The following is a 58,999-nucleotide window of genomic DNA, read 5'->3' as shown; positions in this document are numbered from 1 at the left end:
CTGCAGCATCACTCCGAACAATACTCAATACTGTTGCCCCTTTGAAAAAGAAGGTAGTGAATCAGAGGAAGCTAGCTCCATGGTAAAATTCACAAATCCATAGCTTAAAGCAGAGATGATGTAGGTGAAAAGGAGGTGACATTCCACTAATTTTGATTAATCTTGCCTAGCCTGGAAACACAAATTAATAATATATATAAAAAAAGAACCACATATAATTCATCATTAACAGAAGCAAAAAAGAACAACCCCAGGTTTCTTTTCAGCACTGTAGCCAGGCTGACAAAGAGTCATAGCTCTGCTGAGCCTACTATCCTGTTAACACGAAGCAGCAATGAAATCATTATTTTCTTTACAAATAAAATCATAACTATTGGAGAAAAATTATGAAAATGGTGAAAATGATGACTGCATGGATGGACTTGTATGTACAACAGCTCTAGATTTATTTGTCAGACCTAACTCATACTTAGACTGCTTCTTCCCCGTAGATCATTATAAATTAACTTTAGTAATTAATTAATCTAAACCATCAACATGCCTCTTAGACCCCATCCCAACTAGATGCTTTGATCTTTACTAACAGGCTACTTACCTCAGGCTTTTAATGTTGCGGTAGTCAAACCTCTACATGAAAAGCTAACTCTTGACTCAGGGGTTTTACCAAATTATATACCAATATCCAATCTGCCCTTCATTTCTAAAGTTCTTGAAAAGGTAGTTTTAAAGCAATTATGTGACCACCTGCACAGGAATAACCTGTATGAAGATTTCCAGTCAGGATTATAATACAGTAACAGCACTGGTTCTGCTGGAGGTTTATATATATATATATATATATGTATATATATATATATATATATATATATATATATATATATGTATATATCCAAATGAGCACAGCAGCCTCTGAAAAGCTTTAATGTTTTTATGTGGAGAAAGGAGAAAGGAGAACCTTCCAGAAGAACAACCATGTCTGCAGCACCCCACCAATCGGGCCTGTATGGTAGAGTGGCCGAAAACCAGTCCTCAGTAAAAGTTTGTCAAAATGCACCTGAAAGACTATCAGACTCTAAAAAACAAAATTTACCTCATGTCTTAAGGAAACCAGGCACAATATGATAAGATATGACCAGTGCATGTCCAATGAGCTAGGTTGCATAATTCAGGACAATGATTTGTCCTATTAATTAGAAAGTAATATGTGTATTTGCATCATTTGTATTCAGATGGTGCAGACGCATTACTGTAGTTTCACTATGAATAAACAAAGATATTGTTCATGTATACTGATTCACATACCATTACTGTGAGTTTTTAAGAATTAATGTATGAAAATAGAGAGCAATAATGACAATAAAAGTGAAGCAGTGCAGCCATGATCATTGCATGATCATCCATTCATAAAAAATTGAAGCTATTTAAAACAGATGCTATCATTATCAATCGTAGTCATGTAACTTGTATTTTATCTTTTTGTCCTTTACTGAAGTGCCTGACTGGGATAGCAGACACTTCTTAGATGATAGTAATAGAGTGGTGAGTGTCAGCAGTCTTTGTCCTGCACATGGGCTCTTGTAAAAGCAAATCAGAAACCTGGTTGCACATACAGTGCCTATAAAAAGTATTCACCCCCTTTGATGTTTCATCCTTTTATTGACATTATAAATCAGTCATGGTCAATATAAGTTGGCGACTTTGACAAAACAATTTCAGAAAAATACCTCATTAATGTCAAAGTGAAAACACGTTTCTACAAAATAATGGCAAATAAATAAAAATATCTAATGTGAAATCAGTGTTTGCATTAAATTCACCCCCTTCAAAATGACTGACCTAATGTAACAGAGTCCAGATATTTGGTGCTAGTAGTCCCACAATTAGCTTGCTTTCACACCTTAATTAAGTTGCTTTGGCTCTGATCAGTTTATGAGTTTGTAAACTTGTAGCAATTTCTCTTTGGTTTGGTTTTGTTTCACACACAGAAAAATTCAAGCGTACCAAAACACCTCACTTCAAACTATGTGAGAAGGTACTCCCTGCTTATTGGTCAGATTATCTGCCGCGGAAACAAAAAAAGCATAAAATTCCAGTTTCCAGCTGTGAAAACCTAATTGAGACCTATCCACACAGACTCCATGCTGTGATAGCAGCCAATGGTGCATCTACTAAATACTCATGTGAATATTGAATATTAATTAGGTGAATATTAATGGTAACACTGATTTCACTTTATATATTTTTATGTAATTGACATTACTTTGTAGAAACCTCTTTTCAGAAGGTATTTTTCTGAAATTCTTTTGTCAAAGTTGCTAACTTTTATTGACCATTGATTGATTTGTAATGTCAATAAAAGGATGAAACATCCAAGAGGGTGAATACTTTTTATAGGCACTGTATACCTGGCTGAGGAATCAGAGTTCTCCGAGAGAAATCTACCTGAGGAAATGTTTCATTCATATTATATATCATTATATAATAACTATTAGAGTAAAGAATTATTAGATCCTCCCTGCATACGGCATGGATGGACTTGTATGTACAACAGCTCTAGATTCATTTGTAAGACCACACACTGCTTAGACTGCTTCCTCCCTGTAAATTATTATGAATCTTCTTTACAAACAGGTTATGTAATACAGCGCTTTTAAGGTTGCTGTAGTCAAACCTCTACTCAAAAAGCCTACTCTTGACTCGGGTTTTAGTAAATTATAAACCAATATCTAATCTACCCTTTAAGTTCTTGAAAAGGAAGTTTCTAAGCATGTTAATGATGAGTTTTCCATGCACACCAATGTTAGTTATGGAGTTCCACCGGGTTCTGTGCTTGGACAGATTCTTTTCACTCTATATATGTCCCCCTTACACAATATTATTAGGAAACACTCTATAGAGTTCCATTCCTATGCAGATGATACCCAGCTATGTTTATTTAATTAATACTTAATAATCACTTAATAATCAAGCCCCAGCTTATCTTAAAGAGCTAATTGTTCCATATTTTCCCAGCAGAACTCTCTGTTCTCAGAGTGCAGGTTTACTTGTGGTTCCTAGAGTTTCCAAATGTAGAATGGGAGGCAGAGCATTTAGCTATCAAGCTCCTCTTCTGTGGAATTAGCTCCCAGTTCAGATTCAGGAGGCTGACACCCTCTCTACATTTAAGACTAGACTTAAACCGTTCCATTTTTATAAAGCCTACAGTTGCTCCTATGTAATTTTCTATACAATTATACTATGTAAGGTCTCATTACACTGTAAAGTGCCTTAAGATGACTTCTGTTGGGTTTGCTATACAAATAAAATTGAATTGAAAATTGAATGAATCCCTTACACTGATTAAGGTAACCAGATTTCAGACTTCAGCTTACTCCAAAAATGCTGACTGTAACTTGGTTATTTAATTCCATCTACAGTGCATTTACTGCATTTACTGTTGTGCAATTACCCTAATGTAATATCAACATAACGGGTTTACTAGACAAATTGTCTCACTCTGCTGAAGATGTTGGAGCCCAAATAATTTGATCAATGCATAATAAGACACATAAGGAGAAGAAATCATAGCTGAATCAATCCTCTGAAATGGGATGTCTTTGTGGGGATTATTTTATTGCCTGCTGTTCTTTTCTCTCTTCTCTTTCCACTCACCCCAACCGGTCAAGGCAGATGGCCGCCCACTATGAGCCTGGTTCTGCTGGAGGTTTCTTCCTCTAAAGGGAGTTTTTCCTCTCCACTGTTGCCTAAAGCTTGCTCAAATGGGATTGTTGGGTTTTCTCTATAATTTTTTGTATAAATATTTTCTGTAAGGTCTTAAACCTTACACTGTAAAGTGCCTTGAGATAACTTCTGTTGTAAATTGGCGCTATACAAATAAAATTGAATTGAATTGAATATTTTCCACAGTAAAACTATTATTGGTTATTGGTGTAGTTGCTTAGTAACATTTAATGCATTATGTGGACAGTTTGAATTGAGTTCTGAATGACTAATTTTTTCACCAAGCATAGCAAATAGTAAGCACATTCTCTGATCCAAACAAAGAAACAAATGACCATTAAAGCCAGGCGTTTCACCATACAACAAAGCAACCTGCACAGATCTGTCTGAAAATATTCTGAAAATCCTGAATATTGTTCAAAGAAGAGCTTGTGGTTAATTTTTATAGTGCATGTTTCTAAAGGTGAATTAAGATCAATATAAAAAATAAAAGTATAAAAGTAAAAAAAGAACAAAAAGGGAACTAGAAAGGGACTAGAATTTGATTTGTCACCAATGTGCAGATTTAAAACAAAGACAAAGAAATCATGGGACCAGATGAAAACGAAATGTCTGTAAACCTGAAATAATAAAAGTGATTTTATTGATGTAAAATATAAAAAGGTAAAATCATACAATATGTCACATGTATGACTAAATCAGTAATTAATTAATTATAATTGATTAAATACTACTAATAGAGTGACCGCAATAAAAATCGTTACATCAGCAAAAAAAAAAAAAAAACAACCAAATTGTTATTTTATTTACGTAGATTTTATTGTTGTACTTTCCACACAGTTAATACTTTGCCATTTTGCCTTTAAAACTTTCTGCAGTCAGAATCTGCCAGTTTGAAAATACTCCATGTCCATATACACCATAAAGTCCCTCAGCGCAGCCTATAACTCGCTGATGTTGGATGGCTGCACATCCTGAACCTTGTTTTTCATCTGGTTCCACGAACTTTCTATGGGGTTGAGGACAGGTGAGTTACCTGGCCAGTGAAGCACTGGGATTTTGTTGCCTTTCAGACACTTTTAAGCTGCCTTGGTCTTGTGTGCCAAAGCCCATCATCGCATCATGCATGAAATGTGTGCAACGTCGAATGTGCCAAAACAGCATTGAATATTGTTAGAAAAACTGTTAAATACCTTCTTCCATTCACAGATTTATTCTTGTTGACCTACTTTTTAAGCAACCACAGTATGTTTTCCACTTTTTTGTGCTAATACTAAAAGTAAAATTAAACTCAGGTACCTGACTCATTGTAAGATGTTGGGAGAGCAGGTCGTACAGTAATTATTTGTTAGTGAATGGACTGCGACATTAACCCCTCCATGCCCCCTCTCCTCAGATTACCACTTAATGCACCCCACACTATGAGGGTATTAAACTGTTTTTACAGTACACTTAACAGTTAGCCTACATTTTTATCAGAAAACATTACTTTCCTCCAGCCCAGTGATGTCCAGTGTTGATATAATTTGCAGAAGTCCACCTGTTTTTTCTTCATTGCCTCTGTTAAGTGGCTTCTTGGCAGTGCGACGAGCGGGAAAACTATATGATCCATGGATTTTTCATCACCTCACATTTTAAAATGACAAAGGGTGGCAAAACTGCTGATGGGTGCTTGAGCTCATCAAAACCTGCCTTGACACCAGCAATCCCTTCGCTACTTTGATCGCAGGCCAACTGATTTGTAACAAGGCATGAATGTGAAATTCCTATCCTGTAATGAAGTTAAAAGGGCAATGTTATTCAAGTTGAGTGGTGACATTGCGTTTGTGGACATAAAATATAATAATGGAAAAGTTAATGTCGCAGTCCATTCACTAACAAATAATTACTGTACGACCTGCTCTCCCAACATCTTACAATGAGTCAGGTACCTGAGTTTAATTTTACTTTTAGTATTAGCACAAAAAAGTGGAAAACATACTGTGGTTGCTTAAAAAGTAGGTCAACAAGCTGGCCAAAAAAAATAAATTGAAAAAAGGTATTGCCCTTAAACTGAGTTAAGTGAGATTACATTATTAATGATTATGTTGTTCATGTTAATGATGGTGAAAACTAAATATAGCTTTTTCCAGGATGGCCAGAGCTGCCACATAAACCGCCAGTTGTCTTGGGTTTGAAGGGTGCCATCTCCAGACTGTATGTTTTAGCTCTTTCCACAGGTGTTCAGAATGATTTAGATCAGGACTCAAAGAAGACCACTTCAGAATAGTCAAATGATTTGTTCTTAGCCATCCTTGGATGTTTTTAGTTGTGTTTTGGGTTATTATGCTGTTGGAGGACCATGTCCTCTGACAAAGACAAAGCTTTCTGACACTGGGCAGCACGTTTTGCACGAGAATGCCTTGATATTCTTGAGATTTCATTATACCCTGCACAGATTTAAGACACCCTGTGCCAGATGCAGCAAAGCAGCCCTAGACATAACCAACCCTCCTCTGTGATTCACAGAAGGTACAATGTTCTTTTCTTTGTTTGCTTCATTTTTGCATAGAGCTGATGTGACTTCGCAAAATGTTCAAATTTTTTCTTATCTTTTCAAAGGAAATTATTTGGACATTCTTTGTGGTTTGTCAATATACATAATTGTTTTATCATTTGTTTTCATTCATCATTTGTTGAATGTGGTACACACCATGATACCAAACAGCACAGTGACCACTTTTCACCTTTTAAACAGGAAGACTGACTGATTCCAACTTTGAAGAAACCTGTGATACTAATTACAGGGCACACTTTAGTTTACCATGTCCCTTTTTTCAAATTATTTTACATCTTTTCTAGGGGTGTTAGCTGTTAGCCTTTTTTTCATGCCAGTTTAATTTATTTTATTTTTTTTATTTATTATTAATTTTGTCTGGTTTCAAGTTATTTCAGTGACAACTGTGGGTTTTTCTTTCTTGCAGGGAGTGGTGATTGTTCCAACTAAGTCTGCCAGAAATGTGGGGGTGGTCATTGATGATCAACTGAGCTTTACTGACCAAATATCCTTTGTCCTAAGGGCATGAAGATTTGTCCTTTTCAGCATCAGAGAGATCAGACCCAACCTTTCAGGCTATACAACACAACTCATTGTGCAGGCTAGGTCATATCTTGTCTAATTTTTGATCAAAGGAGGACACGTTTTTTACTTTTGGAACCCCAGTCTTCCACAGAATGTCAGTGTCATTAAATTAAGCAGTAAGCAATTAAATATTTGGCATTATGTAAGATAAGATACAAACAAGTTGCCATCTCCTAATCTCCATAGGTTGAAGGGAAAACACTAGCTACATTACATGGGGGAATTGACTAAAGAAACATTTAATTTGTTAAACGCAATTTGAGGTTTTATCCTGATAGTTAATTTTGTTACTATGTACTGACTCATAGCCCCATTAATATTTAAATTTATTATCAACCTCGGCAGAGATAAGAAGCAAACCTACTGTAAAATGTTCTGAGCTAGGGGAGAATAGGTAGCCCATCCAGATGTGAAATGGTCTGCAGTTAGGATGCATTAACACCTGGCTTTAACACTAGAACTACGACAGACAGGTCAAATGACAATATACCTAGGAGCCCGGCAGGGTGGTCAAATGACAACCTGGCCCCCTGTGGACATCTGCTTTTATTATGTAAAGATGGTCGTTACCGGCACACGTCGGGGTGGGGGCAGATGGGGGGAGGGTTGTCGCTGACTTAGCACAAGAGGAATGGAGGCCGGCTGAAGCTCTGCCTCACCAAGACATCTTATGGAGACATCCACACACATCTTCTTCTTCCTTCTCCAAAGCGGGATGACAAGTCGTCTTTGGTGCTTTATCCGTTCGTCACATAACAAATACATAGAACTAACGAACACATCCACAGAGTGAGACACGGAGCGGGACCGGACAACGTAACACGACGTCGAAGCAGTTCTCCAAAGCGGGACGACAAGTTGTCTTTGTCTTTAAACTGGGTGCAGTTCTCAAGTTCAAAAATATTATATTATATTTAAAAAAGCGACTCACAAGTAGGGTAAAATAAGTAGGACACCTACTGTTGGTAGTCCACGGCTGGGATATTGAACCCCAGTCTCCCACATGGGAGGTGGTGATGTTATCACTACACTAACCAGCCGAATACTGACATTATAACAAAGCTAAGAACAGAACCTGTAGTGTTCTGCAGGTAGCTACTGTTATAGTGTTACATTGCAAAAATACGATAATCTAGATAAAACAACACAGTAAATAAGGAGTAATAAGGAGGTGTTCTTGTTAGAAATATTTTACTGTTAACTTAGAATGACAATTAACAAACTGTAGTATTTCTTCTCTTTGTGTCTCACTATGCACTGCTTAAATCATTTGGGCTCCAACTCATCGTCAGCAGAGTGAGACAGTTTGTCTAGTAAACCCATCATGATGATACTATATTAGGGTGACTATTGTTGCCTTATCAGTAAATGCACTGTACATGCACTCAAGTAACCAAGTTACAGTTTTTATAAGAGCCCATGTGCAGGACAAAGTCTGCTGACACTCACCATTCTACTATTATCAGCCGAGAAGTGCTTAGCTCCCCAGTGGCAGTAAAACACACAGGTTGTGTTGGTCCTCAGAGAGAAGTTTCCTGGTCCAGGCAGACCACCCCCCACCGCCATTTACATCTCTGCTGTGCATAATCCACTTGGTGGACTTGGCGACAAAAACTATCAAATCGAGAGGGAAAAGGACATTTGAGAGTGGTAAAAGACAATTTAAGCACAATATTATGATAAAACGTATATGCAACTCTATATTCTGTGCTCACGAGTGTCACATTTGTGCTCTCACAACATGAAACATGTTTTTGTGCACTCTAATTTAGGAAATAATGCAACGCCATAATATTTGTGCTTGTTACTGTTGCACTGACAAAGCAGATTGGTATTTCCCCATAATTTCACAATATTACAAAAACAAAAAACTATCAGCATTTAGGTTTTATGGACCTGAATAAATTGCCAGACATGTACTTGTAAAAGAAGAGAGTTTTATTGTGAGGAGTGGCAGCTGGAGCAGGCAACAGAAAACACAGGGCAGATTAAAAAAGGAACCAAAGTAATAACGAAATACAGCTGAATATGTGGCTTTGTGGACATAATACACAGGCCAACACCTGCACTGAAACCAAACAATCATTTTTGGCTCCAATGAGTGCCCTCCAAAAAGTGCTACTAAAGAGCTGGTAAAGAGATAACCTCTAAAAATAGCACAAATAAAGACAATAAATCTGATTTGATAATTTAATAAACCATATTCACACAAAGTACTTATTGTTGAATGCTAATAAATGTCCAACTGACCTCACTGCTAAAGTTTTCTGTTTAATTTACCTTTAAAATTGTCATCTAACCAGTGTGTAACCGGTGGTTAGCCACACCCACAAAAGTACATGTGCATTCAGGAATAAAATCCCTCCAAGGGAATCACTGGACTCCCTCTTACTGTTGCTGTTTGCATTTGGCTCTCTGATGAGAAATGTGTCCAGTCTTCAAGATAACCTCAGGTGAAACAGCATGTTGCTAATGTAGGATTTTCTTTCTTCTTTCTTTAATCAAGAGCGTAGTTTTTCAATTTGATACTTAAATTATTTATTTTTCAAATTTTGTCATGCTTTCTCTCAAACCCTTCGCTCACACTCAAAATGTCTCTGCTCACACTCAGATCTGCTCTGCTCATGTACTATTCTGTATTTGTGCTCTCAGATTTCCTGTGCTCCTGCTCCAACCTTTCTCCTCACTCTCAAAACATTTGCAATCACAATGTTTTGCTCACTCTTGAATATCTGCGAAAACCAAATGGGTGACGACCCTATCAAAAATTAGTAGCCAATAGAATTCAACCTGGAACTGACCAATCACGTCATGGGAGAGGGTCAGAACGAGGACGCTAACAGAAGATGACATTTTTGCAGCTGTAAAAGTGTACAGCAGTGCTGTAGCAGTGTGCTTTGGGGCAGCTGGTTAGTGTAGTGGTAACATCACAACCTCCCATGTGGGAGACTGGGGTTCAAATCCCAGCTGTGGCCTACCACCAGTAGGGGTCCTTAAGCAAGCTCACCCTACCATTATACCCTACTTGTAAATTGCTTTGGATAAAAGTGTCTGCTAAATGTGCTGTTTATCTACAATATGTGGACACAGATGAGAAGTTCCCAGCTGCTGATTTGACCTTTCTGGAAATATGCTCTCAAACTGAAAAACTACCCTCTTGATTAAAGAAAGAAATCTCATCCTATAGATTGATAGGTGCAGTCAGGATGAGTCACTGTTGCTTTATCTTAGTTGACGATTTATTTTATTGTTTTATTAGATTGCATGTTTAGACTATTTTATAATCAATATGGTGTATTGTACCTGCATTGTTTGTTCTAAATAAATATTGCTTTATTAGTTTATCATGAGTAATTTTCTCTTAGGCTGCTTCCTGTATTTTATCAATAGTTGATTTTGTACAACTGGGTGTACTATAGGTGGCAAGAGTATGTTACAGAGTTAATTTCTATTGATTCTTGCAACCATTCACTGACTTTGTTTTTCTTTAATATTATTTTGCTTTATTGTATTTCTTAAGTGTGTGTGTGTTTTCTTTTATTTTGGTCTGTTTAAGTTATATTGTATTTCACATTCAGTGGCCAAGTCACTCAACACATTTTGTAAACAGCCATTTTAGTCCCATCAGCCCTAGAATACATTTGTTTTATTTGATTCGACTTTGTTTTTATATGTTGCAGGTGAATTACTTCTGCTATGGTCAGTTAAGTAGCAGAGGCAGGTAATTGTTCATCAGTTTCACTGCTTTGGTATTAATACAATTAATAACAAGTGAACTAGAGGGGCAACAACAAGAAGATCCCCAAAACAGGAATGGTCTTATAGGTGGAGGCTACTGACATTTTTTCCCTCTAAATCTATTCTGACCGTTTTTTCACAAGTTTTGCGTTTGGCTAGGATCAGTGTCACTACAGGTAGCATGAGGTGATATCTGGAACCTACAGAGGTTGAACAGTCCAACTCGTCCAGGATGGCGCACCATTCCCAGAGTGTTTGCTGTGTCTCCCAGCACATCCTCATTCAACATTCAAGATTCAAGAACTTTATTAATCCCAGCGGGAAATTGTTTTGCCTCCTTACAGTTGTTCTTAACACAGTCAGAAAGAAAGGGAACCACAACCAGGAAAGAGCCACACCAACACAGTAACATCAATACAGAGAACTCAGTATATATACAGAATATGTGAGATGAATGAAAATTGGTCAATAATTATTGTCTAGGGTGGAGTGACAGCAATTATGTGACAGAAATTGTCAGTTCCCCCACTCCTTACAGAGGGGGTAGAAAGGACCTCCTGTGGCACACTGTGGAGCACTTAATATTAATTCGTCTTTGGCTTAAAGTGCTCCTCTGTTCAGCTAACACACTGTGTAGTGGGTGGGAGGGATTGTCCTGGATTTAAAGGAGTTGAAACAGCATCTTTCCCTCAGCTACAACATGTAGAGGGTCCAGCTCCACCCCCAGAACAGAGCCAGCTCCCTGGATCAGTTTGTTCAGCCTGTTAGTTTCCTGCCACTTTCATGTTGCAGCCCCAGCAGATCACAGCATAGAATAGCATAGCATTGTGCTGCAAACGGTGAAGGACCTTAGTCTCCACAGAAAGTACATCTGGCTATGAGCCTTTTTGTACAGTGCTGTTGAGTTCTTAGTCCAGTCCAGTTTCTTGTCCAAGTACACTCCCAGGTATTTGTACTCGGAAATGACCTCCACCTCCATCCCCTGTAAAAAGAGAGAGATGACTGGACTCCCAGATTTCCTAAAGTCTATCACCAGCTCCTTTGTTTTATTGATGTTCAGTTGAAGATAGTTGAGTCCACACTAGTACACAAAACTATCCACGAGTGGTGGAGATGTCACAAAGTATCAGGGAGTGCCTGATACTCTGTGACATCTCCACCCTACAATACATTCTACATCTGCAGAGTCATCAGAGAACTTCTGAAGATGACAGGACTCTGACTTGTACCTGAAGTCTGAGGTGTACAGGGTGAAGAGAAATGGAGACAGAACTGTCCCCTGTGGAGCACCTGTGCTACAGACCACAGTGATAGACACACAGTTCTGCAGGAGTGTTAACCTGCATGTTTTTAAATTTCTCTCCCTGCAATGGAGGCTGAATGGTGTTGAATACACTCGAGAAATCAAAAAACATGATCCTTACTAAGCCTCCAGGCTTGTCCAGGTGGGTGTAGGTGCGATGGAGCAGATGTATGATGGCGTCATCCACTCCAACTTGGGGTTTATAGGCAAACTGAAGGGGGGCAAGTAAGGGTTTGACCAGAGGTCAAAGGGACTCTTCATAATATGTGATATGTGAACTGCAGGGTTTCCGTGGCTCAGTCTGGAATCGATTAAAAAAATTATTCAATACATTGGCTCAGTCCATAGTCCCCTCAGTCGCCTGGCTGCTGGACTTGTAGCCAGTGATGGTCCTCATGCCCCTCCACACCTCCCTGGTGTTGTTATGCTGAAAGCTTTGTTCCAGTTTCCTCCTGTAAACCTCCTTTCCCTCCCCAATCCTGACAGACAGCCTTCTCTGGACCCTCCTCGCTGCCTCCGTGTCTCCTGACTTGAATGCCTTGTATTCAGGATGGCTTTGATGTCTTAAGTAACCCAGGGCTTGTTGTTAGGGAAGCAGCAAACAGTTTTTGTGGGTACGTGGGTGTCCACACAGAAATTCATATTTTTAGTCATGAATTTCTTTATACATAGTCTTTCAGTCCATCAATGTCCTCACCATAAGGTTCACAGAGAGTCTTCCAATCTGTCTCTTCAAAGTAACCCTGCAGGGTAAAGTGTGCCCCCTCTGTCCACCTCTTTATGGTTTTTAATGATGGCAGGCTGCCTCTGAACCAAAGGTGTGTATTGTGGGAGGAGATGTACCAGGTTGTGATCTGACTTTCCCAGAGGGGGGAGGGCAGTGGCGCTGTAGGCATCTTTAACATAGCATATAACAGGTCCACTGTCCTCTCCCTCCTGGTGGGACAGCTCACAAACTGGGTAAATGAAGGAAGTGTCTTGTTGAGGGTGGCGTTATTAAAGTCCCAGGCGTCAGGGTGTCTGGTTTGCATACTGGTGGTGACCATCTGTATGACGTCACAAGCAGCAGCGGCGTTAGCGGACGGAGGGACGTAAACAGTGATTAATATGGAGTGAGAAAACTCTCTAGGCAAATAATATTGACAGAGTCCCACAGCCATCATTTCAATGTCAGGGATAAAGACACGCTCTTTCACAGTTACATGACCAGGATGGCAACACCTGTTGTTAATGAGAACAGCAAGCCCCACTCCTCTCCTCTCTTGCAGCTATGTCTCTGTGAAACACATTAGACTGCACTCAGCAAAGATTTTCTCCATCTTTACCAGAGCTGTCAGTTTGTCCATCTTATCGTCCAGTGATCTCACATTGCCCATAATCAGAGAGGGGAGATGCGGCTTAAATCTTCTCACCTTCTCTCAGCGCATTGCTTCTTTATTTCCTCCTTGCTGTTTTTTGCCCCCCCTACATCCCCTCGTTGTTGTCTTTCTGATCTGTTCAGGGATGTTTAAAGTCCCGGACAAAGTGTAATCTTTTACGCCGGACTGTTATTTGTGTAAAACAGGAAATATGTAACATAGACAAACATTATAAAGAATACAGTAAGTCACAATAGATTATATGGTTGTAGTAATTATACAAACACATTATATACACATTTTTATGCATGTATTATTGATGTTTGTTTTGTGATCTAGTCTAAATATCTAAAGCCAATATCTAAAGAGCTAATTACAATACAATAGGGAAAAAGTATAAAATTCCTCTCTATGATTCCTCTTTATGCAACAATTCCTCTGGCCTTAATTCTAAAAGGGCTTGTTTGCATAGTTCTGGGCCAGAACTATACCAAGTTGGAAATGTCTTTTAACAACAACTTAGCAGAAAGAAGATTGTGACTGACTTACTGTCTTGTAACTGTATCTGTGGTGAGTTTATGATTCAGTTTTGCAAAAAGTAAAGTTAATGTTCTCTCACAGTTTCTGTGAGACATATCAACCCCTGTACAAACATATGAACTAGGACTAGCAATGGGGCAAACTGTGGCAGCTAACCTATGGAGTCAGGGGAGATGGCATATTAGGAGTTACAGACTTCCACAACACCTGATTGACTGATTTAGCATTTTAAAAAAAATCTTGGCTAGACTAGCACCTAGGCGTTTCACTACCAGACAGCAAACAAACACAAGTTTAACATAGACAGCTAGTATGAGCATGCATGAGATGATGACATGCTTTCAATCGTTGTGAGAAGGAAGTTTTCAGTTTTTGTTGGATTTTGTGTGACCAGATTTTTAAATGCAGTCGCTTCCTTTTGTGTAATGACCTCTCCTTGCATCTAGCTACAATTCTCAGCTGATAGTAGCAGAGCGGCAAATGTGTGCAGCCTTTGCAGCAGTAGCTCAGGTGGTAGAGCAGTCATCTACAAACCCCAGGATTAGTGACTTGATTCCCGGTTCCTCCTAGTTATTTGTTGAGGTGTATTTGGACAAGACACAGAAACCTTATAGCAGCGCCGATATGTACTGTCTGGCAGCTGTCCATCTACAATTTTCCCACGGGGATTGATAAAGTATTTCAGCATTATTGTTATTATTATCCTGCACACTCTTGTAATAAACCTATTAGAAACCCAGTTATGCGTTTACATGGCAGAGTTCTCTGAGAGACATCTACCTCAGAAAATCATGTTTCTTTAGTCCCTTACCCCAATTACAGTAACCAGGTTTTTCCCGTTAACATGAAACTTAAGAAATCAGCTTTCTCAAGATAGCCAGCTGTAGCCTGGTTACTTGAATGCATGTAAACACATTGATTCATGACTGAAGAAACCACTCGTTGAGAGTGGAATTAATATTGTAACACAAATAGTTTATAAACTAATATTAGCATCGTTCTCAGAAAAAAACATAGAGAACATCTGGTCTTTAATACAGGAAACTTGAGTCATGCAAAAGTTTCTCTCTCAACTGGAGAGGACACTGTCTTCAAACCATTGAGATCAATTCAGGATCCTGGAAACTGGTTCCTGACTTACTGTCAACACAATTTTCTCATTATTTTCAATGCCTCACAGCAAGAAAAACAGCACACCTATTTAAGTCTCTTGGCTACATGACTCCTTAAAAAACATTACTCTGGAAGACATCCATACAAGATTTAAAATGACAATGGCTGCACCTTATTTAATAATTGAGGAAAATCAAAATCAGACAACATGGCAAATTTTATAAATAGCCACTGGTGTGTATGGATTGCACTTCTGCATTCCAAAGCTCCAGTTCTGCTTTCAGAGCGAAAGATGGATGCTTTTGGTTGTCTGGATGGACAGAGTACAGGCAGTGGGGGAGGGCAAGACGGGGTGAGGGAAGATGTGAAAGGAGATGTCAAAGTGATTTTTGTCAGCTAGCTGAATAGGCACTCAGTAAGAAGGAAGGTCCCCCGTGCTGCTGTGCTCAGCTAATTAAAACTCACCGTCCTCACTTGCCTTCACACACAAACACACACATACACACACACAAACACACACACACACACACACACACACACACATACACAGCCTGAGTGAGTTTCATAGGATTAGACTCAAAGTGTTTATTATCATGTGCACAGTGAGGAAAAGATGTTTCCCTGTACAATGACATACCTCCTTTGCCACAATAAATGTCAAAGACATACAAACATTCAAAAAAATACGAACTAGTTAAACTAGTTATAATAAGAAAATAGAGCACTATGTTGAAATAAAAAATATGGACTATGTTTAACTCTATGTGTACAGCGAATTTTGTGTGTGTGTAGTGTATTTATCTGCTGTCAATGGTCAATTGGTTACAGCTCCTGAGAGCTGAAACCAATAATACTTATTATTGTACTAAAAGTAAAAGAAAACAATATGGAAACTTAAGTGTTAAACATTTTCTGTTTTTAATAACTTTGTGCTGCCCTGAGGTGTACTTAATCACTTCATTCTTTCTTGGTATTTAGAGAACTATAGAAAGCAAAACACACTCCAGAAATGATATACACTTTATGTGTGTTAAGATTTACATTGATTTTTTTTTTTTTGTAAATAAACAAATACCGTCTCTTACCTATGTAATACTAAGTCTACACAGAAGGTGTAGAGTGAGCAGTGTGTTAGCAGAGCAACTGTAGACTAAAAAATATGCTTTGAGATGCATTTGTATTTATATAGCTTGAGTGACATATGACACCTTGTGTGTCAACAGCTTTACTGTAGCTTTATCTGGCATAATTTTGGCATAAGATAAGCAGCTTTCATAAATGAGCTGCATGTGAGAATCAAAATGAATGTGTTATTTAGCTGAGAGTTTACCCAGATTTTATCCTGCAAGTCCCCTCTTACAAAGTCTGTGTAATGTCTGTGTGGGCCCAGGTGTGAACACAGCAGAGTATTGACAGCAATGAGGGGGAGAAAATATAGGAGTTAAAAATAGTGCTTTCAGACTTAGTGTTTCTTTCACTCAGGTAAGCTCAGTTATATACATATAGCGTTATTTCTAATCATGTTATTTGCTTTTCTGATGAGCCATAAACAAAACACAAACAATTTTTGCGATGTACTTTTTTGTCATGTTAATTCCCCAGCACGTTTTCACAGCGACCACCACCTACCCCAAAATCAAATGCACTATTTTCCAGAGTGGGAATGTATGCTTTCCGCTAAAAGTATTGAAACTGTGAGGCCAATTCATTTATTTTTGCTATAGACTGTAGACGTTTGAGTTTGACATCAAAAGATGAATATGAGAGAAAATATCAAAATGTTAGCTTTGATTTTCAGGTGTTTACATCTGTTTCCAATACACAACTTAGAAGATAGTACCAGAAAATGGAAATCACTGATTAGCCAGGCCAAAAAGTACAGAAATGAGCCAATAGATTATCTGGAGTGCATATATGAAAATGGCTATAGATATCCTATAGTAGCTGCTGCGTGATAGGAGTACTGAAATAACTGAAACTGAATTAATGAAGTTCCTCATCCCAAAGAAAACAAATCTAAAGTTAGCCACCTATTTACATCTCTCAACTGTCAAGTCAGCTATCACACGCACTACAAAGGCATATAGAGGAGACAAGAAAAAAGAGAGAGGGATGGAGGAGTGACAAGGGCAGGCATCTGCCAGAGATTCAAGGCCAGAGCACTGCAAGATGTCATATCCTAACCTCTGGCACTGGCAACGTTTGTCATCTCTACACTTGACAGATCCACAGGCCTGCTGCTGGTGATCTACTCTATAAATAGTGACAAGGAGCGAGATACAGTTTAACTCGTTGTTTGTTTGATCAGCTCAGTGAAGGCACATGACATACAGTGTATGTCGGATGACGCTTCAGCTAATCTTTAAAAATGTGTGTGACATTTGTCAGTACTGTGCAGGATAGGAGGCACAAAAGGATTTCATAAAGGACACATAGAAAGTGTGTAGTAGAAAGTAAAGTAGAAAATATTAAAGTTAAAGAGACATTGTCCTTTGTTCAATCCAAAGAACACGCATGCTACATTCTCCTGTGCATAAATCCTGCAACAGTAATTCATTCACTTTCTGATGTATAGGAAATTAAGTTGTTTTCATTAGGTTAGCTTTGCTGTATAAGCATCAATGACAGAAAACAAAGAAAATTGCATGGTATTGACCTACAATATTATTAAATTCATTTTCAAGGTCACAAGAGCAGGCCGTTATTGGATGATAATAGCTTTCAGACCAGCAGGCCTTCAAAATCTTCCTACATAAGGCACAAGCTGTCCTTAAATTCTGAGGTGCTTTACCACAAAGTCAGCACTGCACAAACTGCAGACCAACCTTAATTAGAATATCAGTTAATGAATATGTAGAGAAAACTCTTTTTACTATAAAGTAAAGTCTAATGTGTAATTGTGGGCCCATTAGCCTGATACAGTTGCATCCAATTTGTGGCAAAAGCGAGGACAAGTCTTTAACAACAAACAGAAATAGGCAGCGCCATGAGGTAGAACATGCTGTATTTGCCATGGCCTGTCAGACTTACTCCCATAATGCAAGTAATGAAAGCTCCAATGACATTATGGACAACTGGACTAATTAGGATGTAATGACCCTGTGCTATCACAATGGCTGAGTGCCTGACTAAGATGTGATCAAATACGGAGTGATCAACCCTATCTCTCAGCAACTGCATCTATGTAACAGCAACATAAATTACCTGGTACGTAAATTAACAACAGATCATAGATACCAATAGGAGGTTTTATGAGGATAAGGGAGGGATGGGGCATGGGACATTTGAGGCCTACACTCACTAAGGGATTCCTTTACAGAACCTAATAAAATCAATACATTGTACCCTATTTTTTATAATACTGTTTTTATTGTATTCTGTAAGGTAAGACTAAAATCTTTTTTGACACTGGCCACCACAGACTCATAAAACAAACACCATGATGCAGATGTTTTATGAGTTCTTTTTTTTTTTTTTTCTGTTCTGGGGGTGGAGCTGGACCCTCTACATGTCGTAGCTGAGAGAAGGATGCTGTCCAAACTCCTCTCAATCCTGAACAATCCCTCCCAACCACTACACAGTGTGTTGGCTGGACAGAGGAGCACGTTCTTTACATTTCCTCCCCCCTCTGTAAGGAGTGGGGGAACTGACAATTCCTGTAATACAATTGCTGCAAATCCACCCTGGACTATAATTATTGACCCATTTTCATTCATCTCACATATTCTGTATATATACTGAGTTCTCTGTATTGATGTTATTGTGTTGGTGTGGCTCTTTCCTGGTTGTGGTTCCCTTTCTTTCTATTGAGAACAACTGTAATAAGGCAAAACAATTTCCCTCTGGGATTAATAAAGTTTTTTGAATCTTTAATCTTTTTAAAGTATTAATTTCATAATTAGTTTTACTTAAAAAAAACAGTTACATAAATGTTGTGTTTTGAATTAAAGCCAGGATAAACTACAACAAAATAGAGGACAGCAAAAAGGAAGAGAAACTGTGTTTTTGGGCTGTGTTCTATTTTTTTTTTCAAAGTGGTCATCTATTACTGGAAATTAACTGCTGGACATTAACTGGTTTAGAGTAGCCTAAATAATGTTTTATCTTGGAAATAGCCCAGGCATCTTTGAGAAATACACAGCTAGGTAAGTGAAAAACGTTGTTTTTTGTATGCAAATCTCCTTGTTTGAGAGACTGACAGTAACTCGACTGACAGAAAGAAACTACTGTAGTGTGATGAATTTGTTGTTGCACAACTGTAATTTTACTGTAAAGATTAGCTGATGATACTGCTGATTGCCGAGTGCCGATGTGATGTGTGTGATGTGCTGCTGTTATTTAGCAGATTACATTTTGTGACATTCCATGATGGTAAACTAGTAGCAGAGGTCAGTAAGACAGGGCTGGATGGATTGTTTTTAGTGTGGCTGTTTGAAGAATATTTCAAGTTTCCTGCTCTCTGCATAGAACACACAGACTATAATGTTATCCTAAAATCATATTAGAAAATATCATTAACTTATCATTCACAGATAAACTTATATAATACATTAAATGTCATATAATATTGAGCGATGCTAAAGCAACAGCACATTCACAAGTTACTAGCTTATACTGTGTGAATTCAAACTTATGCTACAATTTCATACTAGATGTAGTAAATACTAAACTGTACTGTACCATGTAGGTTGAGACAGAGATATTATAGAAAAATGATAGTAATATTATACAGGACTTAAAGCAAAAAAAAAACTGAAAAGATAGAAAGTGGCGAAAGAGATTTTTTTACCTTTAGCAGCACTTGAATGAATTACTTAACACAATGTTACAGCGCAGCTGCTTGCAACCAAATTTTAGGGACTTCTGTGGATTTTACAGTATTAGTGAACATAATGCTCCTTTCATCTTTTAACGAACTAATAGCTCTTTTTCAGGAGCTATTCAGGAACTATCTATATATGACAGTTGGTAACAATGAGTTACCAACTGTCATAAAGAAAAAAAAACTGATTAATATGTTCAACCACCTCTACTTAGGTTTAATAAGCTTGAAGTGGCTGAACAGCTTGAGACTTGGTAACACATATTCATTTTAACAAAGACACTTAATTTAGAACAGCGAAAAACACTTACTAATTTAAGTATTATATTCATACAATAATAATAATAAGACTAGGGTGACCTTTGAAATACTGTAGGCTATCACTAAACGGATTACCAGAGTTAAGTTCGCCAACAGCACATGTGAGAGAGAGAGAGATACATACATACATAGAAACCTCAGCTCAAATCATAGTCTTTATAACCGATTACAACTGCTGCTGGGAACGTGTACTGAACTTACCCATGAGAAGAGGAGAAGCAAGCATCCCGTCGTCTAGCAAGGACAAATCTTGGTCTTAGAGGAGAGAATATCAAGAATGTCTTTATGACACACTGGATCGACTTTACAGTAACTAAAGTGACAAAGGACTGAGGAGTGAAAAAAACGTATATGTCCAGCACGCCGCTCAGGCTACGTTTTCAGCATCCTCATTCATTGAACCGTCGCAGAATTATCGTGCTGCATTACACTGCTCACCAGCAAAGCGGCTCTTCTCCTTGAGCTCACCCTCAGCTCGTGTGCGGGGTGTTTCCACACGCAGCCTCTCTGTGTCTGTCCTGCTTTGTTGTTCGCTGCATGGAAATTCAAGAAGACCAATGGAAAGCCAAAAGGGTCATGTTTACCTGATTTATAATATGTCCATGTATTACATAAAAATTGCCTAGTGAAAGTTACGTTGTTCACCTGCAAATTAGAGATGGAGTAGGCATGTAGGGTATATAAATGCCATATTTGTAAAATCTGCAGAACTATAATAGCATTGTGTGAATATGTGTTTATATACATGAGCATAGTTGAATCAGATTAAATGTGTTTAAATGTACAATTTGATCAGATTTAATCAATTCGATATACATAATTTATATAGGATATTTGTAGGTCAACTTATTGCAAAGATGGGACATTTTCCTTTTAAAATTGTCGGCCATCTTGAAAATAGCATCCATCTTGAATTTTCAAGTGGCTAATGGAGTGACAACCAACGTATATGTGTGCTTACACAAGTATGTGGCTTTAAAATATTTTCTTCAAGTACACAGTTATTTACTGCATTAAGGTTCTGTGATACTTTCAATTCAATCCAATTTTATCTATATAGCTCAAAATCACAACAGAAGTCCTCTCAAGGTCCTTTACAGTTTAAGGTTTAAGACCTTACATAGTAAAATTGCATAGAAAATTACACAGGAAACCAAACAATCCCATTTTAGCAACCTTTAGGCAACAGAGGAGAGGTAAAAATTCCCTTTAGATGAAGGAACCTCCAGCAGAACCAGGCTCATGGTGGGCGGCCATCTATCTTGACCTGTTGGGGTGAGTGGAGAGAGGACAGAAAAAAATCAGCAGGTAACAAATAACAACAACAAGCTCTACCTGGGTTCCCCTCTCCCTACACAACCTCTCCTCAGTCCTCTCCCCACTGTCAGATCATCGTGAACTTTGGAATTTAGTTACCTGTTTCTCTAAGTTGTTTGCCTGCCACTGAGCAGTTTCTGTTTCTGTTTCTGTTGTCCTTTGGTTTCTTCTTTGTCACTTTGTTTCCCACCATATTGGTAGCATTATGTTGTTACTTTGTCATCTGGTTTTTATAGTGTCCGTTGACACCCCCTTTAGTTCCCCGTTTTGTGTACTTTTCTGTAAATAAATCTAGTTTCCGGTCATCCCTGCCTTGTCCCTTCCCCTAAGAGTCCGAGTCATCTGAGCCATTACGAACAATAAGCTTTACAGAAAACAAAAAGTCTAGACTTTAAGTCTAGTTTAAATGTAAGAGGGTGTCATCCTCCCGAACCTGAACTGAGCTTGATAGCTAAAGGCTCTGCCTCCCATTCTACATTTGGAAACTGTAGGAACCACAAGTAAACCTGCACTCTGAGAACAGAGAGTTCTGTTGGGAAAATATGGAAGTATGACGTCTTTAAGATGAGATGGAGCTTGATTATTAAGTGGTTAACTTTATATATGAGGAGAAGAATTTTAAATTCAAATCTGGATTTTACAGGGAGCCAATGGAGAGAAGCTAATGTAGGAGAAATATGATCTCTCTTGCTAATTCCAGTCAGAACTCTGGCTGAAGCATTTTGGATTAGCTGGAGGCTTTTTAAGGAGTTATTGGGACATCCTATCAGTAGTGAATTAGAATAGTTCAGTCTGAAAGTAACAAATGCATGGACTAGTGTTTTTTCGCATCACTTTGAGACAGTACAATCCTAATTTTAGCAATATCCATCTAGTGGAAAAGGGCAGTTTTAGTTATTTATTTTAGATTTTTAGATTTTTAAGACCAAACAAAATAACCTCTGTCTTGTCTGAATTCAATTTTTTCATCATCGCTTTGGGACAGGATGCTCCTAATTTAAAAAAAAAAAATTTAGGTGAAAAAAGGCAGTTCTAGAGCTTTCTTTTATGTATTAAGTAAAAGCCTCTGGTACGTAGCCTGTTTGTAAAAATAGATTGATCTGATCTAATATGGATGTGCTGACCAAAGGTAAGACATCTTTGAGCAGTCTAGTTGGGGTGGGGTCTAAGAGACATGTTGAAGGTTTAGATGAATTAATTACTAAAATTAATTCAGAATGATCTACGAGGAAGAAGCAGTCTAAGTACGAGTGTGGTTTGACAAATGAAGCTAGACTATTGTACATACGAGTCAATCAATGCCGTATGCAGGAAAGATCTGATCAATTTTTCCTCTCATAGTTGTGATTTTATTTGTAAAGAAATTCACAAAGTCATTGCTGCTGGGAGTTAAGGGGATACTAGGCTCAACAGAGCTATGACTCTTTGTCAGGATGACTACCCTCCTCTGTGTTGGTACATGGCTCTGAAATAAAAGAATGAAAAATCATTTCCATAAATTTGTCAATAGTATTTTCAGATAAACATCTACTGTAGTGAACTACTTATTTAAATGTCAAAGTAAAGAGGGTTTTGGGGAAAAACTATTAAATTATCAATTTCAACACCGCATATCAGAACAAGATCAAGGGTGTGATTAAAACAGTGAGGCCAATGTAAATACCAATCTTGCCCAAACCGTTTGGTGACTTGTGGACAAAGAAAAGTACAAAGCTGTATATATGTAAGCTATAAAGGTTACCTGCCTTTTTGTTTCATCTTATCTCTGTGATTTAACTACAAAGAGCACACCTTACTGATCTTATGATGATACTTACATCTACAATAGTCACAATAGAGTTGCAGTCTAAAGTAAAACCCCAGATTACAGTACATACAATGTCAATAACAGGCATTTATAGACAAAGGAGGGGGTAACAGTTAAATTCATTTTGTTTATATATTGCCAAATTACAACAAAATTCATCTCAAGACACTTTACGGTTTAAGGTAAGACCTTACAAAATACAGCTGAGAGTAAGTACAGGCCTATAGATGAAATAATGCTGTTCTAGAGAGCTGTTAAAATTTATTAAAAAATTCTGCAGATTTGGTAGTACCAATGTGATAAAAATGTAAGTTGTAATGCTAATCTTACATAACTGATCATTTTTACAAACGGGACAGAGTTCATAATTTGATCAAAAATAAAACAAATCACACCAAGATGTCGTTTATAATGGTTTTAATTACACTCAAAGAGTAGGAACACAGCACTGAGGAGCAGGAACAGGAAGAAGAAGCTTAAGAAAAAGGATAGTGTAATAAACCTCTCCTCCACTAGGTGGAGAGGTGATTGTCCGGTAGCAGACAGGATGTAGGTGAGTAGTGTCTGGCTTGGGGTTGGTAAATGGGCTTCCTGTCTTTTAGAAAATATTGGATTGTGGCCTAGCACTAGGTACACAAGATGACAAAGATGAGATGTCAGGTAGCGGTGACTGAACAGGCATGCACAAAAATGGCGGGGGCAGGGTGCAGGTGAAAAGAGCCTGAATGGGTGCAGACAAAACATCAGCACCCAAAATCAGTGTGAACCTTGGTTTGGATTGTGGTTTCTGTGAGAATGAATAGAGACTAGCTAGGGGAAAATGCAGATGCATTTTGTACAAGTGATAGGAACATTTCTGAAACAAACTTCTCAGAACCACAGATGGATTAATAGGGCAGTAGTTTAATTTCTCTTGCAAAAGGGAACATGTATTCCTCATCACAGCAGCTGACAGAAACATACTCAAATAATCTAACACATACTGGGGTGGCTGTGGCTCAATAAGTAGAGCAGTTGACTGTCAATCACATGATTGGTGGTTCAATTCCCGGCTGCCACGTCACATGCCAAAGTGTCCTTAGGTAAGATACTGAACCCCAAGTTGCCCCTGGTGAGTCAGGTCAGTTGCATAGCAGCTGTGTGAGTGTCTTTGTGTGTTTGAATGGGTGAGTGAGATGCAGTGTAAAGCACTTTGAGTACCAGGGAGATGTTTTTCTGCTTGTAAGTAAAGACATAACAATGGCAGTTGTGACATTGCAGTCGGTTCTCGTCTCTAGGTGAATTCAATGCTGGAGTATCCTATCTGACTCCCTAAGATAAAAGTCTGGTGCACTATCTTACAAGGGCAAAGGCAAGTTTCAAAAGGGCCACTTTAAGTTATATCAAATGGCAGTTTAATGAGAAAAACAAATGTAACAGGATAACTCTTTGTACAAGTTTTCTAACAACAAGCAAGAGGAGAAATTTGTACACAAGATCTGATCTCCAAATTCAAATCCGTTATTCCGTGTCCAGAATTTTAAAGTTTTTTTAAAATATCCAGAAAGACAGGATAAGAGTGTGAGTATCTTTAGAGGCAGACAAAAAGAATACAGGACTGAAAACAAACAAGTAAACAAGTTCATAGCTTTGAAGCTCTGTTGTTTCTTATCCACTGCTCTGTTCCTGTATGTTGTACTGTCATCTACCACCCACCAAAAGCAAATGGTAACTTTTTGTCAGAATTTTCCCAGTATGTTGCTGACATTGTTATGAGGTATGATAAGGTAAATATTGCTGGAGACTTTAACCTTCATATTAATAATAATACTAATACTCTAGCAAATGATTTTATCAGTCTTACTGAATCTTTCAACCTGGTTCAACACGTCAAAGGTCATTTCAATAATATTTGTGCCTCTGCGCTAGAGACTGCTGCTCCCTTAGAAACTGCAAACTTTTCCCATAAAGACACTAACAAACAGCCTTGGATAGATGTAAGCATTCGTAGTTGTAAAGCTGAGTGTAGGAAAGCTGAGCTATAAAAGAAGCATTACTCCACTACAATATGACGGTAAAGAATGCCTGACCTGATCACTGCTCACTTCCATAATCCGAAGTTTTTATTTCAGACTGTTGACAAGTTAGTAAACCCAACCCCTCCCAGCATCCTGGCACACCTTTTTAGAGAATGCACTTTAAGCCGGTTTCCTCCCATGACCTTATTTGAGTTACTACAAACTGTCTCTAAAATGAAACCATCTTCCATCCCAGTTGATGTCATCCCAACTAAGTTCTTAATGTCGATCATTGGTTCGGTTGCTCCCTCTCTCCTGATTATTTTCAATACTTCTCTGTCCACTGGAATTGTGCGAGATTATTATAAAATTACATGTGTGCAACCTCTTCTGGTCTAGATCCCTCATCCCCTGAAAACTACAGAGCAATCTCCAAACTACCCTTCATATCAAAGATTTTCGAAAAGTACGTGTCTAAACACTTATTTCTAGCTGCAGACAACTATAACATCTTTGACGAATTGCAATCTGGTTTTCGCAAACATCACAGTACAGAGACCGCCCTACTGAAGGTAACTAATGACATTTTGTTGGCCTCTGACGCTGTTATGTGCTCTATTCTTATCCTCCTTGACCTTAGTGCTGCTTTTGATACAGTAGACCACCAAATTTTGTTAGACCGGCTAAAGCACTGGGCTGGAATAGAAGGCACTGCACTGGACTGGTTCTCTTCATCCCTGTCGGATCGTTTTGTGTTACCGTTAATAACTGTAAGTCATCCTTATCTCCTGTGAAGTATGGAGTCCCACAAGGTTCTGTGCTGGGGTCAATCTTGTTCTGTTTGTATATGCTCCGTTTGGGACATATTATTTGTAAACACGGTGTCTATTTTCATTGCTATGCTGACGACACTCAGCTGTACTGTCCCTTTAAGATCTCTGACCACGGGGGATTGAGTTCCTTACATCTGTGTATAAATGAGATAAAAAGCTGGATAGCTCAAAATTTCCTGCAGCTCAATTCTGACAAAACAGAAATAGTTTTTATCAGTGCACAATGTATAGCCTAACACATTTTGCCCTGCACAGATTCTCTCTTAGATAATTCTAAGCCCACTGCAAAAAGTTTTGGTGTTTGGTTTGATAGTAAACTTAACTTTGAGCATCATGTCACAAAGCATGTCCAGACATGTTTTTATCATCTTAGAAATATCTCCAAAATACTTTCAATTCTATCTTTTCATGACACTGAAGTAATCTTACATGCATTTATATCCTCACGCCTTGACTATTGCAACAGTCTGTTCACCTGTCTCAGCCATAAATCTATTAATCGGCTCCCGATTGTTCAGAACTCAGCTGCAAGATTCTTAACTAGAAAAAGAAAATACGATCACATCACTCCTCTCTTAGCTTCCTTACACTGGCTGCCAGTATCTTTTAGGATTGATTTTAAGATTTTATTATTAACTTTTAAAGCTCTGCATGGTCTTTCCCCCAGCTATATATATCCCAGCTTTTAAAGCCTTATGAGCCTGCACGTAGCCTGAGATCCTCTGGTAGAAATCTTCTGTATGTCCCTGATGTCTGGCTGAAGCATTTTGGATTAGCTGGATGTTTTTTATGAGTTATTGGGGCATCCTATTGATAGTGAATTACAGTACTACAATCTAGAAGTATAAAATGCATGGACTAGTTTTTCAGCATCACTTTGAGACAGGATGCTCCTAATGTTAGCAATATTCCTAAAGGTAGAAGAAGGCAGTTCATAGAGATTTCTTTTAATGTATGATGTAAAGGAGATATCCTGGTCAAAAATAACTAAGATTACTCACAGTATTACTTGAGGTCAATGCTTTGTCATCTAGGCTAGATGACGGACATCATGTCTCTGAGGCTTTTAGGACCAAACAAAATAACCTAGTCTTGTCTCAATTGAAGAGTAGGCTTTCATGCCTGTCTGTCTTTGATTAGTTTCTTCTGGTTTCACAGATAAATACAGTTAGTATTTATTTGCATAGAATTGGAAATTTATAGTGTTTCCTAATAATATTGCCTATGGGGGGCATATATAGAGTAAAAAGAAATAATCCAAGCACAGAACTCACTAACTAACTTTTGTCTGCAAGACTTATCAATTACATACTGTACACAACTGGAATCAATCTGATAGATAGATTGAAACCAGCCTAGTGCTGTTCCTTTAACCCAAATGTCTGCGTAATAAATTGTATAGTGTCGAATGCAGCACTAAGATCTAACAAAGTGAGTATAGAGAGAAGTCTGTTGTCTGATGCTAATAGAAGATTGTTAGTGACCTGTAACAGTGCTATTTCTGTACTATGATGTACTCTAAATCCTGATGGGAAACCTTCAAGCAGGTTATATCTGTGCAGGTGGTCACATAATTGCTTTTCAAGAAAAGGGCAGATTGCATATTGGTCTATAATTGGCTAAAACCCCTGAGTCAAGAGTATTTTTTTTTTTTTTTTGTGAGCTGAGTTGAGTTTGGGATCATGAGCAGATCCTTTCTTTCTCCAAACTTTAGCTTTTCCATCACTTTAATAAAGGGTTAATCTTTATGGACTGATGAGACAAATCTCATCAGTGAGACAAATCTCATCAGTCCATAAAGCTCTGCATTTACATTTACATTTACATTTGGCACTTTTATCCAAAGTGACTTACAAGTGAGGTACAAGGCAAGCAAAACATCCAATAGCCAAGAAGAAAACTAATACTTTGCTTGCCTTGTACTTCACTTTTAAGTCTCTTGATAAAAGTATCTGCCAAATGACTAAATTATATTGGGTGAATAATGTCTTGTTTTATTCCTAATATTGCATTTCATAACTTCACATAACGTAACTGAAACAATTTAATCTCAAATTGTTACAATTCCCCCTTCTGCCCCTGTCGGGTTGTTCTGTTTTGTTTTTGTTCTGTGTCTCACCCTCCTGCCACACACCCATATATGGACTTCCTCCACTTTCCACTGAACTCCCCGGACTAATTACTGACTCAGTTCACCTGTGCACTCCCTCTGCTTTATAAGCACACCTCAGTCTTCAGTTCGTTGCTGGTTTGTTGACATTATTCATGCTGTTCATCGCAGTTCTCTGGTCAGTTCGTTTTGTTTGTTTGCTCCATATCATCCTCCACTTCTGCTTATCCATTCATGCTGCACACTACTCCTCCACATTTCTGGTCAGTCTGTTTGTTCGTTCGTTTGTCCGTAAGGCACCTGTCTGTTTTTGGTTTGTAGGTTTGATTTGTTCGGTCTGCGTTCATGCAGTGTTTTTCAGTTGATACTTTGTCCTGTTAGTTTTGTATGTTTTGTTCTCGTTTTCCTGCCTTCGGCAGTGATTTTCGTTTGTCACTTTGTATTTCTATTAGTGAGTAGTTTGTATTTTTGTCTAGTCCTTTCTTAGTTGGTACTTTGTATGTTTTGTTGTTTTATTAGTTTGTCTTTTGCCTGCGTCGCTGCAGTGTTTCTCTTGTCGTTTGGTACTTTGTTCGTGTTTGTTAGTTCCCTGTGTCCCCTGCCCTTTTTGTTAATAAATATATATTTTTGTTCTTACTCGTTCGTCCCGTTAGTCTGTTCGTAACACAAGTAGCAATATTTGTAAAAATCTGAACAAATATGTAAACAGAGGTTTCTAAAAATTTATTTTAAATCCTGTTGTCTTTTTACAAAAACTACAGTAGACAACCAAAATTACTTTGCCTGGCAGCCACAGAACTCTATCCTTTTTGTCATGCTGTGGTAACTGTGGTCATGCTGTGGTCAAAGAAACAAGATGAACTGAATGATGTAAAAGAGGTAGACATAAAATGCCAATGTGTTTAAGACTCCTATGTACATGTGATCGAATATTAATCTGCGGAAGAATCAGCAGTAAATAATAAAATACGAAGATAAAAGACAACAGACACACAATCAAATAGACACAACATGCGTTGACTCTGGATATTTCCTAAAATGGCAGGGAGCAGCAACAAAGACAGACTGATTAAAAATGTATCATGGGTACAACAGCACCTGTGTTTCTCCCTCATCTCCTGCTTTCTCATACTCTATTGCTCAATAAGTACTGAGGACATTATCTTTAGTGTTTTTGAGGGTTATTTGTGTATTGTCATTTTCGGTGATTTGATTGATGATTTTCCAACCCTGTACCACAATTTTATTCAGTGTTTATGAGTGTTGATATGTCATAGATGATGATTATATTATCGAAGTGTTATGAGTCAGTTGTCAACTCTAAGAGTGATATTACATTAGGCTGGTGGGTGTGAAAACTGGTGTCATAATATTTTTACACCCTCTGAGTTAAATTAATTCAGACTATTTTCTGTGCACAACACTTAAAAGTCTTGCTTTCGTGTATTAACTGACCACACAAAACACTCTCTGCTTTTTCCTCCTTAATGTTGCAAGGCACTCATTACATGAAAACAACTTACAAGGAAACCATAGCTCTCCACTGAACTACAAGATCAGGCATGTGGCATGTGTTGTTAGAGAATCAAAAGAGAAATGTAATGAATGAAGTGAGATGAAAGGTTGCTAATCCAAAGGACTATGGAAATCTGGCACAGCAGCATACACACTGCATTATAAGAATGGATAGCTATTAACTCTTCTTGGGGATATATTTTGCAAAAGCTAATTGTTGGCAAGATTCTGCAATATAGCGTCTTAACAACACTGTGTATTGCTTACTGTACCGCTTCCAGTCAAAAGGTTCAGCTGTCTCATTAGCCTATGAGACTAGATTGGAGTGGGTGTGAGATGCCTAAACCAAAATGGAGTCACTTTAGTGCAAATGATGCAATAGAAGAGACACATTAAAACATTCTCAGATACTCTGATGTAACAGCTCAGGCTGTAAACACATACTCTTAGGGTACCAGGGCCCACTCTCTCTGTTAGGGTGGATGGTGTGCAAACAACCACACTTGTTACAGTCAATGAGCCTGTCTTCAGAAGAAATCCTGTCTTCAGTCATCAAAAGTTTCATTACTAAAGACAGCTAGAAAATTACTAATTTTCTCCTTAACTTGGTTTACTTTTTCTAAAATGGTAAACCTCATAAGCTTTGTCGCGGTGATCTATCCCACCCTAAATCACCTCCCCCTATTAATTATTATTATTCAAGGTTTTCTTGTTAAAAAGAGGAATGAAAATAGAAGATTTGCATGATATAATTATGAACTAATTAAAACTGAACTGTGCATTTCAGTCAATCTACAGTCGTAGCTGACAACCAGAATCAACAAGAAAAAAGAAGGTTGTCTGTATGTGCATACAACCACTCTGTAAAACCAAACTACTTCAAAAAACCAAGTCACTGTAATAAAAGTTTAGTAGTATTATGTAAGTAAGTTTTAGAACATGCGCTCGCCTCATCCCTGCAGGCCAAGTGTCCCTGGGCACCCTGTTGGCTACCTGTGCACTAACGGGTTATTTATCACGTATCACATGTAATTGTAATTCTGATATATTTTATGTTACATTTTGGAGCCTGAATTTTGACGAAGGGCTCATCTACTTGTGTGACTTTTTAAAAATCCTTCAGTTGAACCAAAATGCTCCAGCCAGAGTTCTAACTGGAATTAACAAGAGAGAATCACATTTCTCCTACATTAACATTTCTCCATTGGCTTTCTGTAAATCCAGAATAGAATTTTAAATACTTCTCACAAATACAGCACTTAATAATCAAGCTCCGTCATATCTTAAAGATCTCATAGGTTGACATTTTTACAGCAGAACACTTTGCTCTCAGAGTGCAGGTCTACTTGTAGTTCCTAGAGTTTCCAAATGTAGAATGGGAGGCAGAGCCTTTGTCTGTCAAGCTTTTCTCCTGTGGAACCAGCTCCCAGTTCAGGTTCTGGAGGCCAGCTCCCAGTCAGGTTCTGTTCCCAGAGCTGGACAGACATGCATGTAAACGATAACACTGATTAGCAGAGGCTTTCAACTGCAATGTGGTAATTCTTTTTACAAATACAAGAATTACAAGAGCATATATACAAAACAAAAACTGTAGACAGCAACAAATTTGCTAGAAGACAAAGGAGATCATTCCACAGAGTCATGCCTCTACATTTTTTAAAAATAAACAACTCCTTCCAAAATCTGACTAAAACTGAAACTGTAAGCTGCTTTCCAGCACAAATTTGTTTAATATGTATACAGTTAGCATAAATAAAAGTGTGTTTATCCTATTTCATATACCAGCATGATATAAGATAGAAGATAAAAAAGAAAGTAGGAGTAAGGAATTAGTAAGGAATTATGAAGCACTGTCTGTCACTATACAGTTCAAATCTGTGAGTGATGCTTCCAAAATACAAGCAAAGTAGAAGACAAGTCAAATGACCAACTTTTACTGTAATTTGAACTGACAACTGGGTGAGAGACAAAAACCATCATTGACTCTTTTATGGGGGTGTATGAAGAAAAGGGAGACAAGTAAACTCTTAACTACTTTGCTTAACCTGGTGGCCTAAGCTCAACACAAGCACACATTATCCCATCACTCTTCACATTATTACAGTATCTCTCATTTACTACTTCTCACACACTTTCACTTTTCCACAGTGACACCTACTGGCTATGGTGTAAAGCCAGCATCAGTCTATTGTCTCCCAGTCAATGTCAGTACATTATACTTGTAAACACAACATCTCCGTAACTCAGGTCAATTCTTCTCACACTCAGCCCTGCTTACCTTTTTCTTGTTTTCCAGCCCTGTTTACTACTGCTTCTGAGCCTACACCTTGGCCTTGCCTTGCCCTTTCTTGTTTGCGTCCTGCCAGCCTTATGTTTTTGAAATTCAGCTTTTGTTTCGACCTGTCTCTTGGATCTTGACCTTGGATTACCCTGGACACAGACACTCTGATCCTCCTTGCGGATTCTGGATCTCAGAAACCTTGCTTTGTGAGTTGTTTTGCCTACCCTTTCTGTAGTGAAATTTGTTGTTTTTTTGGTGATCAGTGCACTTGTTCTCCTCCTTTTATCAAGCTCACCTTTTGGTTGTTACTTTGGCTTGGTGTCCTTTGTGAGCCTGATGTATTATATTCTCTTGTAGAGACTTTGGGACTAGCAAGTATGTGCCACGAAAGATGAGAGGTGACTATTTGCATATTTCAATTTTAATTTCAGGGCAGTGAACATTCAACCTTAAAGTCTGTGATTGGCAGTGCTGTGATGAGAGAAGAGATGTTCAAAGCAATCTTTGAGAGTCTTCCTTTGTATGTGTAGCCATTTGTATCTGTAGGGATGGTGAGGGGTCAGTCCATTGTTTCACAGTCCATATCAATACATTATGCTTGTAAACACAACAGACTCCATATGAGCAATCACTACACATGGCTTGCAGTAAACCTGGTTGGAAAATAGATAAGAACACAGGCATTTGAAACATCACAAAAATTTAAATATTAAATACAATATAATACACCAATAATACAGCGCCCATCCAACAGAAAAGTCAGCACCTAGATTTAATTAAGAAAATAAGTAAGAGCCTCAGGTCCTGGTTCAGCAACGTTATGTGCCCAAAGAATGAGGTCAGCTGACTACCTGAATATACTGAATGACCAGGTTATTCCATAAATGGATTTTTTCTTTCCTAATGGCATGGGCATACATCAAGATGACAATGCCAGGATTCATCGGGCTCAAATTGTGAAAGAGTGGTTTAGGGAGCAAGACACATTTCACACAGACAATTTTCACACATGGATTGGCCACCACACCAGACTTTAACCCTTTTTTTTTTTTAGAAAATATAGCAAAAGAATAGGACATGATGACGTTGTCAGAGTTAAAAATAAAGATTTTGACAGAAATAATGAACGTATTCTTAAACTTTACCTTCATCAAAAAAAAACACCTTTTCACTGATTACATTAATTTCACCTTCTTCCAGTCTTCCTCTCTCTCCTATTAAAATGCTACCATTGCATGTCATTAACTTTGTGTCTTTTCTGTCCTGAGGTTGTTTCTCCTCCTATCTGTCTCCCTCTCTCTGTACTTTCCTGCAGGTATCTTCAGCCTGGAGCTGTATATCTCCAGAATCCAGTTGACCTGCCCAATGTTCTTGCTCCTTGCTGTTGTTTTTGTTGCCTGCTGTTCTTTTCTCTCTCCTCTTTCTACTCACCCCAACCGGTCGAGGCAGATGGCCGCCCACTATGAGCCTGGTTCTGCTGGAGGTTTCTTCCTCTAAGGGGAGTCTTTCCTCTCCACTGTTGCCTAAAGCTTGCTCAAATTGTTGGGTTTTCTATATAATTTTTTCTATAATTATACTCTGTAAGGTCTTAAACCTTGCACTGTAAAGTGCCTTGAGATGACTTCTGTTTTCAATTGGCGCTATACAAATAAAACTGAATTGAATTGAATTGTTATGTGCTGGATTGTTTCAGGGGCATCTTTGCACAGCTTGCACCTGGGGTCCTGCCTGGTATGGTAGATCCTGGGGTTTGTCCTTCCATGAGAGTTCCTCCTCTTCCTTCCCTTGCTCCTCTGATTTCTGCTGCCTGAGGTATTCACTAACCAGGTCATCAGTTGGGGCCATCTTCCTGATGTATTCATGGATCTTAGTTGTTTCATCCTGGATAGTGGCTTTGACGCTCACTAATACTCGGCCTCCTTCCTTCTACTTAGCGTACAGTCTACAGGGTGCTGGATTTGGGATGAAACCCTGCAAACCGTGCATTGTAAGGCGCTTCCTCGTCTTGATGTCAGTGGCTTCCATCTCCTTTTTTTTTGCCAGCTTATTATGCCAACAGGGTACCTGATGACTGGGAGGGCGTAGGTGTTGATCAACCGGACTTTGTTCTTCCCATTCAGCTGACTTGTCAGGACTTGCCTTACCCTTTGGAGGGAGCGGCAGTAGCTCAGGTGGTAGAGCAGTCGCCTACAAACCCCAGTGGTTCGATTCCCGGTTCCTCCTGGCTACTTGCTGAGGTGTCCTTGGACAAGACATCGAAACCCAGTAGTAGCGCCGACTCAGTCTGGCAGCTGTCCAAAACGAATTTCCCCAAGGGGATCAATAAAGTATTCATTATTATTATTATTATTATTAACTTAGTGGTTGCCGTTTTCCTTGCTACCTCTTTGTGGTTCCCATTTGCCTGTGGGATTCCAAGGTATTTGGAGCTATCCTCGACATCTCCTATCTTGCCTTCTGGTAGTTCTATCCCCTTAGTTCTGACTACCTTTCCTCTCCTTGCTACCATCCGACCACACTTATCTAGTCCGAATAACATTCTGATGTCTTGGCTGTATATCCTGGTGGTATGTATCAGTGAGTCGATGTCTCGTTCACTCTTGGCATACAGCTTGATGTCATCCATGTAGAGGAGGTGGCGGATGGTTGTGGCATTCGTAGTCGGTATCCATAACCAGTCTTGGTGATGATCTGGCTGAGGGGGTTCAGGCCTATGCAGAACAGCAGTGGGGACAGAACATCTCTTTGGTATATGCCGCACTTGATGTTGACCTGGGCAGTCGGCTTGAAGTTGGCCTCTAGGGTTGTTTTCCACTTTCCCATTGAGTTCTGAATGAAGGTTCTTAGAGTCCTGTTGATCTTGTATAATTCCAAGCATTCCCCGATCCATGTGTGAGGTATCCATAGTTCCCACATCCTCGCTCACAAGGGTTACTTGGGTAGTAGCATTCCAATAGTTCCCTGTTCTCATCTCTTGTCCATGAATGTCTTATTCTTGTTCCAGGTTATCCTGGTTGACCAACACCTGACTTGGAACACCTTGTTGACCCGGGCAACGTCCGAGCCGATGTGACTCTCAGTAGTGCAACAATGTAGACAGGTAGCATTAGGGGGCTAAGGGCCCACACTACACACACACACACACACACACACACACACATACATATATATATATATATATATATATATATATGCTTTGTCTTTATCACCAATTGTCATATTGTTTTAGCTTATAAACCTCCTTCCAACAAAAAGAATATGCCTAAATTATAAATTAAATTACTTAATGTAGAAAATGTTGCTTGACATATATATCATTATGTTTCGCCTGTTGTTTTAATTCAGCTCTGCTAAGCTGTGCTCCCCATTGCTGCCTCCTACTGCTCTCTATCTGTTTAAGCCTCCTCTTTTGGGAAGGCATTGGCTACTGTAACATTAACCAACAACATTATATTACATGTATTAAAATATAAACATTAACCAAGTAACAAATTATCATCTCATAACTAAACATAGGGTGTGATCTGTTATCTAAACCTGCTTTGTAAAAACAGGACTCTTACTGTACGAAAAATACAAAAAAAAACGTCATTCCACTTAAACATACAGTATGTCTTCTTTAGGTGATGTGTGCTGTAACTTTTTTAGTTTTTAACTTGTAATTTTATTACTTTTTTTTTTTCTTTTGGATTAGCTATCTATGAGAGTCATCATCAGCTTCCTGTATCATCATACTTTGCCATAGAGTGGGGAATGGAACTCTCACTGAGGGCTCTTCTTTAACTTTGATCAACTTTTTTGCTGCTTTCTTCCACGTGTGATATGTGATATAAAGATATGTGTTTTCTATCTTTTGTAGATTGTGGCACTAATATAGTGTAATATTTAAGATGAACTTATCTTGCTTAATGCAGCACTTCAGCTGATAATTAGCTTAACTTAGTATTTAGTTTTTTTTACTGTACTGTATATCAAATGTGATATGTTTGTAACAGACATCACACATAAATCAGTATACAACTTGTGAAAGTTAGGGACTAAGTATATGAACAGTTATACATTTTTGTTCTTCTTTGTTCTTTGCTCTGTACTTTAACACATTCAATTTCACGCTACATTGTAGCATCAAGTCTCCGCTTGAATTTGAGTAGAGTACAGTCTAAGCATGTCAGGAATTTTCTCTACCTGTCTCCAAAAGAGAAGTGGCCAGAGTTTTCACAACACTGTATAGATGCACACGGGTCAGAACACTATCTATCACTCTCCAGATCCTCTTCCTCACTTTGAAGTTGGGTTAGCAGAGGCTTTTTACTTTCTGTTTCAAGGCCTGCCAATCGCAGTGGCAGAGATGGAATCTGAGGGCTGTCACATGTTCAAATATGTACCACTGTGTTTGTGTGCTATCCTGTCAATTTGTATTTAAGAAGAAAAGAGAAAAGGCTTTCACTCGTACATAGAAGGCAGCGATCTTACCACTACACTATCCAACTGCTTTACAATACTTATATTGTATAAGTATTATAAATGACTCTGACCTGAACATTTTGGCTGAGGTAACACATATATACATACACACATTTTTACATATAATAATACCCCTGGGATGGGTCCTGCACCATTACATGTTAAGGCTTCATATTAGTAACTTTATTTTTCTTGAACTAAACCTCCATCATTTTTTTGCTTTTTTGACTTTTGCTGTACTCAGTCATTCCAAGTTGCACACTGCCATCTAGTGTTGTACAGCGCACTACTGTACCAGTAGTACATGGATGATTTTTTTTTTTTTTTTTTTTTTTACAGTTTGGATATATACATTACATTTACATGTAGTTATTTTGCAAATGCTTTTATTCAAAGTGAGGTACAAAGCAAGAAAAATATCTAAGCTGCACATAGATTAAAATATAAAATAAATAAAAATTAAGACAGAAGATTAAGCCCTAGCCTTCACAGGGACCTTCAGGAATGCGGCTTCTGTTGAGTTACCACACTTGAACACTGATTGACATCTAGGAAGTTGTTCCTAGAAAGGAATTCAGTCAGTTGATTGAAGACTGTTTGTTCAAGGGTCTTCAAGGATTCAGGAATGGAAGAAGAGAGACAGGTCTGTCATTCTCCACAAGGAAGGGGTCAAGAGTTGTTTTTTGAGGAGTGGGGTGATCTGGGCCTTCTTAAATAAGGTGTGAATGGTGCCTGTTGTGAGAGATGTGTTAATGATTTGTTTAATGGCCACGATAAGTGTGGATGCAGGGGATTGGAGGGGATAGGATCAAGAGAACAGGTGGTAGGATTATTTGAGAGGAGGAGGGTGGATGCATCATCAGAGTGGCAAAGGAGGAGACCAGTGTGCTGTTAGATGAAGTTAGTAGTATGTCTCTGTTTGATTAAGAAAACTGGGAGCTGATGGCTCTCACCTTATTGGTAAATAGGGGGGCAAGGTTTTCACCAGTGAGAAAGGTGGAGGAGGAAGGGGGGAGGTGGTCGATGAGTGACTTAATAGTGGAAAAAGCTTCCTGGTGTCAGTGGTGTTGCTGCATTTGTCCTGTTAGTTTTTGACTTTGTGACACTGTCAGCCATGAATTAGGAGCTGGTGTATGAACAGGCCTCGAAGACACTATCACTAGCAGAGACAATCCAGACAAGGTGAGATTGTGGTGCATAATTTGTCAGCGGCTGTGTCAGTATCAAGGGTAGAGGACCTGTGGTGAGGGTAGGGTAGCAGAGACCGAATTATTGGAGAGTACAGTTGGTGTGGCTGTGTTCAGTGGACTGATGCAGGTTTCTGAAAGTGCCAGCAGCTGAATGGGTGAATGTGCAGTGAAGGCTGGGAAGAAGTCAGCCTCAATCGAGAAAAAATCATTCCACATCATTTGATGGAAATAAAAATTATCAACTGAATTCAAAGGCACCCTGAAAATCAAAGTGAAAAAGTGTATTTAATTATTAATTAAATATTTACTGTATGCCTGACAACATTAGGGCATTGCTCCATTGAGACAACATGCATCAAATGGACTGAAACATAATGTTCCAGAGATGTTCTATTGGATTTAGATGAGGCAAGTGTGGGGGTCAGTCAATGCTATTAATTCCTTCATTCTCCAGGACCTACTCCACCAGCATAAGATCTTACAATTGGTCCAAGGATTTCATCACAATATCTATTGGCATTCAGGGTTGTCTAGCCTGTGGAGGTCTGTGAGTCCCTCCATGGATATGCCTCCCCAGACCATCACTGCACAAACCGGTCATGCTGAAGTATAATGGCATCTGCAGACCCTTTCACATCTGTCACAAGTGCTCTGAAGGGTCCAGATAAAGATAAGGCGGGAAAAAATGTCTGTGGCCTTCACCTGTAAAACTGTATTTTGTTTTAGGGGTCATCTCATTGTTGCCCCTCTAATGCACCAAAGCAGCAGAAACTTACACTAACTTACTTAACTGACCTGATCAATATTCCATAGGTTGAACTGACTTGATAGAATATAGACTCTGATTAAAAAAATGTTCCTTTAATTTTTGAAGCAAGTAAGTATTATAATGTATTGTTTTTGTGTTTGATCAAAATTATGTTTTCCAACATATAGTGGTGCATTTCTTTCCAGCAGCTTTTATTTTATATGGTTACCATTGTACAAAGGGACAAAGCATCCGTCAATGTCACACTTAATATATATTTGAATTGCTTTTGGATGTATTAATAAAATAAATACAAAACTGACTTAGCGACCTGTTTTGACACTCCTCCTTTTGACACCCTTCTCCTCTCCTTATATATAACCTTTAATAAAAATATTTCTGTCACACAGCAACAGCCCCAGTTACAAGAGGGTGTTCATACTCACTTATACTTTTGAAGTGTGTTTATTTTTACTTTTAATCCCCCACTTACTGCATTGTGTACACATTAAAAATTGTGTAGACTACCAATCTTATTACACATTTACAGATTCACATCCTCAGTACACTTGCAGATGTTTTTGCTGCAGTATCCTAATACATTTTACATTCAAATTTAGTCATTAAGCAGACGCTTTTATCCAAAGCAACTTACAAGTGAGGAACAAGGCAAGCAAACAAAATCTAAGTCAAGGAGAAAAAACATCAAAGCAAAGTTCTATCAAAAATAAATTATTTAGGGCAGTTACATAATATACATTAACACACTAGCACAAAGTGAAGGAGACTCATTTCCTTTGTTGATGGCAGACATCTCTCTAGAGATGTGGAAAATTCGTGTAGTGATGGGCGATACCACGAAATTTGGTATCAATCGGGTACCAAGTAACTAAAGGGCCAGTATTGACGATACCGATACAGATACTTTTTGGACCTTAAATCATCATTGCTCAGTGTTGATTAATATCTTTATTGCAACGGCAACATAAATAATGTTCATGAAGCTAAATACTTTCTTAAATGCTAACAATAAAATGATAATAAATTAGATCAACAAGTAAGTTAAATACAAATATGAAAAAAATATTTTAAATTATAATAAATAAAATTCAAATTAATACAATATAAAATTTCTTAAATTGAAAGATCATAATGCTAAAGAACCAGCAAAGTTAGTCTCACTAACTTAGTAATACTTAGTATGCTGAAGAGTGGCGAGAGTAATACTTCCTTCCGCAGTGCATGACTAGCTCTGGAAGGCTCTGACATCTGATTGGCTGCCATAATCATGTGATACGGAAAACCATTTAGAATATCCTTGGGCTGGTTTTCACACATCCAAAACTCTGAGAAGTGAAAACTGATTGCACGTTTTCATTAGGAGTGGTATCAAGCGATACTTAAGAAAGTATCGACTCCAATTTCTAAATTTTTTCGGTTATGGGAGGTCTACCTAATGAAGTGGCCAATGACAGTACATATAGGCCAGTTGTGATAGACGATCTGGGGTAATGTTTTTACGACAGTTCAGAGCGGAAGTCGGTCCAGGATGCTGTTTGCGTGTTCGCGGACTTCGGCATGGTCCCGTGCTACCATAGAGTTTCTTTACAGGACGAGATCGCTTGTCTTCTGCTCTGTCAAGGCAGCGTATCATTCAACTTGTGTTAGTGTGCGGCAGAAGAACGAACCTTTTCGACGTTTAATAAACCCACTCGTCGCACCGGGAACAAGTTCCGGTATAAATTCCGTTCAGTTGTCAAGAAGAGTCAGCATGGCATTTGACACAATGCCCCACAGAATGGTGTGGGTGGACTTAGAGGTAATGCCATGGCCACCTGACTTTTAGCTGTGTACTTAACTTGGCTAATTAACTGTCGAATGTAAAAAAAAAAACTGTCGTTAACTAATGCTACATCAAGCTAACAATAGTTCAGATCAGCGTTAGCTAGCGTTAGATGATGCGGATGTGTGATTTTCACTTTAACGGTTACGTTAAATAGCCGTTTAATAACGTTAACAATTATTACTAATCCATGTGGAACTACCTGGGGAAGAACATTTATGTATAGAAAGACAGCAAAACACGCACTATTATACAAGTCAGACAGATGAGCGCTGCTACGAACTAAAGCCCCAGTTTTCGACCCTTATGTCAGTTAAGGTTAAATTCGGGCCACAGAGGTAACCGGTGTTTTATGCTAGACGCAGAAGATCTTTTGACTGTAGTTAACTCTGTTAAACAATAGTATTCTTCTTATAAAAATGTGATAGAGGGAATTTCAAGTCAATTTCAATTATCACGGTGGCAATTAAAGGTGCTTCACATCAGTATAAAAGGAAATTGATCACTATTGTGAATTTTAATTTATTTGAATTTACATCACAAAATGTCAAAGGTGAATGTTGCTTCAGTGTGCTTTACCACAGCTTTACAGCAGGGCCCTCTTACCTTGGACCATCAAGTCTGATAAGGAAAAACTTTGCTTGTGTGGTGTGCACTCTTCAGAATCACTGATGTACTGATAATTATATGCTTTCTGCTCTGTAATAATGTAATAATATATCTCTAATAATACAGATATATTATTATAATATAGAGTGGGGGAAATATTAGCTATTTCAGAATTTAGATATTTAATATGTACAGGAATCAGTATTTATTTTATTCTTTCCCTGCACTCAACTGCAAAGTAAATCAAAATTGTTGATACTGTAAAGTGCTGTAACAGTTGTGAATTCATCCTTTCGATATATATATATATATATATATATATATATCAATCGATTTTTTTTTTTTTTTTTTTTAAGATGACAGGTCTGGACATTCGAAAAGACCAGATCATTGAAATGGCATGCATTATAACTGACTCTGACCTGAACATTTTGGCTGAGGTAACACATATATACATACACACATTTTTACATATAATAATACCCCTGGGATGGCTCCTTTCTTCTATGCATTATGGATCTTCAGATCATCTGTTCTCAATTGGCAGGGGCCAAACTTAATAATTAACCAGCCAGACGAACTGCTGGAAGGCATGTCAGACTGGTGTAAAGAGCATCATGGAAAGGTAAGCTTTCTGTGTGGTCAGTGGCTTGAAGAAAACTATCTTGCCAGCTGTGTGTATTGCTGATTTTAACAATTTTTGCTCTTTTGCACCCCGCATCAGTTATGTCAAATTAATTATTCTGTCTGTAACAACTGACTGGAAACATTGGCTTTGACAGCGGAGAGCAACAGTAATTTTCAGTTCATTCATCTTGTATGCAGACTTGTTCATGTTAAGTGTTGTGAGGTCTGGAAGAAACCTCAGGCTGTGCAGAATGCAGTGGCTCATACGGTGTTAACAGTCCCAACCGTAGTAGCTGAAGCAGCTTTTTCCCTCTCCTTAAAGCAAAATTTGCATGGCAGATTTTTTTACTCTGACAGATTTTAATAACATTCAACTTCTCATTTATTCAGGCATGTCACTTGCCCCACAAATTTGTCATGGTATGATTATATAAAGATATAAATGATTGCTGTGCAATGTTAGTCAACAGATAAAGCAGATAAGTGTCTCATCTGAACAAAACTAATCAATTAGTATTTACATTTTCCATACTACTGTACAATACAACTTGGAGATATTATAGTACAGCATGGCTGTGTTCTGTGATTATCTGAAACAAGCAAACCCACTGTAACTTCAAACCTTAAAAGTGACTTTTTTTTCTTTTTGCTGGTGTAAGTAGAGTGAGTGTCTAATAGTTGGCTTTCATCAAAGAGTTTGAAAACATTTACACAAAATCTTGCGCAAAAGACAGCCCTAATAATTGCAGAAATTTAGGAGTGTTGATTACCTATAAATGTTCTTAAATTCTACCAGTGTGAAAAATCTTAAGATGGTTGTATTGAAGCTAATGAAATGGAATGAATAAAAATTCCCACCTTACTCAATATATCAGAACTATTAAAGATTGATTAAAAAAAAAAAGAGAGAGAGAGAAAGAGGATGTATTAAGAAAATAATATAGAATGGTTCATTGGTCACTTATCCCTGAAAAACCCAACTTCTGAAATCCCCCAGACTTGTCTTTCATGTGTTCTGTATGTATTTTCCAAAGGGACTGAACCATTTAAAGAATTTCTTAGTATTTCATCAATTTGTTTACTATTCCACATTGTTTTTTTTTTTTAAACTGCCAATGCTATCGACAGTACTTGGCTCATGTTGTATATTATTGCACTATATATTACATATGTACATAGTCATAGTTAGTCTTTTCTTATCTGATGGATACAGTTAGCTAAATATCAGAAATACAGTATAGCTTGTATTTTGCAGACCCACCAGAATTGTGTACTTGCATGCATGTGATTGGCTAACACACCTGCTTGCTGGATGATATCAGACTGTGTTTGAAGAGAAAGTTTCATTAGATTAACTAACTAAGCATCCAAAGTCAGCATACTGCCCCGCTAAATTTGTTCTTTTAAGTTATTATAAGCAGTGCCGTAAGTGAATTTGTCCAGTGTCGTTGTCTTAGCCAGTGTAATTGTGTCTCAGTCAGGACTAACCCAAGCTGTAAGGGACAGTAAAATCACACTGGAACAAGCAGAGTACGAGTTCCTATCCTTTGTCAGACAGCACACTCCACCAGGACAGTGCCCCCTTGCTGGTGAGTTACTTTTTTGTACAAGTAGCAGAATTGTGATATTACTCGTGCTCTTCTGCATTCATTTGTCTTAACACATTACCTGATCTTAATCTAAATCAAGAGTATTAACAAATATGATGTACCTAAAATAATAACATAAAATAATTCTGTTCTTGCATGTCTTTATTGAGAACAACCATAAAAACCTCAAAGTGCTAGTGGGAAAAGGTATTGATTCCTTGGAATAATGACTTCAAAAAAAGCTTACTGGAGTCATGTGCTAGCATATCTGGAGTCTTGTTAAGAAAATTAGTTGTAGGTGTGGACCAGAGCTACTTTGATTGACAAAAAACAAAATCTTTTTGAGTTTGCTCCACACAAGAAGAATGTGCTTATGTGAGCCATGCCTAGCCAAAAGGAACATTTAGAGAATCTACCATCAAGAATTGATAATTTACATAAAGATAGGGAGGGTTACAATGTGATTTCAAAGAAAATATACCTGTCTACAGTTAGAAAATTAATCTATATATGGAGACACTATGGAACTGTGGCTACTCTACCAAGCAGTGGTCAAAATGACCTCAAGAGCACTCAACAAACACTCATCAATGAGGTAAAGAAACAGCCCAGAGAGAAAGAGACCCAGAGCGACAACGATCTGAAGGCTTCATTAGAACTGGTTAACATTTGTGTTCATGAGTCAACAGTAGGTAAAACATTGAACAAGCAGGGTGTCTATGTTAGGCAAGGAAGCTGCTGCTTATAAAAAAGAATTGGTTCACGCAATTGCCTGACGTTTGCAAAAGAGCACATTGACACTGAAAGGTGGTATGGCCAAATGTTTTGTTGACTGATGGAACTGAGATTGAATGGAAAGAACACAGAACTACATCTATCTATCAAAAAAGGTCACTGCATATCGTCATGAAAACATCATCCCAGTCATAAAGTATGGTATAGGAAATGTCATGATTTAGGCCTGCTTTGCTGCATCAGGGCCTGGCCAGCTTGCAGTGATTGGGGGTAAGATGAATTCAAGTGTATCCAAAAAAAATTTCAGGACAATGTGAGAATGTCTGTACATCAGCTGAAACTTTGTAGAAGCTGGGTGATGCTACAGGACAATGACCCAAAACACCAAAGCAAGTCCACAACAGAATGGCTTCAGGAAAAACAAAATATACTAAACTGACTGAACTCATGAACTATGAGGTTATTATAGTTTTTCTATTTTTTTTTTTTTCAATTCAATTTATTTTTAGAGCGCTTTTTACAATTGACATTGTCACAAAGCAGCTTTACACAACTGTTCTCAAAAAAGACATGAAAGATCTTTTTTTTTTTTTTTTTTTTTTTGGCGTTATCATTTTAGACACATCATATTTGTTAATATGGGGTGGCTGTGGCTCAATAGATAGAGCAGTTGTCTGCCAATCATAGGATTAGTGGTTTGATTTCCGTCTTTGCCATCTCACATGCCAAAGTGTCCTTGGGCAAGATACTGAACCCCAAGTTGCCCTCGTGTGAGTCAGGTCAGCTGCATAGCAGCTCTGCCGTTGGTGTGTGCTTGTGTGTGCGAATGGATGAATGAGACGCAGTGTAAAGCACTTTGAGTACCAGTTATGTAGAAAAGCGCTAGTGCAGACCATTTACCATTTAACACTCTTGACTTAGATGAAGATCAGATCATGTTTTAATTCAGAAAACCACAGAATTCCAAAAGGTTTATATACTTTTTCTTGCCACTTTAGGTAACTCTGTGCATGCAGACAAGAGGTTCCTCGACAAGTATATGCCACAGTTTATGTACCACCTTCACTACAGAATCATTGACGTCAGCACCATCAAGGAGCTTTGCAAGTCAGTGTTTGAGTGATTCTGGAATGTCTGATGGTTTGTGTACTGTTGCTTTGTCTGTAGCAGCTGTCCATTACTAATAGCTGATATCCTAAAAAGTTTAACATGGTGTTTAATAACAGGAACAAGCATGGCCGTGGTTGAATAGAGAGAGAAAGAGGTAAATGTCCTGCACAACACTGCCACCATCTTGGCTCATTAGAAACAGGGCTGTCATCTTAGATCTACTCACCTACAGAAGGTGGTAGTCAGTGCAATCTATTGCCTTCTCAATGTAGCACACACCTGGTAATGTGTGTGTGCACTAGGGGCTGGAATATTATTTTTATTATTATTATAATTATTATTTATACAAAATATAAACAAAAAAATCGAATATAAATGTTTTTCTGTCAAGATTTTAAAACTGTAAATTAAGCAGAGTAGCAGCAGTGAAATCCAACAAAATTGCCCTTTAATCAAACAATTCATCTCAATAAATTTATGACATTTGTAGAAATAGATGCTCATGACAAGTTGGCTGGAGAAGGATGTTTATAAAACACAACTGGTCTCCAATTTGTCAGTTTGGCTGATTTTACTACATTAACTCGTTAAAAATAAACTAGGGAAATTGTTTTGCCTTGTTATAGTTGCTCTCAAATCAGGCAGAAAGGGAACCACAACCAGAAAAGATTCAGTAAAATTTAGTTTGTATAGCGCCAAATCACAACAGAAGTCATCACAAGGCACTTTACAGTGTAAGGTTCAAGACCTTACAGAGTATAATTGTATAGAAAATAACATAGAAAACCCATTTGAGCAGGCTTTAGGCAACAGGGGAGAGGGAAAAACTCCCTTTAGAGAAAAAAACCTCCAGCAGAACGAGGCTCATGGTGGGTTGCCATCTGCCTCAACCGGTTGGGGTGAGTGGAAAGAGGAGAGAGAAGAGAATAGCAGGCAACAAAAAACAACAACAAGCAGCAAAACATTGGGCAGGCCAACTGCACTCTGGAGATATACAGCTCCAAGGCCAGGGTTATCAGAAGAACAGTACAGAGAGGAGGAACCACAACTAAGAGAGAAGACACCAAGTTAATGACAACAATGGTCGCATTTGAATGGATAGAGGAGGTGCTCAGTGTATCAGTAGAGTTCCCTCAGCAGACTAACCTATAGCAGCATAACTATGAATTACAATAGCCCAGTCTAGAAGTAACAAATGCATGGACTAGTTTTTCAATCTCTTTGGGACAGGATGCTCCTAATTTTAACAATATTTCTCAGGTGGAAAAAGGCAGTTCAAGAGATTAATTTTATGTATGAAGTACAGTGGCCAGAAAAAGTATGTGAACCCTTTGGGATTATGTGGGGTTTTGCATCAATCGGTCGTAAAAAAAAAGCTCCGATCTTCATCTAACTCACAATACAAAAACACAGTCTGCTGAAAATAATACTACACAAACATTATATGTTTTCATGTTTTTATTGAACATAACATGTAAACATTCACAGTGCAGGGTGGAAAAAGTATGTGAACCCCTAGCCTATGACTTCTCCAAGAACTAATTAGAGCCAGGAGTGAGCCAATCTTGAGTCCAACCAGTGTGATTATATTGGATGTGTTGCTGAAAGCTGTCCTGCCCTTTAAAAACACACACCAGTTTTGGGTGTACTGTTGTAGCACTGTTGCTACTCTCCCTAGGCGTGGTCGTCCTGTAAAGATGACTGCAAGAGCACAGCGCAGAATGCTGAATGAGGTAAAGAAGAATCCTAGAGTGACAGCTAAAGACTTACAGAAATCTCTGGCACATGCTAACATTTTTGTTGACACATCTACAATAAGGAAAACATTAAACAAGAATGGAGTACATGGGAGGACACCACGGAGGAAGCCATTGCTGTCCAAAAAAAAATATCGCAGCACGTTTGAAATTTGCAAAAAAGCACCTGGATGTTCCACAGCACTACTGGCAAAATATTCTGTGGACAGATGAAACCAAAATGAGTTGTTTGGAAAAACCACACAAGACTATGTGTGGAGAAAAAAAGGCACAGCACACCAACATCAAAACATCATCCCCACTGTAAAACATGGCAGTGGGAGCATCATGGTTTGGCGCTGCTTTGCTGCCTCAGGGCCTGAGGCAAATTACTCGTAAATCGTCGTGCAGGTCTGATCTGCAACTACAGGAAATGTTTGAGGTTGAGGTTATTGCTTCCAAAGAAGGGTCAACGAGTTATTAAGTCCAAAGGCTCACATACTTTTTCCACCATGCACTGTGAATGTTTACATGTTATGTTCAATAAAAACATGAAAACATACGTTTGTGTAGTATTATTTTAAGCAGACTGTGTTTTTGTATTGTTGTGAGTTAAATTAAGTTTGGAACACATTTTATGACCAATTCATGCAAAACTCCACGTAATCCCAAAGGGTTCACATACTTTTTCTTGCCACTGTATATAGGGAAAAGAATCGGTAAAGCACAGAGCCCTGTGGAACTCCATAGCTAACAGTGGTGTGCATGGAAGACTCATCGTTAACATGCACAAACTGGAATCTGATAGATACGATTAAAACCAGCCTAGTGCTGTTCCTTTTATCCCAAAGACATGTTCCAGTCTGTGTAATAAAATGTTGTGATCTATTGTGTCAAATAGACCACATAGATGGGGAGCACAGGCTTTTAGCACTCTTGGGCTGATTCCATCTGGCCCTGCAGCTTTTGTGGGGTAAATCCTGTTCAGCTGTCTCATCCCCTGATCTGCTGAGATGGACATCATTTAGGTGGTGGCTGTGTCAGTCAAGCATTCACAATAAGAGGAGAAAAAACATATTGCAACAACAATAATGGCACAGTCCTAACAGATTTTTTATGATCAGGCCTCATTTAGTTAGTTCAGCAGATATCTGAATAAGCATTTATATAGTTTCCAATTAATTTGGGTTTCTTATTGTTCTATACAAATTTGCAGGCGGTGGTATCCAGAGGACTACAAAACAGTGCCTCACAAGAAAGCTGCCCACAGGTAAATGCGGTGGAAAAAGTATTTGCCCTCTTGCTGTTTTTTTCTTTTGTTTTGTTTTTTTATTTGAGATAATTGAATGAAATATGACATGCATTTTTTAAATGATTATTACATATATCAAGGACAAGTTTGCTAATTGTTCCCTAAAATTAATACCTGGTTTAAAGTAGCTTTCGACTTGGAACTCTTCCATGGATGCTATTTTTGCCCAGTCTCTTTTTTATTCTTGAGTTATGAACAAAGATCTTACCTGAGACAAATGTGGTGTGCAGTTTTTGGGTTATTCTGGGTTCTTTAATTGACTCCTGGATGAGTCCTCGTTCTCGTGTTGGAGTAATTTTGGTTGGCCAGCCACTCCTGGGAGGGTTCACCACTGTTCTAAGTTTTCTCCATTTAGATTGCGGCATGATGTGTTGCTTTTTGAGATCTTTTGCTGCGCTTCACTATGTCAGACAGCTTCTATTTCAGCAGTTGGCATCCAGGTCCATCTACAAATTCCTAAAACTTTATTAATTCATTTGGTGTAAATTCATTTTAGAACTTTTAAGGCAGGTTGAGAATTGCATTAGGCATTGTCAGCTCATAACAGTTCCAAACCTGATCAGTTGGCTTTAGTTCATTTAATCAAAATCAACTCATAGACACTTAAAACTTTTTCAGCGTAATAAAACACATGTAAAACTGCGTTTAATATAAGGACACCCTATGGAGCACAAATGTAAGACAAATTGTACTAAATTCTCAATTTGATAGCTGTATTGAATAACATAAGAGTTATTTGGTGAAGCTGAAGTGTAGCATTAAAAACATTGTTCCTGAAATTCAACCCAGACGTGCACCTTCATTGGATAATCATAGCTGGACTTAACTAAGAAGTATTTCTACTTTCAAAAGAAAATGTCAGAAAAATATAATCGCGCACACATTTTGAGCAGAGTCAGGAAAAGGGGTCAAGGCCTGTTACATGGTCCGTAGTATTGAAAATAATTTCATTGTTAAGCTTTGTTTTCACTTTAAAATAATTTCAAGGTACCTTAGTTTAAAACTGTCAGTCATTAATAAGTTAGTAAGTTTATTTATTATCCATAGAAAATGAAATCAGTCAGAATGATACATTTTTATGCCTTGCTAATTTTAAACACTTAATGCAAGGAATGTAATGAAAATTCAGCTTTTCTGCTTCAGAGCCCTTGATGACATCTTGGAGAGCATTCAAGAGCTGCAGTACTACAGAGCCAACATCTTCAAAGCAACTACTGAAGAGAAGAAGCGCAAGATTGTAGAAAACGGAGGCAGCAACAAGAGTGAGCACACCTAATGAGCCCTGCGGCTTTCAGTTGTTGTGTTGCCACTGTATTTCTTTAGGAAGAAAGTTTCATAGTTCAGTTCATTTGTTGTTTTCTTTACTGATTGTTTCATTTGAAAGTGACCTTCAAACTGGCTTAAAATTAAGCCAGTAAAGAAATCCATCTATGTGATGTTCAGCTACAAGACACCACACCAGCTAGACAGAATAGAATGTGGAGCAGACGAAAATAACTAAATTAATTTCAAAAGTCTCATAAAGAGTTTTTAGGCGGTGACAGTTGCAGGAAAACAAATGTATAACTAAATGTTAGGAAAAACATTTTGGCTTGTTGAGTCTGCAGATTCTGTTGATATGTCAAATACGTAAATTGTATCACTCCTATTACTAAATGTTATGATATTTTCTTTTTTAGCTCAATAACAGCAGACTAAAATTGTACAGCAGACTAAAATTGTACCTGGTGTATACAGTTGCTCCTTCAGTTCTGCATATTATACTGTGTTAATTTAAAATGGGGAGTTGGGAATGCAATTTTTGCCAATCAGTCTACATATAACACATAATGACAACAGTCTAACAGAGTTGCAGAGCCAGAACTTTCCATCATTTGCATTCTTCTTTAATGATAGAAGATAGAGGCCACAGCCTGTTGGAGTTTTCCAAACATGTTATTTTGTATAAATGTATAAAGTTTCCATTATTTTTCACTTCTAAATAAAAAAGCACAAAAAGGTGAAGGGGTGTGAATAGTTTCTGAGGCAACTGCTGCTTATATAGCAGTGTGCTGTGGGGATGCAGCACTAGATGGCAGTGTGCACCTTTAGAATGATCAGATGTCCAGCACAGTGTCTTGTCCCTTTAAGCAGAAATAAACATGATAGAAATTGAATATAGAAGTTCATATTGTACATGTGATCATTTTTAACTGATAAATTTGCTAATATTACATGTCAAAATTATTTGACTCCAAGTCCAGTTCAGGATACATGTCTGTTAGTTAGAATTGACATATGTAAACGCTGATACTGGTAGCCTGTGTCTTTGATGAGCTGATATACTCTAGTCACATTACACTCTGAATCATTGTATTGGCAAAGACGAGCATTGGAGCTGCCGGTTCTTGAAATCATATTAGTTGCTTCAGCACATAGTATGTAAAGTAAAATTACTCCAAATAATGGTAAAATATGTTGTTACCTGGAGACCCTGTAGGAGGGTCGGTAAAGGTGGGGCTGAGTTTAACCACATTATGTAGTAAGAGGTACACAGACATTTTATTCATTTTATTTTTCATAAGAATCTAATCCTGCAAAAAGTATCCAATAACTAATGATATAATAAATGTAGTGGAGTAAAGGTGCAATATTTCTTCTAATTTGTAGTTTAATAGTAAAAGTAAGTTAAAATGAAAAAAAGTTTTTTGAATCTTGAAGAGCAGAAGTACCTCAAGGGTACTTCCGAGGGTCTTTCAATCATGGGGCAAGGATGGTGGAAAGTAAGAAAACTGCTAGAAATCACTCGTGAATTGCAGGACTGGATAGAGAGCTGCTTTCTTGTTCGTGGATGGCTGCTAGCAGCATCCGTCACCGTAACCTGACAAATGTCTCACTGCCTTTAGCATTACAATGTTAACCATCAACCTTTATTATCCAAGTACTTAGTGAACAAGAAAAACCAATTAATTCTTCTGTTTATCCTTTCCTCAACTAGACCAGAGTCTGTATTGAATTTAGATTCTGTCAAATATTGTGCTGAAGCCACAGACACCTAAGAGTAACTGAGCCATAGAATGAAAATTGCTATAGAATGAAAATGACAGCAGGTGAGTATGTGAGTGAGTCTGTCATACATTGCTTTGGACTTTGTTTCTACCTAAACTAGTTTCTTTATGCCAAAAAGAAATAATATAATAATATTTTATTATTATAAAATATGTGAAAGTACTTTGGCCTTGGGTTCAAAATTCACCTACTACAATGTTTTATGTAGACTATGATATAGGCTAGCTCTAGGCTATAAAAATACAGACCATGTATAGTAGCCATATATTAGAGTTTACTGTATGCAGTAGCATGATTGAATTCCAGTACAGTTTAGATGTGACCCTGGAAATTTAAGACTCTTAATGAAGCCTATTTTTGATGCCACAGGCAAGCAACTTCCTTTTGTAATATGTGCATATTTGAAAAGGGAGTGCTCCCGTGTGACTCCTAATTTTGTACTATGATTCATGCTTAGAACCAACCCACTGAAAGGATACATAGGTAAAATAAATTTCAATGTCAGGAAAACACTAACATACAGTAGTTCTACATGCATCACATTGATGGACTCACTGTGGACTGGGCTGTGTTTCAAGTCCATACAGATACAAGTTATTGCAGAAGCAGAAATGTCAATATTTAATTTAGCTATTTAAGCCAGTAAATGTATTTGATGCTTTTATTTTTAGGATTATTTAGAGGAAGTATGTGTGGATATTTACTAAACAGTCTTATTAACGAATAACAATAAAGAAGTCACAAGCAAAACTCTCATCTCTCTATATATCTAATTTAGATATTTAAGAATTTTTGTGTTCTTTTATTTTTAAAAGATTTGGAGGAAGTAGTAACTGTTAATTACTCAACAGTCACACAGTATCATAATTAATGAGCAAAATTCTCAGTATTTGTCTATGTTCCTTGAGTGTATGTGTGTATGTCTGCAGCGAGCTGGCGATCGAATCACCAGCCCCCCTAACTCTTTCCCTATAAATTTTCTAATGACGTGGCATTGATCTTAATCGCATGATCTGATTCAGTGTTGGGTACCTTTGGAGATGCTAACACAAACAGGCTAACTGAAAGTACTGAGTCACAGCAGTTTAAACAGAATTGGACCTCGCTTTACATATGAGTACTAGAACCATGTTTCTAGCTGTTAGCATTAAGGACTCGCAGACAAAATTAAGTGTGGAATAATAAAAGCTAGAATGTGCATTTCCTAAGGAAAATGTGTTATTGCTGAAAGCAAGGTGTCACTTCTCCTTGCACTACTGGAAAATTTAAGCGTGAAAAGAGTTTTTCCAAACTCTCCAGCAGGTGACAGTATTGTATCAGTTTTCAGTGTGGTTTGCACTTAGGCAAAAGAAACATCTGGCTGTCAGTGAGTTTAACCATAAATTTAACATTTGCAGTGCCACAACTAGCCACATGGTGGAGTGGGAGAAAGTTTTATCACGCACTTGAGCACTCCCATACACTATCCATTCTAACAAAAATGAAAAGAATTAATAAAAGCTCAATATTATATATCAGCACTAAAAGTAATAGCAACTATTTCCTCAGTAAGCTTCACATTCCAGCATTGGAACCAGGTTTCTAGCTGTTAGCATTAAGGACTTATTTGTGGACAAAAGTTAGTGTGAAATAATAATATTATTTTCGCAATCACACAATAAATAGGAATCACACAATAAAATAACACAGTAGAAATAATAAATAGGTAATATAACATAGTGTGATTGCCTTCAGTAATCATGGATACATGGAACCATGGATACAGCATTGTTTGTATATGACAACATCTAGTCTGCTATCAATGTCTGATTCCAGGAGGAAGACCTAAAATGCACCAGGAACTGAGGAGGTGAAGTTTTGGAGCAGGAGAGAAGGGCTGGGAGAGGCTGCTGGGAGGATTTTGTGCTGATCGCCGACCAGACTGGACATGGAAGGAATTGAGTACCGATGGACAGCCCTGCTGGCAGCTCTCAGTCCCCATGCTATTGATCTACTCTGTTTGTTTTTTACTTCATTTTAGACTTATTTTAGATTAGTTCAGTTTTTTCTTTTTAACTTTTCATTTCAGTTTGACTCTGCTGCTGTGACATGTTTTATTTATAAATCCATTCTCTTTAATCTCTGTTGTGCCAGTGTCAGAGTGTTGCTACAAGGTCATTGTAGCAACACATGGTTGCTATGTCTTACAATGTAACTGAATTATGTAAAAGCATGTATTATCATGTATTACTGATGTATGTATGATGTATGTAGTGAGGTATAGATTGTTTTATTACATACTTGACTTGGCATGACTTGCACTTATATAGCTATCTTTCACACAATGTTTTTGCTACTTTGATTACACTGTCTGAGGTAACAAATGATCATCCACTTGACACATCACCCCATTATCCACTTTTTAAATAATTACCTTTACACACAGTTATCAGTTTACTGGGTACACCTGCTATTTAATGCCTGTCATCAATAAATCATCTCTGACACCCTGAATGTTTAGATTGCTCCTGTAAATTTATTCAGGGGTTTAAATTAGAGGTAGTGCACAGTCACAATTTAAAACTTTCTAGTTTATTAGTTTAGAAGACTAATAAACTGTGACTTTTGTGCTTTGACTGTAGTGAACTCACTGAAATCCCTTCTTCATCTTTTTGTCAGTGTAAGTGTATATTTTCAAAATCATACTGTTCCCATTATGCTAATTTTAATTAATCACAATTAAGTTGAAAACAAACTTCTGTACTGGGTATAATTATGGAAATTTGTTCAGTTTGTTGAGCTTGTAGTGGACTTGGGACTGAGACCTGAGATCAAACAGCTCTTATAAAAAAATAAGTGACCTAACAGTTCTCATTTATTAAGAGAACTGTGAGAATCTATTGGTTGTGGTAAGATTCTTTCTCTACAGCCAAAGCAATGTTCATCCATCAAAACTGACAGCCATGCAGAAAGTGATAGCAGACTACTACAGCCAATGCAAATAAATGGACTGTCATTAGGAGCTTGAGGAACATTTTTCCTCCAGGTACTATTCATCTGCTACACTCTTAGCTGCACAACTATCTTAGTTCAGTGTTATGCATTACAAAGAAAGATTTCACGATGCAGTGATAAATGTTTTAAACCACAAAGAGTCAAAATGTTGATCTATCTTTGTAGAGCAGCAATGTTTATTTATTGAGACAAAAAAGTGTAAAACTTTGAGCTATTAGATAGCATGCAATATACAAACTAAGTCCTTTAGGAGAGACAGTATCTATCTATAGCCAGATTAGGCTAATCTAAGACTACGTCATGGTAGGATGCTGTAGTTACAGTATGGCAGAGCGGAGGAAAAGCTTAGATATAGGGAACATCTCAATTCCCTTAACTGCATCCACATTTTTCTGGTGTGTGTTCCTTATGCCTTGGTCCCTCTCACCATAGTAAGTAGGGATGCAACAAAAAGCTGTGAGAAGAGACAAAATGAGGCTATGTGTTTTTAGAGAAAGGGGGACATAGAAGAAATATCCATTTCTCATTACTTCAACCTTTTTAGCTGTTATCTGGGGAAAACTTTAAATTTCTCTACTTATTTACACAGGTATTACATACAATTAATCAATCAGAGAAACACAATAATCAGGTCGATGACCAAGACAAATCAATCATAATAATAATACAGCCTATCAGAGACAATGTGCGGTCAGTCAATTTTTCCCCACACTTCAAAATCTATACACATTCAGCTGTGATGATGATGGGTGAAAAACACTGCAGATACTGAACCACTATGCAAGAGTTCAATGATGGAATGAGGAATGAGTGGTGTAATGTTGAAGAGAGGTGAAGTGGAGGTCTGCCTGCTAAACAGTGAAGGTCAAAGAGTGTAGACAAATACGGTGTATAGACATTGAATATTCTATCATGTTCAATGCTCTCAAAGAAAGCAACAGCCAAAGGAGTTTCAGTTATTTTTCAACAAGGCTGAAACAAACTCAGCCATAATATTTATGGCATAAATATGTATGATAGACTTCATGATAGACCAGAATATCTTGACACTGATGATGATGAACTTGATAAATTAGTGCAATTAATCTTAATATGAATAATTATTATTCATAGATCAGTTTCATACAGTATGTCTACAGCTTCACACAAACAGTATTGTCTTAGTTGTACAATCCTTTTTTTTATTTTAGACATTTAGATTGGCTAAAGTGAAGAAAATTGTCCCTAGGCAACAATTTAAGACACTAATTCATGCCTTTATTACCACTCAACTGGATTATTTTAATCCATTTCATTCCATTTTAACTGGAACTCATAAACATGAACACACTTCAACGGTCTTTACTTCACTTCGTTGGCTGCCTGTTAATTTAGAATTCCTTTATTTGTTTTTAAATACCTTCATGTTCTTGCCCCACCCTACCTCTTTGAGCTCCTTCATCAGTATACACCCATCTATTCCTTAAGGTCAGCTGACCATTTACTTAAGAGTACTCAAACAAAACTGAAGGTGACCATGCTTTTGCTGCTGTGGCTCCAAAGCTTTGGAATGATTTACCATTGCATATTAGACAGACATCTTCACTTTTTGTTTTCAAGTCTCACCTAAAAAAACATCTCTCCATGGTGTTTTATACTTTGTAAGATTTGTAGATATTCTTTTTCTTGCTTTTCTTTTTTGTATTTTATCTTGTGCTTTTTACTATAATTTTAGTTTATTGCTATTTGTATTGCTATTTACTTTTGGATTACTCTTGTGCAGAACTTTGGTCCCTTGTGGCAGTGTAAAGTGCTTTATAAATACAGTTGGATTGGATTGGATTAGTATTGCTAGTAGTTACAGTCATATCCTCCAGTGAATGTTTGAAACAACCTGACAGCTGTGCTAATGTATACAGAGTCACAGTATTAGTAAGACAGACAGTGTACTGATTTCATGAATATGAAACCATGATGTGTAGTTTTTTGATTACTTTCTGCGTTTGGTAGTCCTTTTAGTAATGCTGCATTCACAAGAGTTGAACATCAATACCACACTATGCAAAACTCCTTAACAAAGTGTTGTTTGACATCTGTTTGCACAGACTATGGGGGTATTTATTAGGAATTAAAGGCTAAACTTATAAAGACTTGTAGTTTATTAGAGCTAAACAATATTGATCACTGTGACCCAACAGTCAATCGAAACAATTTCCCAAAGCATAAATATAAGAATAAGAAATGAATCTCCAGCTGTTGCTAATGTTTATCCACCAATGGTGATGTGTTAATCTGCTACTACCTCTATCACTCCATGCCATGACCCCATGTTTTAGAGCCAGTATTCATTCCTAGTATTCATATACAGTGGCATAAAAATTATTTGAACCTTTTGGAATTTTCTGGTTTTCTGCATGAACTTGTGATAACATGTTCATGCATCTTCATCTAAGTAAGAGTATCAACAAATATGATGCCTCAAATAATAACACAAAAAATTGTGATCTTACAATTTTTTGTGTATTTATTGATCACTTTTTTGTGTACACGTATTTATTGAGAACAACAATAAAAACCTCATAGTGCTAGTGGAAATGTGAACCCTTGGAATAATGACCTAAAAAAAGCTAACTGGAGTCAGGTACTAGCAGTGTCTTGTTAAGAAAATTAATTTGTGGGTGTGGACATTGAACAAGCAAGGTCTATGGGACAACTAACAAAAAACACTCAAACCTTTTGAGTTTGCGCCGCACAAGAAGAATGTGCTTATGTGTGCCATGCCTTGTGAAAAGGAGCTTTCATAGGATTAGGGTTGCAACTGATTTCAAATATTTTAGAAATTCACCAGTCTACAGTTAGGCAAACAATCTACAAATGGACACACTTTGGGACTGTGGCTACACTACCAAGAAGTGGTGGCCAGTCAAAATGACCTCAAGAGTATATCAAACACTCATTAATGAGCTAAAGAAACAGCCAAAGATTTGAAGGCGTCATTGAACTGACTATCATTTGTGTTCAAGAGTCTACGTACTTAAAACATTAAACAAGCAAGGTCTATGGGAGGACACCACAAAAGAAATGGCTGCTTGCTAAAAAAGACACGAAAAGAATCTTCATAATGATATGACTGAGATTAACCTGGTACCTAGTCTTCCACACAACATGTAGCTAGAAAAAAATAAAGACACAAACTGAATTTGTACGTAATAGTCATTAATGTTTTAGATCAATATAATAATAAATAAATTGTTTAAACAACATTTTCTGAATTTATTTTGTGGCTATAGCTTATTGAATATTAACATACTAAACATAAACTAACAGATTATGGGGATATTAATGTGTATGTGCGAACACACTCGATCACTCTCTCTCTCTCTCTCTCTCTCTCTCACTCTCACTCTCACTCTCTCTGTCTCAAACACACACACACAGACACACAGAGAGAGAGAGAGAGAGTAAGACAGACAGTGCAGATCTGGTGTGAGGGGCTTTCAGACCAGAGCAGTTTTCAGTCTGCACCCAGCAAGTTATGTTGCGATTTGTTTACCTGCTCCATTTGTTCTTCAGATTTATATATTTTAACAGTTTTATAGAGGCCTAAATATGTTAGAGGCTCTTTCATTTTTCATTTCTCAGTAACATAACTATTTGTTACATGAGTCTATGGGGATAAGTTCAGTGGAGACGTACTTTTATGCACAGATCATTTATTTGAACCCACCAAAAATGAAGGAAAAATGCAAGAACGCGGCGAAGACGCGGAGAGAGAAAGAAAACGGAGAGTTTTATGAGCTGGCTAAGCTGTTGCCTCTGCCGGGTGCTATTACCTCCCAGCTGGACAAGGCCTCCATCATCCGTCTGACCAGCAGCTATCTCAAGATGAGAGCGGTCTTCCCCGACGGTAAGAATCCTGAGCAAATACGCGCAGAAAGAATCTACCACAGAGGTAGAACAGGCCCCATTGAAAAAACTAACGAACGTAAACGATAGTCACAACATTTAAATATTCAACTAATGTAATGCATACAATACAATTCCATAAAGTGAAATGTCTAAATACTGATGTCATCAATACTAATATTTCTTCAGGTGTCACCTTTTTAATATAACTGTTTTAATATCATTAGCTTGAGTAGAAAATGTGGCTGTCCTATTGAGGGTTTCTCCGCGTAAGAATCGCGGAATGGATAGGATATGGGGTGTTTTTATTGTTGGAGAGAAAGTCAAAATGGGGAATATGTAAAAAATAAATCCAGTTTTTGAACCACTTGAGATCATTTGTAAAGGGCTTTAAAAAGTTATAACTGATGGCCTAATTCGTGGTTAATAATATTCTTATTTTAAAAACAGAACATTGCGCTCACTCAAAAAGAGAGACTGAGTGGGTTCAATCAAATCTCTTTAAAATATATTAATATATAATATATATATTATTAATAATAATTATAATAATTAATAATAATAATAAATTGATTATTAGTAATTAATTACTGATTTTGTTATGTTATTATTATTATTATATTGTTGTAGTTGTTGTTGCTGTTAACATTATATATCATTGTGTTCATTAGGCCTAAGGTGTCGTCGAAGTTTGACATTGTGATTATATCGTGATTAAAGCGTAATATTTTGATCATATGTTCCACTCATTCATTAACGTAAATTATATTAATTAGGACGCTAACAGCTACAGTGCAGACATGTTAGCAGGAAGGAAACCGGGCCTTTTTATCTCTGTCATCTCTTACATAACTGACTTAACACTGGACACTTTTATGGCCGGGCCACCCGTTAGGGTCCAGCGAAGACTCTTTGCCCGACACTAGCTATATATGAATATATATTGTATTAAAAGAATGTTCCCTCGAAAGCAAAAAGACGTCTAGCAAAACTATATGTGTGTGTGTGTGTGTGTGTGTGTGTGTGTGTGTGTGTGTGTGTGTGTGTGTGTGTGTGTGTGTGTGTGTGTGTGTGTGTGAAAACATCTGTCAGCAATCTAGTATATGTAAAATAGATAATACTCTTCAAATGTGGTGTTTATTATTGTGAAAAAGTGTATTTTAAACTCTAGCCAACCCACCAATGATTTAATCATTTGCAGCTTTTCTGCGGC

General features: G+C 37.7%; 2 protein-coding genes and 1 long non-coding RNA gene across 6 annotated transcripts in view; all 3 read left to right on the top strand.

Moving 5' to 3' along the window:
* Positions 1-18,903: 18,903 nt before the first annotated feature.
* LOC113170610 lies at positions 18,904-35,705 on the top strand. The gene is made up of 3 exons (XR_003299653.1): positions 18,904-19,038; positions 34,901-34,996; positions 35,591-35,705. It is a non-coding gene; the product is annotated as an uncharacterized LOC113170610 (long non-coding RNA).
* Positions 35,706-39,620: 3,915 nt separating this feature from the next.
* Positions 39,621-53,400, top strand: smfn (small fragment nuclease). Of its 4 annotated transcripts, none has more exons than XM_026372487.1 (8): positions 39,621-40,117; positions 41,107-41,190; positions 41,298-41,375; positions 42,855-42,966; positions 44,700-44,808; positions 47,764-47,817; positions 49,003-49,121; positions 52,723-53,400. In XM_026372487.1, the coding sequence occupies exons 1-8, from the start codon at positions 39,848-39,850 to the stop codon at positions 52,758-52,760; spliced, it is 864 nt and encodes a 287-aa protein (XP_026228272.1). In that variant the 5' UTR covers positions 39,621-39,847; the 3' UTR covers positions 52,761-53,400. The 4 variants fall into 4 exon arrangements, with proteins under 4 accessions (XP_026228272.1, XP_026228274.1, XP_026228273.1 ...); XM_026372489.1 differs by having other exon boundaries at positions 48,989-49,121; XM_026372488.1 differs by lacking the exon at positions 52,723-53,400 and having other exon boundaries at positions 48,989-49,863.
* A 4,212-nt stretch (positions 53,401-57,612) lies between these two features.
* The window catches only part of LOC113170541 (single-minded homolog 2-like), a 23,207-nt gene continuing 21,820 nt past the window's right edge, over positions 57,613-58,999 (top strand). Inside the window, exon 1 of the mRNA XM_026372665.1 lies at positions 57,613-57,787. Coding sequence (XP_026228450.1) covers positions 57,613-57,787 — 175 coding nt within the window. The remainder of the gene's footprint in view (positions 57,788-58,999) is intronic.

This window comes from Anabas testudineus, chromosome 14, assembly GCF_900324465.2.
Source record: "Anabas testudineus chromosome 14, fAnaTes1.2, whole genome shotgun sequence".
Classification (NCBI taxonomy): Eukaryota; Metazoa; Chordata; class Actinopteri; order Anabantiformes; family Anabantidae; genus Anabas; species Anabas testudineus.
The sequence above is the reverse complement of the archived record's forward strand: the minus strand, read 5'-3'. Positions and strand labels throughout refer to the sequence as shown.

Bases quoted from the DNA above. Each gene is read 5' to 3' on its own strand.
- smfn (XM_026372487.1), top strand. From the start codon at position 39,848: ATGCTGTTTGCGTGTTCGCGGACTTCGGCATGGTCCCGTGCTACCATA. The intron at 40,118-41,106 runs GTAATGCCATGG...TTTTTTTTTAAG, and splicing joins TGGTGTGGGTGGACTTAGAG to ATGACAGGTCTGGACATTCG. The intron at 41,376-42,854 runs GTAAGCTTTCTG...ATTGTGTCTCAG, and splicing joins GTAAAGAGCATCATGGAAAG to TCAGGACTAACCCAAGCTGT.